Source organism: Marmota monax, unplaced genomic scaffold (assembly GCF_021218885.2).
Source record: "Marmota monax isolate L192 unplaced genomic scaffold, Marmota_monax_Labrador192_F-V1.1 WCK01_AAM20220418_F8-fsc00028, whole genome shotgun sequence".
NCBI lineage: Eukaryota > Metazoa > Chordata > Mammalia > Rodentia > Sciuridae > Marmota > Marmota monax.
Window position 1 is genome coordinate 1,827,937 of NW_026694779.1, and position 72,089 is coordinate 1,900,025.

A 72,089-nucleotide genomic window follows, 5' to 3' on the forward strand; every position below is an offset into this window, starting at 1 on the left:
TAACCCAGCCCTTTTCATATTTTATCTTGAGGCAGAACCTCACTAAGTTGGCCAGGTTAACCTCAAACTTGCGATCCTCCTGCTTCATGCTCCCACACTGCTGGGATGACAAGCATGAGCCACCGTGCCTTTCTTTGTGGAACCTCTCCTGTTTTCTGTGTGATAAACTGCTACCCATCCTTCAAGACCTGGCAACAATGCTTCTTCCTGAGGTCTCTCCCCTGCACACCCAGAACTGATTAAAGTTCCCTTTTGGAAGGAGATTATTATAATGCTGGGTGCCCAGGTGCATGACTACACGTTATATTCTGATTTCCTTGTATCTCCTCCATACACCTCTAGTCCCTGCACAGCTATAATCCTGATCTATTCTCAAATTTCTCAGCACTTAACCAGAATTAATTTTTCCTATTGAATTAACTCACTTTTCTCTGCTTCTACCACCCAGGAGTCACCATTTCATTCATGGTGGCTTTAGGGTAACAGTTTTGGTTACTGATTTCTCAGCCTCTTTTCTGCCTACACCAATCTAAGCTAACAGCTCACTCCAACAGGTTGGTACTCAAAACCCCTGAAGGAAAGGAGAGAGAATTGTGAAAAGAACCACAAGGTGGAGCCAGACCTGAGTTTTAGCTCTGGTTTTGCTACAGAATGATGTGACATGGCCTGTTGCTTTATCTCTTGGAGCCTCAACTTCATCTGTTAAAAGAATCGATTACCTCCTTCCACAGGGTACTAGAGGGGGGATAAATGAGAAATTCATGTGAAAATATGCCCACGTTACCTAAATGTTAGATATTCAACTTTCTTTTTCCTTTTTTCCTCTTTTTGAAATGGGATCCATATTGCCCAGGCTGGCCTCAAAAATCTCTGGGCTCAATCAATTCTCCTGCTTCAGCCCTCTAAGTAGCTGGGTCTACAGGTGTACACCACCGTGCTTGACCCATTGTTGAGATGCAGAGTATATAGGAGCAGAATGAGTAGCTATAAAGTGTCTATCCTGGGTATCAAGCTGCATCCTGAAACTCCAGGTGATCTTGAGCAAATTTCTGTGGTCATAAATGAAGAGGAGACCTCTAAGATCTTTTCTACCCTCAGGTTCTGTTTGATCCAGAAACCACGTCTCACCTGATGTGAGACCAATCCCCAAGGCAAAGGGGCAGAGAGTCTTCTCTGCCGTTAAAATTAAACTCAAATATCAGAGGACATGTGTGCAGTCTTTTTCTATTTGTGGAGCACTTTCGTATTCATCATTGGATTTGAAAAGGGCTTTATTAGGAAGAAATCACAGCCAAATATTAACAGCTTTTAATCTCCAGATGGTGGGATTTGGCATATTTTAAATTTTATTTGTGTTTAAACCTTCAAAAATCTCCTTCAAGCTGGGCGTGGTGGCACACGCTTGTAATCCCAGTTACTCAAGAGGCTTGGGTATAAGGATCACAAATTCGAGGATAGCCTTAGCAACCTAGTGAGACCCTGTCTCAAAAATAAATAAATAAATATTTTAAAAAAAATTAAAAAGAGCTGGGGATGTAACTCAGTGAAAAAATGCCCCTGGGTTCAATCCTTAATACCCACCTCCCCCCAAAAAAATCCTTCAATTTAAAATCATAAAGAAGTGATGGTTGCACAACATTGTTAAAGAACAAATAGCACTGAACTGTATACTTTAGAATAGTCAATTCTATATATGAGGCTTTGCTTCATTAGAAAAAACCTTCAACACACACGATTTTATAGTCATTTCTTAAAACTGTGGCTTGAGGAGTTACAGAAGATTCCTTAGACGCAAGAGCAGTTTAATTAGCTGACATGAACCTGCACCTCCCACCCATCTCCCAGACCCGCTTAAAGTTGCAGCCTCAAGCCAGGCCTGCAGAGCGCTCCTCCTACCACCAGGGGACTCTGCAGAGCTCCCGCGTCCTCACACACCGGCGCGCGCCGCCTCTTGCGCCTTTGAAGCGCGTGTGCGTGAGGGGCGGGGCCAGGAGAGGAAGCTGCGCCTGCAAGACCGCCGCCCACCTGAGCCTCACACGATGCTCCTCTCACCTTCGGTTCTGACAGACCGACCGCTGCAACTGCGTGCGAGTTTTTGAAGTCCCACCTCTCCACTCAGTCGTCATACGTTTGAGCGGGTGTCCCCATTTCCATTTCCCCACCCTTAACCACTTGTCCCTGCTACTGTTTTCCTTCGCCCTGCTCCGCCAAGGGTCCTCGGTTTCTCTCAGCCTCTGACCCATGGCTCTGCAGGCGCTGCACAGCTCGGGGGTGGCCTTCCGCAAGATCCTGTCTCACTTCCCCGAGGAGCTGAGCCTGGCTTTCGCCTATGGCTCGGGGGTGTACCGCCAGGCGGGTCCCAATTCAGACCAGAAGGTGAGCCCGGCCCCAGAGACCGGACCTTCCCCATGCGGCTCCCCGCGGTCCACCCCATTGCCAGGATTCTGCTTGTTCTCCCTTCGGAGCCCTAGGGTGGCCTGCTCACTCCAGGCGTCAATTAGGAGGATGCAAATCGTCCAGAAGTGTTCTTAGTATAAGAGCACGTGAGCTGAGTTTTGAAGGATAATTTAGGAAACCACTTGGGATTCCTAATTGCAGGAGCTACAGTTAGGTGAAGGGAAAAACTGTTGCCTAGGCAAGGTGAAAGAAAGAAAAACAGTTGCTAGGTTCTAATTTAGTTTTCAACCTGGACACTACGTTGGAATTTTCTAGGGAGCTTAAAAAAAAAAAAGAATTGCTGGGTTCCACCTGAGATTTCTGATTTAACTCTTCTAGAATGGGGCTGGGCTTCAGGAATTTGAAAAACGTAGCTTGATTCGAATGCGCAGCCAAGTTTGAGCTCCTGTCTGCAGCTGTGGGAGAAAATACAAAATAATCCTCTGATTTCAAAGAAATTGATGAATTGTCTGTAGGGCCAGGGCAGGTACCGTGAAGGTAACTAAGGACAACAGTTCGTGGCTAGCCGGTGTATGCACTTCATGCTCAGCATATTTAACAAGTGTCTAGTGGGGACTAAACATTGTGACTCTTCAGAGTTGGCTGAGCACGACTAGCAATATAATTTTCATTGTGATTTACAGAATTCAGTGTGAAAATTGCAATAGGGACTTAGATACTTGGCTGTAATTTGCCTATTGGTTAAAGTTTGCCTATTCACTTCCTGGTGAGGCTATCTACAGCCTGGATTTCCTATCTATGCTGTTACAATGTTGTTCTTTAAATTGGCAGCATATGAAGTTGTGTGAGAAATTATAGTATACATTTACATAATTATAGATATTTAAGAATGTTTACCCTTTTCTTCCTCACATCTTAAGTATCACCAGTGGTTTGTTGGTAACAGTGGGGGAAACCCAGAGCATCCTTTAGTCTCCTATAGTCTCTTCATCATTTTTCATTTCCTTTGAGTAGAACTGGAATTCCCTCCAAAAAAATATTCTTTCCTTACCCTCACTCTCATCCCCTACATTCAAGTTAACAAACCTTGTATATTCTAATACTAAATCTCCTCCAAACCAGTCTCTACCCCAAGTGCCTCGCCTCAAACCTTTTTGTTTCTCCCCTGGAATTTTTTAGTGGTTACCTATCAGATTTCCCTCATCCTTTATCTCCACTCTCCAGTTAGTTCTTCTGCAGGAATGTTTTCTAGCATGGCAAACAGCCTCTCTAGTCCTATCTCCCACAACATAAGTATGTTTTGTTCCAGTGGCACCAAACTGCAGGTCCAGAACATGCCTGACTGTCTCCTACCCATAGAAGTAGTTTCCTGTACATGGTTCTGTACCTTCCTCATGCTTCCCCAAGTACTTCCACCAGCCCTGTTTCCCTTGCATGCCTTCTTCAAGACTTCTACTTAAGTTCCCTAGAAACATTCCTACTTCTTGTTCTCTTGGATCTGCCCTCTTTTTTTTTTTTTTTGAACCAGGGATTGAACCCAAGGATAGTTAACCATTACGCCACATCCCCATCCTTTTTTATTTTTTGAGACAGGGTCTCAGTAGGTTGCTTACAGCCTCATTAAGTTGCTGAAACTGGCTTTGGACCTGCAATCCTCCTGCCTCAGCCTTCTAAGCCACTAGGGATCTGCCCCCACTCTTCAGTGACATTAGTACATTATGCATTCCTCTGTCAGGTCGTCTACTTCCTCCAGTAGACTGAATCTACCCTAGGACCCATCAGAACTCATAGGTACTTTATTAGTAGTTGTGAATGACTTATTTCCTTTTACATACCACTTAGAGTTTGTCCAAGTGATCTTTGCTCTGGAAGAAAAGTGGAACACATTTAACTGCAGTTAGGTGAAAGGTAATGTAGCACAAATTATTCAGCACACAGAATTTATTACCATGCTACTTAGGTCTGTGGCTAATTAGCCCTGTGTACCAAGGCACAGTGCTTATCCTGGACATTGGTTTCCTTTCCTATAAAATTGGAATAATTTCATACCTACCTTGTAGAATTATTGTGAAGATAAAGTAAGTTGCTGTATATATTATATATAAAGTGCTGACATAGTACACATTAAATTAGTATTTGTATTAAAACAAAGCTCACATTGCTTTCAGAGATTGGAGACCCTGGATCTTCTGCTAATCATAATAGCACAGTATTTGGGAGGGTTCCACTCCATCTAGCCACTTTTCCAGGAATTAATGAACTCATTCTCTTTTCTTTACAGAATGCAATGCTGGATTTTGTGTTCACAGTAGATGACCCTATTGCATGGCATTCAGAAAACCTGAAAAAGAATCGGAGCCACTACTCATTTCTAAAAGTTTTAGGGCCCAAGATTATCACATCTGTCCAGGATAACTATGGCGCTGGAGTTTACTACAATCCATTGATTATGTGTGATGGTAGGGTAAGTGACGTTGGCCCTTTGTCTTAACTTGGTTGATTATTAACCTTTGTTAAAAGAGCACCAGTGAAATATGTATGTTTGTGCAGGTGGGAAAGGGTCATACTCCTGCTGGATGTTCTGAACCCAGGGACAGAGCAGGCACTGGAATCCTCAACTCCCCTTCATTGTGATTGAAGTGTGAGAAGGTGATTGAATGTTACTTGCTTTTTTTTTTTTTTTTTGCCTTTGGCCAAGTGGTTCCCAAGTTTTAATCTGTTGTACACACAGATTGCAGGGATCCACCCCCAGAGTTTCTGATTCGGTAGGTCTAGTTGGAGCTGGAGAATTTGCTTTTCTAACAAGCTTCCAAATGACACTTAAACTACAGGTCTAGGAACCACACTTTGAGAACCAATGGTTTGGTCAATGTGAGGAATAGGCAGCCCTATTCAAGATCAGGGTGGAGATCAGTCTTATCTAGAAGGAGGAACAGACACCCCCAGGAAGAAATTGGAAGTGAAGGGGGCATCAAGAGAGGCTGGTAGTCTGTGAGACCAAGTAATAGACAGGAACCTCTTGGTGTTAGCACGTGAGTGGGATTCAGGTGTGGGGTATTAGAGAGCAAAGGTCCCCAAAGAGGGATTGTCTGACATCAGAGACTCTTGCCTATCTTTTAGAGGAGAAACAACCCAGAGGGTTGTAGCTTAGTGGTAGAGTGCTTGCCTAGCATGTATGAGTTCCTGAGTTTGATCTATAGCACTAGCACTACCAAAAAAAAAAAAAAAGAAAGAAAAAGAAAAAAAGCAAACCAGATGAAGCATTCCAGTATCTTAAGAGGATTGTCAAGAGCTAAGTAGATCCCCAGAATGTGAAGACCAGTGGGGATCTAACTCAGTTGCCTCCTGGAGATTAGTTGGGTTAGGATTGAGACATGGGCTTCACTTGCTAGACTGACAATCCTGCTGATTTTTAGAGCATACTTACAGGCATATGAATCACATGGGGATCTTTTAAAGTGCAGATTCTGATTGGGTAGTCTGGGATGGAACCTGAGATGCTGCATATTTTACAAGCTGTCTGGTAATGCTCATGTAATTGCTCGAAGGAGCACGTGTTAAAGGGCAGGAGACTGGAATACTGACTTGAGAAGGATCTGGACTTGGCTGAGGAATGAGTGCTGTGATCAACTGGTGATATCTGTAAACCCTTAAAGGCCATCTGTTTGCTTTTCTGGTTGAGGTCCTATTCTGCTTCCCCTGCATTTTTTTTTTTTTTCCTTTTATATGGTACTGAGGTATGAACCCAGGGGCACTCTCCACTGAGCAACTTCCTCACCTCTTTTTAAATTTTATTTTGAAACAGCTTCTTGCTGAGTTGCCCAGACTGGCCTCATCTTTATAATCCTCCTGCCTGAGCCTCCTGAGTAGCTGGGGTTCTAGGTGTGCATCACTACACCTAGTTGCGCCTGCATTTTGCAGATGAGGAAATGAAGGTTTAGAGAGAACACCTTCCAGAGGTCAGGTACCTAGTTAGTGACAGACTTATAGGCTTGTGCTGTTTCTACTGTCCCCCCTCTTGCCCCCCAGCTATACTTGTCTGTAGGAAGAATGGTTTCTGCAGTCCTGTGGCGTAGTGGAGGGAAAAGGTAGTTATTCAGCCCAACCTTCCACTTCCACTTATTCATGCAAAACACATAACTGTGTACTTTATCCATAATTAATATTATGCTGAGCCTATCTCTAATTAGTAACTTTCAAACAGTATTACAAGCTCCAGTAACTAAAGGTTTAGGCAAAATTGTATACCAAGGGGACTGTACATTTTAATTGAAATTCTTTAGATACTTTTTACATATGTGCAGCCTGAGAAGGCTATTTGGATACCAAAGTTGAGTAAAGTGGATCTGAAGGTATTTGTTAACACAAATAGGACTTTGTAACCTGGGAAATCTACATTCAGGGTTTATACAAATTATTATGGAAATTGACTTGACCATAATTCCATGTGTTTAGTACTGATAAAGAGGTTTTATTTGGGGATGTTGCTTTGTAACTATAAGCCTTTCAAAGTCAACAGCAACAGAGAAATTGACTATGTAAAAGATATCAGTAAAAACTTTTAATTAAAGAAACTTTCTGTTATTTTGCAATGAAAAGAACATTGGGAACTGGAATTCTAGGATTTAGTTTGCTTATTTGTTTGTTTTTGTGGTACTAGAGATGAAACCTAGGGCCACATGCATGCTAGGTAAGCACCACTGAGTATATACCCAGCCTTGTTTTGTTTTGGAGAGTGACAGGGTCTCTCAGCATTGTTTGGGCTGGCCCCATACTACAGGCTCAAGCCATCCTCCTGCCTCAGCCTCCAAATATCTGGGTCTATAGGTACATACTATGCCTGGCTCTAGGACCTAGTTTTAACTGTTAGTACTGTTGCCCCTTTGGGTGTTTAATTTATTCTTCCTGGGCCTCAGCTTTTTATTTCTCAGATGGAGAACATGAACTAAGTCAATATTTCTCAAACTGGAAAGGACCAGTTTATTTATTTTTTATTTGTTTTGTTTTGTTTTGCAGAATGACTCCATTATGGTGTCTAAGAGCCATTCTGCCTTTAATATCACATGGACCTAAGTTTGTGATCACCTCACCTCCTGTACTTTGAACTATACGTTGAACCATATCTGAGTTCCAAATCAGTTTTGGACATTAAACCTCTAAAGAGTTTTGGTGGAGATTTGGGTGTTCCCATGGAAGGCATTTTGAGGGACTTTGGAAATCAAGCTCGTACTTCTGTCCAGAATTTGATGTTTTGTACTTGCATAAGCAACAACCTGATATTTGGCTTTTTTTTTCACCCATTTCTTTCCTTTTTCAGCTTATCAAATATGGGGTTATTAGCACCAGTATTCTAATTGAAGATCTCCTCAACTGGAATAACTTATACATTGCTGGACGCCTCCAAAAACCGGTGAGTGTGTGTTTTTTTAGGCTGCCATAATTAGGGTGCCTCTGAACCTGACTTGACTTTGATCCTTGTGATTGCAACGAGATGGAACTCTAGAAATGGAAATGCCTATTAGATCCCTCCTCCTTCTACCTATAAAATTCATTACCAATGTCCAGATATTACTTTGTGATATTGTGACATAATAAGAAATATATGGTTGGTTTTTGTCTTTGGCTTGTGGCACAGAGCTCCTAAAAGCCTTAGAATTCCTAAGTGTTAGGAGCAACAAGTCCCTTTCAACCATATCTGATTTCATCTAATGAGGGGACTCTTTTTTTTTTTTCTTTTCCTTCTGGCTTGAACCTAGGGCCTCATGCATGTGCATGCTAGGTAAGCACTAAACCACTAAGCCCCATCCCCAGCCTTCCCAGGTGACCCTTGATGGGCCCTAGATAGCTTCAGGATAGGGGCTGGTTACCAGAGAAACCACCAATGTGCTTAGTGGGCTGGAAATTTCATCCCTACCTCCCATTTTCCACCCACCTCTGGGAAGGGGTGAGCGGCTGGAGATCGAGTTACTCTCAATGGCAGTGAATTCATCAGTCATGCCTAGGTAATGGGACCCCCATAAAACCCTCAATAACAGAGTTCTGAGAGTTTCCATGTTGATGAATAAATACATTAAGGTGCTGGGAGGATGGGGTCTTTAGAGTGGGCGCAGAGCTCAGTTCCCAGTCCCACCCAACGATACCTTGTCCTCCTCCTCCTACTACTACTACTATTCCTCCTCCTCTTCCTCTTTCTTCTCCTTCTCCTCCTTCCTTCCTTCTCCTCCTTTCTTCCTTCTCCTCCTCTTCTTCTTCTTCCCCCTCTTCCCTCTTCCTTATCTTCTTCATACTCCTTCCCCCTACTTACTCCTTCCTCATCTCTCCTCCCTCCTCCTTCTCCTCTTCCTCCTTCTCCTCCTTCACATGCTTCACCTAGGGTCTTGCACGTTAAGTGCTTTACCACTGAGCTACATCCCCAACCCTTGCATCACTCTATTTAGCTGATCCTGAGTTGGATACTTTAGAATAAGCTGGTAATAGTAAGTAAAGTGCCTTCCTGAGTTCTGTGAGCCCTTCTAACAAATTATTAACCCAGAGGAAGGGATTGTGGAAATTTACAGCTACTTAGTTGTGTGGGATTGAGCCCCTAACTTACGGGATCTCTATATAGCTCGAGATAGATAATATCAAAATTAAATTCTATTGTAGGACACACAACTGGCGTCCAAAAAGTTGGAGAATTGGTTGGTGTGACAGAAAAAGCCCCACACATTTGGTGTCAGATGCTGGGAGTAAAAGACAAATTATCCCCCTCAGATGCAGGGTCAGTCCATTTGGGGAGTTGGCAGAGAAGGTGTCCAGTGCCTTAGTGGCACCTCTGTCAGTACTATGTACATCATCATCTTCTCTTCTAGAAGCTCAGGTGTCCACTGTTGTCTCCTCAAAAAAGACAGGACAGTGTCTGTCACACAGAAAGCAGTCAGTAACTGTTGAGTGAATGAACAAGTCAGGCCATCATTCCAGGGGAGAATGGTATTCTGGACCCTGTTTTATCCTCCTGAGGCCCTTGGTGATGTCCTGTCAGTATATTCTTACCTCATTGGGGATGCTCCTGAAAGAGACTGTGGGGTTTTGGCTTCTCCGTGGCGTTGATAGAGAGGAACAGGGACAAAGAAGTGGGAAGGAACTTGAACTTTTAACAAGTGTTTGCAACTATCATCTTTTTTCTTTTTTTCAAAAGTATGGCCTATTTTCTGAGAAAGCTTCTTTTTTAAGAATTACTTGAGCCAGGTACAGTGGCATACTTCTAGAATCCCAATAACTCTGGAGGTTGAGGCAGGAGGATCACAAGCTTGAGACCAGCTGCAGCACCTTAGCAAGACCCAATTTCAAAATAAAAAACAAAAAGGGCTGGGGATGTAACTCAGTGGTAAAGTGCCTCTGGGTTCAATCCCCAGAACAGCAAAAGAAAGAACTATGCTAACTAGTCACAGTTGTCAATCTCACACAGCTCCCAAGGAAAATTTTCATTATACTGACCAGGGTCTTAGGCTCCAAAAATAGCAGATGGGTTGTTCTCAGGTATCTCCCATAACAGCAACCCCTTCCTCCTTTTATAGTGAGCTATAGGGAAAAATTAGAGAGTTCTACAGTCATAGTTCATTTGGTTTGTGTCAGAAAAATTTCTTTATTTGTGTATATGGGCTGTCAAGATGCTCTTGCTTTGAACCTGGGCTTAAAATTTAGTAGTGTAAATGGAATTTTATTCAGAAAGAATAAGACTCTTCCCAACAAAGAACAAATTCTGTCATTTGCAGGAAATTGGATGGAACCAGAGATCATAATTTTGAGTGAAGTAAGTCAGACTCACAGAGAAAAGTATCATATGTGAAAACTAGAGATATGTTTTCTTTCATATATGAAAGATGGAGGGATGAAACTGGGAGAAAAAAAGAATTCCGTGAAAATAGAAGGGAGACCACTAAAGTAGAGGAAGTAGAGAAGCATCGGGGGATTGGAGGATGCTAGGAAGTGAAACTGACCAAATTACATTTTATTTATAATGTATATACCACAATGAAACCCACCGTTCTATATAAATAATATGTACCAATAAAAAACAGAAAAAAATAGTATAATTCATTAAAATATGCAGAAATACTTGAGCATGTTATACATGTATACACATGTGTAAAAATTTATCAAGCCAGATCTTTCAAATATGTACACTTATAAATTTTCCTTCAGTAAAATCATTTTATAATTATGCTTATTATTTGGCAGTGCTGGGGATCAAGCCTAGGGTCTTGCACATACTAGGCAAGTGCCCTACCATTGAGCTACATCCCCCACCCAAGAAAAACAGATTCTTTTTTTTATTTTTTTTTTATTTTTAATTTTTTATTGTGGGTTGTTCAAAACATTACAAATTTCTTGACATATCATATTCCACACTTTGATTCAAGTGGGTTATGAACTCCCACCTTCACCCCATACACAGATTGCAGAATCACATCAGTTACACATCCATTGATTTACATATTGCCATACTAGTGTCTGTTGTGCTCCGCTGCCTTTCCCATCCTCCACCCTCCCCCCTCCCCACCTCTCCCTCCCCTCCCCTCCCCTCCTCTCCTCTCTCTCTACCCCCTCCACTGTATAACCCTGAGGGTCTCCTTCCATTACCATGCAATTTCCCTTCTCTCTCCCTTTCCCTCCCACCTCTCATCCCTGTTAAATGTTAATCTTCTTCTCCTGCTCTTCGTCCCTACTCTGATCTTAGTTACTCTCCTTATATCAAAGAAGACATTTGGCATTTGTTTTTTAGGGATTGGCCAGCTTCACTTAGCATAATCTGCTCTAATGCCATCCATTTCCCTGTAAATTCTATGATTTTGTCATTTTTTAATGCAGAGTAATACTCCATTGTGTATAAATGCCACATTTTTTTTATCCATTCGTCTATTGAAGGGCATCTAGGTTGGTTCCACAGTCTTGCTATTGTGAACTGTGCTGCTATGAAAAACAGATTCTTTAAAAAAAAAAAAATATGTATATATATATATATATATATTATTATTATACATATATATATGTAGTTGTAGATGGACAGAATGCTTTTATTTTACTCTTTTTTTTTTTTAACCTTTTTTTATTTTTATGTGGTGCTGAGGATCATACCCGGTGCCTTACACATGCTAGGCAAGTGCTCTGCCACTGAGCTACGGCCCCAGCCCAAGAAACAGATTCTTATTGAACCTAAGGAAATAACTGTATTACCATAAAATAAGAATATTCACCAATAAATTTTAAAATTTTGCAGGGATGATTAAGTAGAAAGAAAAGAAAATGTTGTAATTTCCTTTCAGAGTATACTTTACCAAATCACTGTAATCCATAAATAGCCCCAAATAGAAAAAGAAAAGATTTCTCGTGCCTGACAAACAAAAGAATTTGCAAGGTGCTTTTTTCTTTTGTTTTGTTTTGTGTTTGTGGTGCTGGAGATGGAACCCAACGCCTCACACATGCTAGGCAGGTGCTCTACCGCTGAGCCACACCACACCCCCAGCCCATACATACATTTTTTAAACATCCAGAAACAATAGGCTTACTGAAATAATTTCAAATATCTATAGATGAATTTCTCATTCTTAGACTGGATAACAGGTAAAGCTCATAATTAAGCAAATAAATGCAATTGAAAATTTATAAATATTCATTTTACTTCTAAGGGTTTTATAATTTTTAAAATGTTATTGATAGGAAGATAAATGAATGTGGAAATAGAAGAATTCGGTCGTATTCATTCCTACCACTTAGTAGGAGGTTATAGGAACTCAGGCACCTGGTTTTATCTTTCTGGGTGTCAGTCAATTCATGTGTAGAATAGGGATAATAGTACTTACCCTGGCAATGCCACAAAGGTGTTGAAAATTGGAAACAGAGTATTAATGTTGGGAAGAACATGGGCATTTTAGTTAGAGTCTGACAGAGCTAAGGTTAGGATCTCAGTTGTGACCCTTACTAATCTTGTGACCCTGTGCCACCTATAGAGTCCCTCACACCTTGGGATATTTTCATCTGTGGACAAGGGTTCTGAAATTCCTGACACTTCAGAACCATTCAGAAAATGATATTTCCCTTCCCTTCATCCCTGGCTATCTCAGTTATGTTGAGATCAAATAAGATCAAATACAAAAATATTGCATTATTCTCTGTCCTATACTTTATGCCTGGAATTTTTTAAATTTAAAAAAAAAAAAATAGGTGTTAGAAACCTGAGATGCCCTGAAATCTAAGAATATAAGTACTGGAAATTACCTTTTTGTTTTGTTTTGTTGTTTTGGTTTTGTTCTGGGGATTGAACCCAGGGCCTTGCACATGCGAAGTATGTGACCTGCTGAGCTACATCCTATGGACTGATCTCAAAATTTATCTAAATGTCATATGTTCTTGTAAAATAAAAGCAGTCCAAGACAAGGAGTAGCAGCTACACTTATCCTTGAACAAAAACTGTGCATTTCTTGGCTAATTTAGAGAATAAAATATCATTGATAACAATGATTATCTCTCTCATGCTTATTAAGTTTCCAACACAAAAAAATTAGGGAGTTGGGGACATAACTCATTGTGAGAGCATGTTGCTTAGCATGTGCAAAGCTCTGGGTTCAGTCATCCCAAGCACCAAAAAGGGGGGAAAAAAAACAGGAAAAAAAGCAAAAGAAAGTTAAACTGTCTTAAGTTTGCCATGGTAGCTCACACCTGAATCCCAGTGACCTGGGAGGCTGAGGCAGGAGGATCACAAGTTTGAGGCCAGCCTCAGCAACTTAGTAAGACCTTGTCTCAAAAGAAAAAAATAAAAAGGGCTGGAGGTGTATCTGAGTGGTAGAACTCCCCTGGGTTTAATCACTGGTACCAAAAAAAAAAAACGACTTATCTTTTTAAAAAGTGAAAATGATAAACAGGTAAAGTGACCACCCTTCTGCTCCTGCCCGCAGTTTTCCACTCCTGTGGAAATCAGTTAAGCAGACTTCTCAGTGGTAAGTCTTTCTACAACCATTTTTCCCTCTAGGTGGCAGCAAGTATTAATCAAACTTGAGCAAATCTGATGAAAGGGTGGCAGCATTTTCAACAAGAAAAATGAGTAGATATTTTAAGAATTATGAGAATGAGTATGAATTCTTTGTTTTTATGTTTTAAAAGCAGTTACATTGTTATATTGTCTAAAACTCCAAAATTGTCTTGCACTTTGCAAATTGAAATAGAATTCCTCAATTACTTGCAAGTTAAGTCTTTAAAAGGAATATACAGGAGTTAAAAAGATGGACATTTCTGGGAAAAGTTGAGTCTAAAATTAAATTTCTGTTATACTTTACTAGCAACTTACCTTATAATTGAGGAGATAACCATGTTTTGATTTCTAGTACAGACTTAAGTTTCTGAGTCGTTTAGTCATTTGCTGTGCCGCACGTGTTTGTGTGTGTGTGTGTGTGTGTGTGTGTGTGTGTGTGGCTGAGCAAGTCACCACTGTACTACATCCCAAGCCCTGCAAATATTTTTTGAGTGAAGAACCATGGAATTTAAATTACTTAATAGAACATGTGAACAATCTTTTGTAACTTAAAAAAAAAAAAAAACACTAAAGCAAGTTAAAGTCAGTTCCCTAATTACTTTGACATAATTTTGGATTTTTGTATTTCACTTGTTTTTCATGTATAGATGATTTTGTAACATTTTAAAATTTTTTTTTAAATATCTACTTTCCAGTTGTAGTTGGACACAATTCCTTTGTTTTATTTATTTATTTTTATGTGGTGCTAAGGATCAAACTCAGGACCTTGCATGTGCTAAACGAGCACTCTACCCCTGAGCCACAACAACAGCCCTAACATTTTTTATACCTTTATTTTATTTATTCATTTTTATATGGTGCTGAGGATAGAACCCAGTGTCCTGCATGTGCTAGGCAAGTGCTCTACCACTGAGCCACAACCCAGCCCTGTATAGATAATTTTGTTTGAAGTTTCTTTGTATTTTTCAGGGCTCTAGAGATGGAACCCAGGGCCTCAGGCATGCTAGCCAAGGTGTCTACCACTGAGCTACACCCCCAGCCAGTAATGTAGCATTGGTTTTTTGTAATAGCTTTACTGAGGTACACTTCATGTACCATAATTCAACCATTTAAAGTGTAAAGTTCAATGGTTTTTAGTATATTTAAAGTCCTGTAACTATCACCATATTATAGTTGTATTTATTTATGTATTTCAAATGGGAAAAATCTCCCTGGTATAAAAGATCCCTGAACTGGGAATTGGAAAACCTGGTTTACTAGTTTTGGCTCTTCCCTGCTGTGAGCCAGGCTTTGGTTTTCTAACCTTTGAAATGCAAAGATTGAACCATTCATTTAGTTATTCAAAAGACAACTAAGGTTCTTTTTTGTGCATGCCAAAAAAAAAAAAAAAAAAGACCCCCACATTATTTGTCCTTGAAGATTCCCCAGTCCAGCAGGTAGATAAGGTTTGATCCCATTCTTGTGTTCCGCCCTTCTTCATCTTCAAGCAGTGACTATTTATTTAGAAGAGTCACCCCTCCTGACCATTTGGAATCAAAAAGTTCTGGCCAGCGGTTGAGTAGTTCAGCACTAGGTTGGGTTGCCTTCTTTGCAACTGAAACTTCATTCTTCACAATTCAAGTAGTCTTTCCCAGTGACTGTTACAGAGATGGAGAGTGGCTTTCCTTTTTTCTCTGTCTTGAAAGGTACTCACAAATCTCTCCTTTTAAAGTCCCTCCGAGCTTTGCCCCTTCCTCTCTGCAGTCAAGATCTGCACCCTGGCAGTAGAGCTAATGTTATCTATGCCGTTCAGGTCAGGGCATTCCCAGTAAGGTACAAACAGCTATTCACAACTCTGAGGACTTTCTTCTTTTCCCAGGCCTCTCTGGCAGTGCCCCAAGCGTTCACTGGCTTTTCACTCTGAACAACAAATAACAGTGCTGCCGAGACAAGTTCGTAGTTCACCTTTCGTTGAAGAACCAGATCAGCACAGTAGCAGAGCCTTCAGAATTCACGTTTTCCCTTTGAGTAAGGATGCTTTTATTTGCACTCTCTTCACCTTAAGTACTGGACTGCTTTCTTACAACCTAAGTAGAACAGATTTCTTGGAGAACAATTGGTTATTCTGTTAACTAGGAGAAAATCTTCCAAACTTATTCTTTTGTTTGCCTCTTTGAGTTGTTAGCGTCTCAAAATAGCCTCTGATTTCACTGGGTTTCTGTAATAGCCAGAGAGAGAGAGAGAGAATAATTATGGAGAAGGACTGGTGAATTAGGATGAAGACTGAAGGGTAGGAATATGGAAGCAGAATGATATCACAGGGGACACATCAGGGGACTGGACCTCACTTGGTCCATTGTGCCACTTCTTAGAGAAAGATATTTGACTTCTCTGGCCCTCAGTTTTTTCACCAATAAGTTGAGGAAGTTGCCTTCCTAGATCACTGATTCCATATGGAATACAAATTTTACTTCTAAGGTGTTGTAGGATCTTAAAATTTCAGGAGCTGGAGATGCAACTCAGTGGTCAAGTACTTGCCTAGCATGTTTACAATCCCCAGTTCAATTTCCACATTGAAAAAAAAATTGTTGTAAACTTTTGTCAAAATAAGTCAAGCAGAATACATTCCTAACTGAATGCATGATAATAACTCAAAATATTTAGAACTTGATTTGCATAGTGCAAGGGTGTGGCCCTGGTTTTGCCATTGGTTCATTGTGCAACCTTAGGCGAGTCTTGTTCCTGGGCTGTTCCTCGGTGTTATACTCTGCAGATGATGGCAAAGATACTAAACTCACCCAAGCCGAAAAGCTTAATTAAGGTCTATTAAGTTCTCATAATTATAAGGGTGGAGGAGGCGATATTGAACCAAGTGGCTTACCTATCATATATGAGGTATAGATGTTGGAAATATTCCCTTGGAAAAAAGGTGGATAACACAAGGCAAAAGTTAGAATTTAAGTTGTTAAGCTTGATTTATAGTTATGTCTTATGGTGCTACCACTTTTTTTTTTTTAAACAACAAAAAACTATACCTTAGGATAACATCATTCTCCTCTTTCCAGTAGAACTTTATTTTGGAGTTTCTTAGAGTGTGCCTTTTCTATGCCATCCTAATTTATCATGCATTATTATTTGGCAAAAGACAATTTTATATGCCCTGTTTTCTATTATGGGAGGAAAATTTATCAACAACACCAAGTTGTTTAGAGACAGTTGATACATTTCAGATATCTATGAGTCCTTATTAAGGACTTCTAGACTCTTTTCTTTGTATAGAAAATCAGTCAGTAGCAGATGTTTTAAAAAGATTATGGTGGGAATATAAATTGATATAACCATTCTGAAGAGCAATTTGGTAATTCTCCTTCTAAGCAGAATGGCTAAAATATTCTCAAAATTTGGTCTCTGGCTAGGCACTTTAGTGCATGCCTGTGATCCCAGTAATTCAGGAGGCTGAGGCAGGAGGATCACAAGTTCGAGGCCAGCATCAGCAACTTAGTGAGATCCTGTCTCAAAATAAAAGGGACTGGGGAGGTGGCTTATTGGTTAAGCACCCAAGAGTTCAATCCTCAATACAAAAAAAGGCGGGGGGGGGGGGAGGTGTCCCTGAACCCAAAACAGCTTCAATATTTTCTAGGACCTTGTTAGAAATATACATTTTCAACCTTCCTGCAGGGCAACTGAATCAGAAGCTTTGGGGTTTGGACCCATTATTATGTGTTTTAATAAACTCTCCCATGACCATGACGTTAATGCTAGCAAAGATAAAAACCTCTGGCTTAGAGAAACTCATTGCCTGTGTACCGAAAAGCACACCAAAGGAAGCTCACTTCAGCTAATATATTGTGTACTGTATCTCATTTGGTCTGTAACCCCATTTTATTGATAAGGAGCAATGCCCATCACCACAGCTAGGAGGAGATGAAGCTGAGACTTGAACAAAATATTTTCTTAACTAGAGTGCATTTTGTGTGTGTATGTGGTGTGTGTGTCTGTGTGTGTGTAACTGGGGATGGAACCCAGGGCCTTACACATGCAAAGCAAGCACTGTACCACTGAGCTACATCCCGAGCCCTACCTTGCTGTTTTTAAAAACCGAGACTCTGAGAACAGACTGGAGCTCTAATGTATTTAATGGGTTTGGAGACAGTCAAAGACAGCTGCTTCTGACATGGATTTAGGAGAATAATGCTTTGTATTGAGCAAAGCATGAACTCAAACATTTACATTTATTATTGTTTTCAATCTTTGACAATTCCTTGATACAAATCTGTTATCCCTATTTTATAGATGATGACTTAAGTTCTGAGAAGTTAGGTCATTTGCCCAAACTCACACAGTTAGTAAGTACCTGGATTTGAGCCCAGATCTATATTTAAAACCCATGATCTTTCAATTGTAGCTAATTTTCTTTCCATTTTCCTTCACCGAGTTTCAGATCTGTGTATCTAAAAATCATAAAGCATGAACTGCCTAGGTTATTTGTGGGCAAGAAGAGAGGTGAGTTCTGAGTAAAGAAAATGCCTTCTTTCACTAGAAAATTTAAAAACTGAGATGAAAAAATAAAAATATTGATATTCCCAAAGGATATTTATTCTTTTTCAAAGCCTGTGGTGAGTTTCCTCATTTAAAAAGAATATTAATTTTGTTTTCTTTGGCATTATGATCCCTTCCTATGTGATGATTTCTCTGATTTTGGCATAAGAGGAGATTCTGGGATTACTTATTAGAATAGTAATCATTTCATGTCAACCAAACTAATATTCCAAGATCTCAGTGGTCGGTATCTGGGATGGTTCCAGCTATATGTGTCAGCCTGTGGCTTGAGCAATACTCCTCTTCTAAAATTTTTCTTCTGAATGTTTGCCTTTTCCAGGTAAAAATTATCGCAATGAATGAAAATGTCATCCTTAGGTCAGCGCTTGATAAAAATCTGAAGAGTGCTGTGACTGCTGCTTTCCTCATGCTCCCCGAAAGCTTTTCTGAGGAAGACCTCTTCATAGAGATCGCTGGACTCTCCTACTCTGGTTAGTGTCCTGTGTGCCCAAACCTTTTCCAAGAAGGAGATTTGTCATTTGAACGCTATGCAAATAGCTTGCTCCTCACCCTGCCCTGGGACTGCAGTGGTCTTAGTTCTAAATTCTATCACTTCCTGTGTCACTTACTGCAGTAGCTTTCTGATTTGCCTCCCTACATCCAGTGTCTCCCTTCTCCTCTCCATAACTCTCCGGATTTTTTTTTAATATTTATTTTTTAGGAGTAGTTGGACACAATACCTTTATTTATTTTTATGTGGTGCTGACGATTGAACCCAGGGCCTCGCACGTGCTAGACAAGCGCTCTACCGCTGAGCCACAATCCCAGCCCCCCCTCCAGTTATTATCCAAGGGTGATTTTTGGTTATTGCTATTGCTTATTTTTATTTTTAAATGATTGCAAATCTACAGAAAGGTTTTGAGAATAATAACAGAAAATTCCCATAAACCCATTTCCCTGATCCGCCAATTTTAACATTTTACTGTATGTTTTCTCATTCTCTCTGTACCAGTGGTTTTCAAACTCAGTATGCCTCTGAGGGCTTATTGAAACAACTGGAGGGCTGGAGTTGTGGCTCAGTGGTAGAGCATTTGCCTAACGTGTGAGGCGCTGCTTTTGATCCTCAGCACCACATAAAAATGAATAAATAAAATAAAGGTATTGTGTCCATCTACAACTAAAAAGATTATTGGAAAAAAAAAAGAATGTGGTGGGGCATACCTTAATTCCAGTGATTTGGGAGTCTGGGGCAGGAGGATTGCAAGTTTGAGGCTAGCCTCAACAACTTAGTTAGACCCTATTTTAAAATAAAAATAAAAAGGGTTGGGAGTGTAGCTCTGTGGTAAAATACCCCTAGATTCAATTCCTAGTACTGCCAAAATAAAAAAATTAATTAAAAAACAGATTATTGACCTTACCCCAGACAGCTGATTTAGTAGGTTTGGGAAATGGCCTAAGACCTTATATTTCCAACAAAGTTCTGGGGCAATGCCAATGCTCCTCTTGGGACCCTGCTTTCCACTGCTCTTTCTGTATATAAATGTACTGTGTTGTTGTTGATGTTGTTGTTGTTTTTCCTGAACTGTTTGAGGTCATACATATCATGTCCTCTTTAGACCATAACCACAGTACAGTTACCAAATTCAGGAAATTTAATACTGATGCAGCAGGTCAAAGTGGCCCACATCTATAATCCCAGTGATTTCAGAGGCTGAGGCAGGAGAATCTCAAGTTCTAGGCAAGTCTCAGCAATTTAGTGGCACCCTATCTCAAAATAAAATAAAAAGGGTTGGGAATGTAGCTTAGTGGTAAAGCACCCTTGGGTTTAGTCTCCATGATGATGATGATGATAATGATGATTTTGATCAAACTGATAATCCATATTCCAAATATCAGGCATTCCAATAATGTTTTCCCTCAAGTACATGACCTAGTCAAAAATCATATACTGAATTTAGTTGTACCTCTCTTTATTTTTTATTGTATCATCTGGTGGTGGGGATTGAGCCTCAGGCCTCATGCATGCTAACCTCACTTTTCCTTTTTTTACATGGCATTCACATTTCTGAAGTCTACAGACCAGCAACATTTGCCTCTTTATAACCAGTGTTTCATCCCTTATATGCAGTCTGTCTGTATGAAGGTCACAGAAATTTCCTGCTTCTTACCAAACTTTCCCTCCTGAATTAAGCACCCATGGAAGAGTTTTGCTCAAACCAGTCTTTACCGCATTGGTCCAAAGTTATGATTTTCCAAATCCTTTTCCTCCACGGGAAGGAAAAGCTTTCCCTTCTTCCCCATTCATTTAATGTATTTGTTTTTTTTTTTTTTTTTTTTTTTTTTTAAACTCTCAAAATGGACAGTATTTATTTATGATCAATTGAGACTAATTCTTTGAAAGTCACTTGTATTATATTGCAAAATAACCAGGAAAAAGAGATGGAAAGATAAAATCCAAGAAATAGATGAGAAAACCTACAAAAACATAATACTTACCAAATTGTCAAGTATAACATAAATATCTTCACAACCTTCTACTCAGAAAGATATATGAATAAAAAAATATTTCACATCATTCACATTGAACAATTAAAAATAGCTCAACATTAGTTTACCTGGTGTTTTATTAGTGTTTTTGTTTTGGCGTTTGGCAGTGCTGGGTTCAAACCCTGGGACTTTGCAGGTCCTAGGCAAGTGCTCTGCCCCTCAGCTACACCCCCAGCCCTGATGTTTTATTTATTTATTTATTTATTTATTTATTTATTTTATTTTTATTTTTATTTTTTAATTTTTTATTGTTGGCTGTTCAAAACATTTGTTTGTTAATTTGTCTAAATGTTGACTTCTTTCCCTTTCCGCCAGTTGTGTTCCTCAGAGATGGCAGCAGATCCTATAAAGGGCGAGGGGAGAGCTGAGAGGTTGGGGCCCCTGGTTCCTTACCCAAGCTTCAGCCAGAGGAGCATCACATTTGCCTGTTTTATACAGTGAGGTCCCACGTAAGATCTCAGTTACAGACTGAGGATGTAGCTCAGTGGCAGAGGGCTTCCCCAGCATACACAAGGCCCCGGGTTCCATCCCCAGCACCATTAAACAAAAAAGATGTTTTTTTCTTTCATTGACAAGAAAAATTATCTGCTGCTTAAAAAGTTTAAAAACCACTGTCTTAAATCAATAATGTCTTTCCCAGTTTCTTAAGTGTAAGTCAGAGAACTCAGTCCTCAAAACAGCTTATTTATTCTCCAAATCTCAACACAGATAATATTTCATGGAAATTTAATGCTGTAAGAGCCTTCAGAGGTCTCATTCTTCTGTCTTCTTGTTGAAATGCATCTAGCACAGCACAGCTGTATTTGCAACACTGGAAAGAACAGAAGTGAAGTAACCTTGACCTTTTGTTGCTTCCAGCTTCACCTGGCAGCATGCATGCCCTTCATCAAGAGGCAAAGAGTAGGGCCGGGGCTCAGTGGCAGAGGGCTTGCCTAGCATGTGCGGCACTGGGTTCACTCCTTAACACCACATATAAACAAACAAAATAAAGGTGTGCTGTTCATCTACAAAAAAACGAAAAGACCAAAAAAAAGAGGCAAAGAATAGCGTTATTACTTACCAGAATAAATGGGTCCATGTGCATACAGTGAGTGGGAAAATAGAGTCCATTTTTGGAGTTGTTCCCTCCCTAAATTCCCACATGGAAAAAAGACATAACAGAAGCCTTTTGTGGTACTGGGGATAGAGCTCAGTGGGTAGAGTGCTTGCCTCACATGCACAAGGCCTTGGCTCAATACCCAGCACTTCAAAAAGAGAAGAAGCCTCTTGTGATGGGTAGACTTTGGGAGAAGATGGGACTGCTCTCTGGGGCCCACAGTGTTACCACTCTTATTTTTTTCTCCCATGTAATAACATCTGCATAATGCAGGGTGGATTCTGGCTGGAAGCTCTCTTTAATAAATTCTGAACATTGACTAGAGAGTAATGGGAACTACTTTTACCTGTCTGTTGACTCTTTTAGTCCTGGGAATTGAATCCAAACCTTATGCTTGCTGAACACATGCTCAGCCACTGAGCAATGTCCCCAGTCTTTGATTTTCTTAAGGGTCATTCAAGTTACTATAAATCTGTAGCTGAGTTTTGCTAGAACTAGACTGGTAAGGGTAGAAAAGGATGTAGGTCCCGTGAGTAGGTCATTTTCACAGCTTTGAGACTTGCTTCAGGCATTGTGTCAAAAGGCCAATTTTCCTCCTATCTTTCCTAGGCTTCTGAGAACCCAGTATCCTTGAATTGAAAGAATTCTGACCATTTGTTAAACCCAAATCTCCCAAGACCTCAGAATATTCCAGTATTGAAACTACCCACCCAGCCTCTCTTTGATTTACAACTTTGACATTTTCCATCTTTTCCCAGTTGAGGGATTATATGGGGTCCCTTGCCTGTGAAGTTCAACATTTCTCCTTCCAGAAGAAGAGAAGAGGAAGGGATAGAGAAAATAGTGCCTCTCTGCGATAATTGGGCAAGTTCCTGCTAGTAGTTACTGGCAGAGTCAAGATCTGCCGGTATTACTATGAATAATAATAACCCATACATTTTATATAGTACTTAAAGGTCACTTTGACTGCTCTGGGGCCCCTATTTATGGCAGCATTATTGTAAATGATGGGTGAGAAAGGAGTAGGTGGAGGAAGAAGGCCTGCAAAATTAGGGACGAGAAAGCTTTCTAGTCCTTCACTTATTCTTAGAAGTCAGCACTTCAGTAAACAGGAAAAGAATACCAAATGACTTTGAAATAGTCACCTGGAGCTTTCTTAAGTAAGTGCAAACTATAAAAATGACTAATTTTAGGTAACGATCCTGGCTTAACATTTATCAAATGAGTCAGCGACTCATACCCAAAGAGCTGAAGATAGAACTTCTGCTCTAAGGAACTTCACACTGGTAAACACGTGCAGGCACGGTGAGTCAATGGTGAACTGAAAAAACAGCATATGTGAAGAAGTCAAGGGGATGTTTAGGGGAAGGGTCCATGACCTGAAGTCTATGGCTGGAGAAAGCCGCACTCAATATTGTATGCCAGGAGCTACCTTTTTTTTTGGGATGTGATAACTGGTTTAATAATCCTCATGAGAGCCTTTTGATTTGGTTGCTGTGTGATTGTCCCCTTTTAAAGATGAGAAAACTGATGCCCAGAGAGGTTACCTGACCGACGTCCCTCATCTAGTACATGGTGGACCTACCACCAGCTTTCTGAAGTTGCTTGACTCTTTCCAAGCCCCCCATTTTCTTATTTATAAGGTAGAAATAAGTATCTCATAAAGAAATTTTTAGTGAGATAATATATATAAAAGCCCCAGCATCTTATCTCATTGATAGTGCTCAGAAAATGGTTGTTACTGTTTTGTTTATTAACTGTGGTTCTTGGGTTTGAATCCAGAGGCACTTAACCACTGAGCTACATTCCCAGTTCTTTTTATTTTTTATTTTGAGACCAGGGTCTCACTAAGCTGCTGAGGCTGGCCTTGAACTTGTGATCCTCCTGCCTCAGCCTCCCTTAGTAGCTAGAATTTCAGGTGTGTGTACCATACCCACTGATTGATTGATTGAATGGTGCTGGAGATTAAACCCTGGCCTCACACTTGCTAGGCAAGTACTTGACCACTGTGCTGTATCACCAGCCCAGCCAGAATTAGAAACTTGTTACATGTTGACAAAAAAATGTTCAAATTGGAATATTTAGGTAGATGGGAACTTGACAGCCCCAGTTCATCTGTCCCTTTAAGGTCCTCAAGGAATGAAAAAACACCTCCTAGCACTGTCCAGGGAGAGAATGAATGGGCTGCTGTCCATGCCAGATTGACTGAACACAGGCAAGCTGACTTCTAGGAACAAGCAAAGCAGCGAGGGAGTTGCCAGTCGATTCTTGGGGGAGGAAAATCTGTGTGTGTGCCTGCACTCTAAAGCAGGAGTAAATGTCCTCATGCCTAGATTCTGGTGAAAGCCAGTAGGGAGACATTTTTTTCTCTGGGGTGAACAGATTTATTCTGTGATGTAAAACCTTCCAGAACCTTACCAGCAGTGCCACTGGGTGCTCTGGTCATGGGGGCAGGGGGACTTGGAGGATTCAGAAGGCCACTGTCAAGATTAGGAGGCCTGCTGTCTCCTTGGCCAACTTGACCTTTGATTGAGGCCACAGTTGGGACCTCTGTAACCCAGTGTACACTTGATTATTTCTGAAAAGGTAGCATTTCCAAAGGACACGGATCATGAGTAACGTCTGACACTCTGGTGACTCCTGTATCAGGGATTCTCTTAGTGCTTTACACATGTCAACTCATTCATTCCCTCCAACGGGGAATCTCATTCCTATATGGCTCCCAGTTTACGTTTGAGGGTGCTGTAGCTCGTGTAAGTGCCAAGCTGTGATTTTAATTCAGAGGGTCTGATCCCAGAACCCTTGCTGTCACCCCCCACTGTTCCGTGAAGGGTCCCTCCCTGGGTCACAGCTGGGACAGTTCTCCTCATGGTCCTGCTGGCTCGCCTCCCCCCAGGGTTCCCACAGGCCTCCATCCTGGCTTATCTGAGGTCTTCCCTGCCACCCCAATATTGCCTGTTGTTTTTCCCTGCCCCCCCCCTTTTTTCCTCTACAACATTTTCCACAGTCTGACACACTGTACATTTTATTTATTGGTTGGTTTAATTTGTCTTTGGGAGGAAAGGAATTTTTGTCTTTGCTTGTGTTTCCAGGATTTGGAGGAGGTTGGTGCTGGGGATTGAACCCAGGGTCTCACTTTGTACCTCTCTAAAGTAGAAAAAAGAAAAATAATTCAGATTTATATAGCAGTACTTCAGCAGTTTATTCTTACCTCATCCTCTTCTTACCTCATTCTCTTCCTGCAGGTATGGAGATATTTTTGAGAATGTCTTTTGAGTAATACATTAGGCTGGCTCTTAGAAAAACTGCCTTAGGTTTCTTTTATTTTTTGGTTTATTAGCAGTACTGGGGATTAAATTACCAGGTGTTCTACCACTGAGTTTATATTCCCAGCCCTTGCTTTCTTTTTTATTTTGAGACAGGGTCTCACTAAGTTGCCCAGGCTGGACTCAAACTTGGCATCCTCCTGCCTCAGGCTCCCAAGTACCTGGGTTTAAAGGAATGTGTCATTGCATGTGGCTTGCTTTACTCATTTTTTAAAATACAAAGTACTTATTTTGTCCTATTTCAAAAGAATGAAGTTAGATCCCTAACTCATGCCACACAAAAAATTACTCAAAATGAATCATAGATAGAAGAGTTAAATGTAAGAGATAAAACTCTTAAAAGAGTGACTTTAGATTAGAAAGATGATTTCTCAGATATATACCAAAATGTATACCAAAAGCAGAAACAATAAAAGAAAAAAAAATAAGACCACATAAAAATTAAAAACTTTTGTTCTGCAAGTAATATCATCAGGAAAGTAAAAAGCAACTAACAAAGTAGAAAAAATGTTTATAAACATATATCTGACAAGGAACTACTATCAAAATATATAAAGAATTCTTTTTTTTTTAAAGAGAGAGAGAATTTTTTTTTTTAATATTTACTTTTTTAGTTTTCGGTGGACACAACATCTTTATTTTTATGTAGTGCTGAGGATCCAACCCAGTGCCCCGCACATGCCAGGCGAGTGCGCTACCGCTTGAGCCACATCCCCAGCCCCTATATAAAGAATTCTAACAATTACAATAAAAATAACCCAAGTTAAAAACAGGTGAGGATTTGAATAGGCATTTTTGTCAAACAGAATATATAAATAGATAATAAGCACATGAAAAGATGCTCAGCGTTATTCGTATTAGGGAAGTGCCTGTCAAAGCCACATAGACACCACTTCAGAACCACTAAGATAACTGGTATCACGACAGACACACCAGGCACACACAGTGGTGCACACCTGTAATCTCATAGACCGGGCAGGCCGAGGCAGGAGGATCGCAAATTCTCAGTAACTTAGTGATATCCTGTCTCAAAATAAAAAATTAAAAGGGCTGAGGATTTAGTTCCATGGTAGAATGCTTGTCTATCATGTTTAAGGCCCTGGGTTCAGTCCTTAGAACTGCAAAAAGAAACCATCTAGTTTGGGCTGCAGTCCTTGAACTACCACATAAAATCCTGCACTGAACAAATTGTGTCATTTGCTGCCTGAGCTAGGGCCTAGATCATTGTTATCTCCAGTGTCTAACACAGTTCTTGGGGCTTAGTAGCCACCCAGATGTTCAGTGAACTGAAATAACAGCAATATTGTGACTAATTTAAAAAAAAGGAAAAGTTAACCAATAATTGTTATCTTAGATGCAGGGCTTTCCTCTCTTCTCTATCCTTTGCCTATCCTGTTTGTTTCTTTTTTGGTTTTGGTACTGGGGATTGAACCCCAGACCCAGAGGCTCTTTACCACTGAGCTATATCTCCAGCCCTTTTTTTGTTTGTTTTTTATTTTGAGATGGTGTCTCACATAGTTACCCAAGTTGGCCTCGAACTTGGAGTCCTCCTATCTCAGCCTCCTAAATTGCTGGGATTACAGGTGTGCATCACGGTGCCAGTTTGCCCATCTTATGTACAAATCTTACTATCAGCAGTATCTGCTTTACTACTTAACAAAACATTCTCTAAATCTGAAAGGAACTGTGAGGTGGTGGAATTAGTAGGATTGTAAAGCCGTCTTACAGAGAAGGAAACTGACTCAGAAAAGTTAAATAACTTGACTCAAATCCCCCTGGGACATTGCCAACCTTGGAAGAGTCTTTCCATGGTGCTGTGCACCCCTCTCCCACCCTCAAGTTCATAATTAGGCCCCTGGCTGCTGGTTGCATGCCTGGATCACAGAGCTATAGATGGTTTACAAGTCTCTGAGCATCAAATCCAAAGAGAGATTATTCTTTTGTTTGCCCTATTGCATTATTCTGGCAGTTCTTAGGGTAGAACATTCAAGAGTTTAAACCAGCAATAAAGATAAAATAAAAGCTAAGAGTCAGTTTTTCTCAATCTATTGCAAACAGATCTCCAAAGATAAGAAAATTGATTCTTATGATCAGATGCTGGTTCACACTGTGCCCACGATTTTATTCACTTTGTTCTGAAGAGAAACAAGTAATCAGCCCGTTTACCTACCATCCCCTGTGGCTGGACTCGGGGTTCTGCTGCACGGCAGTTGGAGAAATTCAATTCAGCAGACGTTTATCCATGTGCCTTCTCTGTGCCAGGTAGTGTAGGAGGGGCCAGGGGTGCAGAGCTGAACAAGCCCAGCCCTTGTTCTCAGAGTCCAGGGTATTCTCTAGGTCTTTTAGTCATGGCATGCAGTTGTTCTTTAGGGAGAGGATTTGAATTCATTTGCTTTTACATTTTAATCAATTGAATACATGTTGCTATATTTGATGGCTGTAATTTTTAATGGTGTTATACTGTTCCTCCATGATAGGATATGGATTTACCATCATAGCTTAATCATCTACTGTCTAAACTCTAAGAATTTTTTGTGTGTGGAAAGTATAGAAAGAGAAGGATTAACATGGATATTTAGGACTCAGCGGTAGTGCAAAGTAATCTTTCATTTCAGGGGCAGCCCTGTGAAATTTAGAGTTTGATGACATTTCATCCCTTCAAAGATTAATAGGAGTTTTCAATAAAAGCATCAGGGTTTGCACATTTGGAAGTTAACCCAGCCATATCTCCATTCACATTCGTCATCACACCTATATGTCTTGTGAATTTATTTTTAAATACCAGAAGTAATACGCCAGCATTATAGAAGTGAGGCAAATCACAGAGGAAAACAGTTGCCTAAAATGTCACTACCCTGAAACTGAGAGGCACTTGGACCTTGGGCAACTTATCTCTGAAACTTAATCTCCTCATCTGTAAAACTGGAATCATTTCAACTTTATGAGGCTTTGCTAAGGCTAAGAGATAGCACAGAACATATACCCAGAACCCAGAATATGTGTATATTTTATTAGAGCAAAAATAACTTCTTTCATGTGCATGGTGCTGAGGATGGACCCACGCCTGTGCGTGCAAGGCAGGCCCTCTGCCACTGAGCTTCCCTGTAACCCCCCATCTTTATATGATCCCTTTGTCTAGTTTTTCTTTTTTGCAGTTTTTTTGTTGTACTTATGAACCCTCATTTCTTATTGCACATTATTATACGACCATTTTCCATGTTGCTATATATGATGGCTGTAATTTTTAATGGTGGTACACTGTTGCTCCGTGATAGGATATGGATTTATCATCATAGCTTATCCATTTACTCTATTGTGCATTTGGCTTGCTTCCAGTACAAATAACACTTCAACGAACAGGGTTTCTGTTGTTCTTGTGGTGCTGGAGAGCAAACCCAGGGTCTTACCCATGTCAGACAAGCACTCTACCACTGAGCTATGTCCTCAGCCCATTTTTTTCACAGGGAGGGGCTACCAGGGATTTAACTCAGGGTCACTCGGCCACTGAGCCACATCCCCAGCCCTATTTTTTATTTTATTTAGAGACAGGATCTCACTGAGTTGCTTAGCACCTTATGGTTGCTGACACTGGCTTTGAACACCTGCCTCAGCCTCCCAAGCCACTGGGATTACAGGTGTGTGCCCCTGCGCCCAGCCTCAGCCCATTGTTGATATGTTCCTACTTCCTGGGAAGTCTTAGGCAAGTACTTAATCTCTGTGGCGGTTGCCTTGTCTACTAACTGGAGAAGGAATGGTCTGTCCAAGAGGAGAGCTGCGTGGGTGAAATGGGGCAGCACAACAGCCCGGGAGCAGTGCCTGGTGTGTACCAGATGTTTAGTAAACATTACCTCTTATTTCTCTAGGCTTGCTCACCAGCCATGGGGTTTCTTGATTCACTGCCCTCCAAGGATTTTGGCAGTTTCTGATATCAACAGCAATGTAAAAGGACCAGTTCCTCAACACCCTCATTAGCAGTGATCCTTGGTTTTAACTATGTACTCTCTGTCCCTTTAAAATAGGGTAGCAGCAAGTATACAGCACTTGCCTAGCAGGAGTGAGGCCCTGCTTTTCATCCCCCTCACTATAATCAATCAATCAGTCAAATTGGAACAAAATAACAAATTCATCCAAAGTTGGGCAGCGTGTTATGGTGGGATCTCTTCTGCACTTTCACCTGAACAGTCAATGCCTATGCCAAGGTCAAGTTCCTCAGGGTGTTTAGAATTCTGGTTTTCTGAAACCTATATCCCTTCTGGTTTTCTGAAACCTATATCCCCAGCTGCATTCTACCAAATTATTGTGAAACTTTAAAAACCAGCATATTTTATTTCTTACTGAAATGCCGCCTCTCTGGATAAATTATAAAGAAGAGAGATTTATTTGAAGTCATGCTTCTGGTTCAAGGCCAAGAGACCACATCTGGTGGTGACCCTGCTGGCAGAGTCCCACATGGTTCAGGGCATCACATAGTGATAGGGAACTTATGTATGTCTGTCTTCTGGGAGGCTGCCGGTGTTCAGTCACGGGACCTCCACCCTGACCAACTTATCTAATCCTCATTAATCTCTAAAAGGCCCCACCTCTAAGCCCCAGAATCAAGTTTCTTCCCTTTTAATACCTCCCCAAAGACATTAAACTCCAACATGAGTTTCAGAGGGATCAAATCCTATTCAGAGCATTGGCAGACCTCTTTATATTTTTGCTTTTCCTTAAATAAGACACCAGTTGGCTCTAGAAAAATCCATGTGGCAGGCAGTGGTCTCTGAATTCTTCTCCCATCTAGAGACAGTAAATTGGCAAGGATAACCAGTGTGCCCTGGTTTGGCAGTTAATACTTGTTCTGGTGTAATTGTCTGTAGTGCTCTCTTCATCCTCTAAAATGACCTAGTTTGGATAACAAATTATACCATCCTCCTAGTCCCAGGGGCTTCTCAGAAGCTAGGGCATCTGCCTGTACTTGCCACCTCCCTGGCACTTAGCTGTCTGTCCAAGAAAGGTTTCCGCCATATTTTTCTCACTGTGCTTAACCTGGGAGGGTCCAGCTTCCTTTTCTCTCTCTCTCTCTCTCTCTCTCTCTCTCTCTCTCTCTCTCTCTCTGTTCTGGGAATTGAACCCGGGGGCCTCACAATTGCTAAGCACACATTACCACTGAGCTGCACCCCAACTCCTACCAGCCTCTTTTGAATTCACATTTGCCCACTGGGTATTCACTCAAACATTCTCTTTTCCTCGGAGTCTCACTGATGATTGTCAGTAGCAGAGGCAGGCACTTTTCATTTTGTTTCAAAAGTTGCTCTTTGTGCTTGTTATTGATGTTTCAGCTCATTTCATGTCACAGGCAAACATAACACCCCTCATTTCTCACCACTTGCAACTTTTCAGATTATATCTGCTTTTAATTTCATCTTAAATGTAAACCTCTTCTTATTGGGATTTTTAAGACTCACTGCTCTTGCCCTCATCAAATGCAATAAGGTTAATTACATTCATAAAGCTCCCCAGAAGCCCCCATGCAAACAGATCCACAATGAGTGAGCAATGGCAAGGACAAATCTCAAGTGCTAATACACAACTCCTGTCTCCATGAATGGCCACAGGCAGAGCGTTGCTTTTAAAATAAAGGATTATAAGTACAGAATCTTCTGCATTAGAAAAACAAAAAGAAACTAGCTTCTCCCTGATGATTACCTTGTGTACTTAGGTAACTGCGTTTTCACTAGTCTATAGGGCTTTGTGATTTGAGAAGCTCTAAATAAGTACCTGTCTTCCTTGGGTAAGTTGTTCACAATTTTAAGGAAGCAAAGTGTCTGGGTGAGAGATCCTGCCAGGCCGAAGCAGGGCAGTACCTGTGTGGGAGTTACAGTTCCTACATGCAAATGGGGATTCTAAATGGGAGTTTATTTTTCTGTCTGTTTTAACTAGGTGACTTTCGGATGGTGATTGGAGAGGATAAGACAAAAGTGTTGAACATTGTACTGCCCAACATGGCGCATTTCCGCGAGCTGTACAGCAGCATTCTACAGGAGAATCCCCAAGTGGTGTATAAAACCCAGCAAGGCAGACTGGAGGTAAACCGTAGGTGGGAAATAACTTCCATTGCTCCTAAGGCAAGAGCTACATGAGGTACTGGGAATTGAACTGAAAAGACAACTTTAAGAAACAGGAATTATTATTATTTTTGGTACTGGGCATTTAAGCCAGGGTGCTCCACCACTGAGCTGTACCTGCTGGTCCTTTTTTTAACTTTTTTATTTTAAGACGGTCTCAATGAGTTCCCCAGGCTACCACTGACCTTGTGATGCTCCTGCCTCAGCCCCCTGAGTTGCTGAATTGTAGTTATCCACCACTGAGCCCGGCAGGAATTCTTTTTAAAACAAGAAAAGAACAGATAATGTGAAATGCCAGAACAATCATTGCTCATTTTAAGGGATTTTGCCATGCTTGCTTCAAGTTAAAGTATTTTTGTTTTCTGCTTTTTAAATTTTTACTTTTATCAAAATATCTGCCCATGGTTTAAAGCCAAGTGGTACCTTGAGGTTTATAACAAAAAATAGCAGTTCCCTGTTCTGCCCTTCCCTGTTTTCTCTACCTACTCCAGAGGCAGCTTCTTCAGCTTTGTAGCTGATTCCTGTGATATTTACCACCCCCTTCTAAATTCTAAAGGATTTAACTTCTTTCTTGACTGTTTTCAGCTTTATACTTTATTTTTGCCATCCTACTGTGAAGATGAGGATTTTTTTTTCACTCTTACACTAACCCCATCAACACACACATGTGTTTTTCTCCTGTTTCACTCTCACTTTTCCCCTCTTACCTCACCCCCTCATGTTCCACTATAGTTATTTTATAACTATTCATTAAGTTAATATTCAGCATTTACTTTATTATGACAATCCCCCCATGCTGGGGATGGAACCCAAAATGTTGTACATTCTAGGCAAGTGCCCTACCACTGAGCTCCACCCCCAGGGCTATGACAGCTTCTCTTTTATTGCTGAGATACAGTATTATGAAATTCCCTTTCCTGTACAACTTGTTTCTCCTGGAGTTAATTGCCTTCCCCCCTCCCGCTTGCTTGGTTTATTTGGTAGAGTGTTTGTGCTTGCCTAGCATGGGGAAGGCCCTGGGTTCAATCCCACCATAGGGGGAAAAAATCCTGAAACTCTCAGAGATCTATGAAACTCATCTGCTTATAGTCAAGTACATTGAGTGTTTTCTCCCCCAGCCCCTTGAGGACATTCTTCCATGAGGCCCCTGTTCTGTCCCTTCCTAGGTTACCTAACTTCTTTTTGTTATCACCCTGAGAATTTCCCTTGCTAGTCTGTCCTTTGCTATTCTGTCTTCTGGATCTTGTATCTTCCTCCTTCATAATTCTGGTGAAGTATGTCTGTTAGTACCTTCTTCACATAGATTGTGAGAGCGGCAAGTGTTTGAGATCAGATACCTCTGATAAATCTATCTCACTGATGGATCATTCAACCAGTAATAGGCTAGATATCGAATTCTAGAGTAGAAATCATTTTCCCTCAGAATTTTAAGTCATAGCTCCATTTCTTCTTTCAGTATTGCATTACATATTTGGTGGCGTTCAGATTGCCTATCCTTTGGATATGACCCCTTTTATCTCTCTGACAGTGTTTAGGATATTTTCCTTTTTTGCAGACTTTTGTTGTTGTTTGTTTGTTTATTTGTTTTGATATTGGGGATTTAACCCTGGGGCTTTGAACCACTGAGCTATTTTTTATTTTGAGGCAGGAACCTGCTAAGTTGCTCAGGACCTCACTTAGTTGCTAAGGCTGGCCTGGAGCTTGCAATCCCCCTGCCTCAGCCTCCCAAGTCACTGGAATTATAGGCATGTGCCCCACACCCAGCCACTATTCTTAACTTTTGTGATGACTTGCCTTTATTTTTAAACACGTCTGTTTTAAATTTATTATTTGAGCACTTGATGGGCCTTTTGTATCTGGAAAATTATGAAGTTTGGTTTTAGAAAATCTATTGTTTCTGAAATAATTTCCTCATACTCACTTTCTTAGTTTATTCTTTTGGGAATTCCTGTTATTTGTAGAACTCCTGCTTTGTTTTGTTTTGTTTTTCTTTCTTTTTTTCCTGTTTCCTCAGGTTTTTCTGTTCAGCTTTCTGGAAGAATCTTTCAAGATTGATTGTTTAACTTTTCTACTGAATTTCCAGGTCCCATTGGAGACTCTTTTTTATGACACCCTATTCTTGCTTTATTAATGCATCATCTCTTCCTCAATTCTTTAATGATCTTTATCATAATTTTGAAGTTTTTTTCTTGTTCCCTTTATTTGTCTTTCTTAGTTCCTTTCATTCGCTCATCTATTGTATTAGAGGTCTTCCTCAAATATCTGGATGCTTTTCCTGGCCTCTTTTTAAAAAGTGAAGCACTAAAATGAAGACTGAGAGTTCCTTGTGACAGATAGGGTACACCAGCTGATGGGCTTCATATAGAATCATGTTCCAAGTACTTGGCTATTTTATTAGAGGACCCCAAATGTCAGTATCTGTAGAATTTCTTCAGAGAGACATCTAGAGGACAGTGAAGGGTTATATTTCTACATGCCAACTTTTCTAGAAACTGAGCAAAAGAAAAGGATTGGAATTTCCTTTAGTACAAAGCTAAGCTTATTCAAACTCCTCCCTGTGATCTGCAAAAGCAGATGTATGATTTAGTTTTTAGTTGGTTTTGTGTCCAAGGTATTTATAAAATAAATAAAAATTTGTTTTAGTTGCAGTTGGACACGATATCTTTATTTTATTTTTGTGTGGCGCTGGGGATCGAACCCAGCACCCTGCACGTGCTAGACGAGCACCCTACCGCTGAGCCACAACCCCATCCCAAAAACGAAATATTTTTTTAAAATATAAATAAATAAATAAAATTAAAAGGTATTGTGTCCAACTACAACTAAAAAATAAATATAAAAAAAATCTGGGCAAGGGATGCTAAGGGATCTGTATCTGCAACCCTACCTCCTGCTGATCAGGGTCATTTGCTCCTGTTGATATATAAGCACCTCATTTCCTGGACTTTCAGCACGGAATTCTAAAGTGATCCATCGCAGTCCTAACTTTAAGTTTAGTGAGATATTTGCTGTGTCTTGGGAGAAGCCATCCTCCTCTGAGAACTAGGACCTTTAAATCCATAGATCTAGAGTTTTGAGATGAGACATACTGATTCCCAGGTGGTCATTGGAGGTGATGTTAAGCAGGTCACTCGGTTCCCAAACCTATGTCTCTGACAGTTGGAATGATATTATGCAGTGATCATTAATTTAGGACATCTACTACACCATCCCCACAGGGTATCATTGCCAAACTGGTGCCTTAGCTGTTCCTTGGTATCTGTCATAGACCTTTTCAATGTGACCTGCTAAAATTTTAAGCCAGAAAATTATTTGTTGTGTGGGGCAAAAATTGTCCCCCTTTGAGAACCATTGTTCCACTGGGTGGTAGTACAGTGGAGCCGTGATCTGGTGCCCACTGCTGTCCCTCCACTCCTCCTTTTCTCTAAAGTGAGCCCCATGAGTTCTGTCACATAGTATACCATGTTGATGAATCTGAGCCCCATGCAGTGGTACTGGCTAGATTCTGTGGACAGGAAAGGTAAAAAGCTGTCATCCTCTCCTCTCTTTTGGTATTGGGTCTGAACATTTTTCTCTGTTCTGCCTCTAGAACCTAAGGTGGCCCAGCACATCACTGTGCTTCTGTCTTAATGGTGAGAGACATGAGATACCCTAAGTTAACGTCTTCTCTAGAGAAGATGTCCCAGCATTTAGGGATCAAGACTACTTGACCCGCCAGGCACTGTGACACATACCTGTAATCCCAGTGGTTTACAAAGCTGAGGCAGGAGGATGGTGAGTTCAAAGCCCGCCTCAGGAAATTAGTGAGGCCCTATCTCTAATAAAATACAAAAAGGGCTGGAGATGGGGCTCGGGGGTTAAGTGCCCCTGGGTTCAATTCCCAATACCAAAAAGAAAAAAAAGATTATTTGACCTCTAAAAATCTCACCTAGGTGGTAGGCTCTGGGAATCTTCATCAGTATCTCAGATCCTCTGGAATGAATCTATCTGCCAAGGCCTCCAGTGTACCTGTTCCTTACAGCTCACCAGGTGACACATTATGTCAGTGATCTAGATCAACATGGTGATATACCGAATGTCCAAATAAACTGGCTTCCTTCAAGTATAACAGAGGGGGGGATTTCTAGCTGTGAGGCAAACCATAAAGTGTACTGTTTTCTGTCCCATGAGGGAGAGCTGATTCTGATCCTCTGACCTAATTGAGATGGAGAAAAGTGCACTCATTCACTATGTCTGTGATCCCAAACACATTCTCATAGTTTTATTGATCTTCTTTTAGAAGATTTACCACATCTGGCATAGCAGATGCTGTTGTGGTTCCTACTTGCTTGAGTTTGTAACAGAGTCTGCTGAAACCCACCCGGCTCTATTTTGTTTTGTAAGGGCCACACTTAATGGGGATATAATGGGGTCCATCAATCCTTGTGTTTGTCAGGATTCTCCAGAGAAACAGAACAGAGAGAGAGAAGGAGAGAGAATGAATGTGTGTGTGTGTGTGTGTGTGTGTGTGTGTGGAGGGAGAGAGAGAGAGAGATTGATTTTAAGAGATTGGCTCATGAGTTGTGGGATCCAGTGAGTTCTTTTTTTCATTACTAGGGATTGAACCCAGGGATGCTCTGCCCCTTAGCTACATCCCCAGCCCTTGTTATTTTATTTTGAGACAGGGTCTCCTGACATTGTTGAGGGCTGGCCTCAGCCTCTCAAGTCACCAGAATTATAGGCATATGCTACCGTGCCTGATGAGGTCTGGCAAGTTCTGAGTTTTGAGACCCAGGGAGGAGTCAGCCTTGCAGCCTTGAGTCTAGAAGCAGAATTCCCGGGGTTGGGAGAGAGAGACTTTAGCCTTTTCTCTTAAGTCCTTCAACTGATTGGATGAGGCCTATCCATAATCACAGAGGGTAATCAACTCTACTCAAAGTTGACTGATTTAAATGTTGTTTGCATCTTAAAAATACCTTCCACTCAACATCTAGACTGGTGTTGAACTCAGCAGCTGAACACTACAGCCCAGCCCAAGGAAACACAAAATTAGCCACCACATCCTTGAGGGCTGCAGCTGGTACTAATCACTGCCATCTCTCCCGGGGTGATGTTTTATTTTTTCTTTACTCTTTTGGCCAGCAGAGAGAGTGTCAACTTCAGAGACTTCCACTTGGTCTTCTGCACTGTGGCAGCTCCAGAATTCCATCTTGGAGTCTGCCTGCGAGGACCACCCCTGGCACCAGTTGTGTAAGGTCCAGATTGGGTAGATTTGCTAAAAAAGGCTTCTGATCCTGCGGTGGTGCTTGGGAGCCAGAGGGCCCCTCAGAGTTGTCCCAGCTTGACTCAGAGGCTAGGCCTTTGTACTCTGGCATTGTCCAGTTATTGGATACAGGCAACTCCCTTTGGCTGGAGACAGTTCTAAGAAGGACTCCGGGAGGGGGACTTGGCTGACTTTCCCAGTACCTTGGTCCACCTCAGATCCGGGTGGTGTGCCACAGTGTCCACTATCACAGGACTCTGTCTGCTTTTTTAAACATGAGTTTTATTGATGTATTTTTTATGTAACATAAAATTGAACCCAGAGGCACTGTACCACTGAGCCATGCCCACCACCCTTTTTTATTTTTTATTCTGAGACAGGGTCTTGCTAAGTTGTCCAGGCTGGCCTAGAACTTGAGATCTTCCTGCCTTAGCCTCCTGAGTCGCTGGGATTATAGTTGTACACAAATTCATTGGCCTTTATTATATTCACAGAGTTATGCAGCCATCACCACAGTCTAATTTTAGGACATTTCCATCACTCTGTACAGAAACCCATACCCATTAGTAATCCCCAGCTTTCATCTCTCCCAGGCAACTGTTAATCTACTTTCTGTCTCTATGGATTGGCCTACTCTTCATATAAATGGGCACTTCATATAAATGGAATCATACAGTATGTAGCCTTTTTTATATCTACTTTTAAAATGTATTTTGACTTTCACAACTTAACTGCTTTCACTTTCACACTTTAATGAGAATCTAAAAATAAAAAGAATCATTTTACCAATTTATTTGAACATGTCACCTAATAATTTTTCTTTAAATACAATTTCAAATAAAAATTCCAGTGCATTCTTTTCCTCAAGAGAAAGCATTGGCAAACACTATTTTCTAATTCCTCACATTACTCAAGCCATTTTGGCATTTCTAAAATTCCTAGAATCTATATTTCATTGCCAAAGCATAACTTAAATATAATATCCTTTTGACCTATTTCAATACATGGCTCCAAAACAAGAATCTATGAAAATCATTTATAGGATATTCTATAGAAATATGAACTTTTTTTGTCATCTGTATAGCCAATGCTACGTAAAGGTGGAACCTATGAATGTAGAACAATCCTATTAATAAATATGAGGTATTTAGATTTTGTAAAAAACACTTGTGTATCTTTAATGGAGCCACTAATGGCATTTCCTTCTTCTTTGCATAGATTTTTTTTTTATTTTTTATTGTTGGTTGTTCAAAACATTACATAGTTCTTGATATATCATATTTCACACTTTGATTCAAGTGGGTTATGAACTCCCATTTTTACCCCGTATACAGATTGCAGAATCACATCAGTTACACTTCCACTGATTTACATATTGCCATACTAGTGTCTGTTGTGTTCTGCTGCCTTTCCTATCCTCTACTATCCCCCCTCGCCTCCCCTCCCCTCCCCTCTTCTCTCTCTACCCCCTCTACTGTCATTCATTTGTCCCCCTTGTATTATTTTTCCCTTTCCCCTCACTTCCTCTTGTACGTACTGCATAGATTTTTTTTAAACAAAACTAGAAAATTCAGGCATTTAATATATGTAGACTTAATAAATATTTATTGGGTTAGGGTTGTAGCTCAGTGGTAGAGCACTTGCCTCACATGCTGGGAGTCTCCTTCTAGGACCGCCCCTGGCACCAGTTGTGTAAGGTCCAGACTGGGCAGATTTGCTAAAAAATCTCATGGGTTCAATCCTCAGCATCACATAAAAATAAACAAATAAAAGATATTGTGTCCATCTACAACTAAAAAAATATTTTTAAACAGTAAAATAAAATAAATATTTGTTGAATGAAAAATATAATAGAATGAGTGAATTCTAATTATTAAGAAAATTGATCAAAGTTAGAAAACCTGAATCTAAAATTTCATCCATTTATTTGTCCAGTTTTTTTTTTGTTTTTTAACTATTCTCTTAAATAAGTTAAGGCCCAAACATTTTTTAAAAGAATATAACAGAAATTCCTATTTAGAAAATAATGTGGTGGGGGTTGCATTTGAGTGCTCGCCTAGCATGTGTGAGGCACTGGGTTCGATCCCTCAGCACTACATTAAATAAAGGTATTGTGTCCATCTACAACTGAAAATATATATATATATATATATATATATATATATATATATATATTTTTTTTTTTTTTTTTTTTTTTTTTTTTAAATAAAATTACATGCTGTGCTGCTTGGGGCAGCATTGCTGATTCTCCTCTTGGCAGGCAAGCAGTGTTTACATGTAGACTTTCTAAAAATGTAATTCCATGAAGCACAGTAAAGTGTAATGGTGAAGCTGGTCTGGTCACAGTCCTTTGACTACCTTTTGATTCAGTGGTTTCCAGGAAGAGTCTAATGTGTAGTTTCGTATCTTTTATTCATGTATCTTTCACAGTGTACTTTAGAACTCATTAGGAATAGAGCCACTCACATTGCTCACTCTTATTTACCAAGTGACAACAGCTAAGTTATATTGATTCATTTATTCATTCCCTCATTCACCCAGTATATTTCGAGTACCTACTAAGTGCCAGGAGATTAAAAGTGAATATTAGTCTTCCTCATCAGTATATTCCTGCAGTTTGTGAAGTCCAACGTGGTATGTAAAAGTCTATAAGGACAAGAGGCACAAATTCGTGTGATCCAGTGATGTTAACTCAAGGCCTCATTTAACATGGGAAGATGATCTAAGTGCCCTGGTTTTATAGGTATTTGTTACCTGTAGCCCACCTTTTGTAACCACTAGAGACAAATAGAAATTTTAACTGAAAGTCAGAAACTCATCCTTAAAAGAGGCTTCTCTTCTTTTCTTTTGTCAAAATAGAATATTATAGGAAAAGAATTGTTCTTTTTGAAGGGACTTGGGACTCTAAACACAAAGACATTGAGTTTCAGAAAGAAGAGAATTTCCCTAGCATGCTGCCTAGGTTAGGTGTGGGTGCTTATTGTTTGTGTGATTTGATTTGATTTTACTTTATTTTTAACAGAAGAAAAAAACCCACTTAATTACATATGTATGCATGGGAGCCCCACATAATATGAGATCCCTGTTTTTGTTATTTTAAATAGAAGCCATGTGTCTCTGAATATTTATAGAATTCAAAGCACTTCCATAGACATCATCTCTCTCTTTCTTCCCCCCTCAGATAGATAAAAGCCCAGAAGGACAATTCACTCAGCTGATGACATTGCCCAAAACCTTACAGCAACGAATAAATCACATTATGGATCCTCCAGGAAAAAACAGAGATGTGGAAGAAACTTTACTCCAACTTGCTCATGATCCTGACTGTGGTGATGTGGTGCGGCTGGGTATGTTTGTGTTTGAGGCGAGGAAGTGCTAGCTATAGTTAAAGCAGGCCTTGTGTACAGTGGAGATGTATTATTTCTTCCTTCTTCCCCAGGAGATTGAGAGAGAGATTGCCTCAGGGAAGAAGAAAAGCTCCAACACTTTCGGGTTTTTCCCAATCTACATTTTCATTGGCTTGAAATAAGGTGGTGGAAATCCTTTTTCAGATTTCTATATCCCAAATCACTGTCAAAGGGAGAAGACGCACTGCTTTTGGTCCCAAGAGCATAACTTCTAGAAGTTGTTTAAAAGATGGGCCTGTGTTCTCCATGGTGGTCTAAGAAGGAAGGAGACTGGTGACATTTTTAATGTTTTCATAATATCACACCAGCTGGGACACAGCTCTCCCCAGCCACCTCCCACTGGATGTGTCTCAGTCTGTGTTCAGCAGGTTCCTTTTGGCATGGCCCACATTTCACAGCATCATCCCCAGGGCCTCCCCAATTGTCAGAAAAAATCAGAAACTTCAGAGATCTACTTCCCCAGAGGTGGTAAAGGTAATTTACGAGGTCAGCCAGTAAAGAAAAAATTACAAATTGAGAATGTCTGTCAAATGAGTGCCTCCTCCTCTTATCATTTATTGAGCTTTTAGTGAGCCCTCCCAGGTACAGGCCTCCCTGCTAGATGTAATTCACAATCACAGTGCTGAACACTGCTGTCCTGGGTGGCTCCTCGCTCTCCAGCAGGACCTGCCCAGGTTTTCAGAGCACACATTTTTATGCTCCCTGCTGCAAAGTTCTGAGGCCCATTGTTGTTGTTTGTTTTAACGTGTCCTAGTAACAGTCTGACCTCTGCTGCTGCTTTGAAGGGATGGAAGACTTGTACTGTGGCTCCTCACTTGAATACACTCTACATGTGTTTTCATGATGGGGAGTTTTCTCCTAGATTAAAAAAAAAAAAAAAAAAAGAAAGAAAAAGAAAACACACACACAAAAAAAAACCTTGGGGTTTTTTTTGTTTGTTTTATTTTGATCTTTTCACATTTTGGAATTGAAAACCAAAAACCTTACATGGACTGAAATTAGTAAAATGGCCTTTGAGGGTTCCCTGCCCTCCATCTCTTGTTTTAAGGTGAGGTGGCCTGGGCCCAGAGCAGTTCAGTCATTTGCCTGAGCTCACACAGCTGGGCAGTGCCAGAGCTGGCCCCTCCAGAGTCCTGGCCCTCAGTCATGATGCCCTTTTCACTGCCACTCTGTGGCAGCAGAAGAGCTGGATTTGCTGCTTTTACTGGATAACTAGAAAGAATATTTAGTTTCAGGTTTTAAAACTGTTAAGATAACTAACATCTGTTTTCAGTTTTCTTGGTGTCCTATTTGTTTTTTTCTCACAGGGCTTTCAGCAATCGTGAGACCTTCCAGTATAAGACAGAGTACCAAAGGCATTTTTACTGCTGGTAAGAACTTTAGGAAATCCATATGGCGGCGACTGGATTGTGGCTCCGTGGGTGATTGCTGGCCTAGCATGCATAAGACTGCAGACTTGATCCCCAGCACCCTACAGAAAAAGAAAGAAGAGAAAAGCCATAATTCACACACCGGCTGGGTTGAGTGGCCTTAGTGCTCCTGGTTAAAACCAAAATCCGACTAACTTTCCCTGTGTATTGGTGAAAGGCTGAACTCTGAGTGTCACACACTGAGATGTTTAGTAACATAACAACAGGCCCAGGAGCAGTGTCATCTGGTAGCCCAAAAAAGCCACACCAGTTGAGGTGCTGTCAAATGTCTCGACAGCTCCTTCCTGGCAGGGCTTCGTTCCTTATGATTTTATACTTATCGCAGTTCCACATACAGAACATTGTAAAACAGCAGTCCCCTGCACTCCCGCCCCTTCTTCCCCCTCTTCAGAGACAACTAATTCCAGGTCTCTTGAGTTATTTTTGTTTTTATTGCCATTTCTGAGAATAATGAGTTTCTCTTGCTCCTTCAGTGTTTATCTTCAGGTCCAATCTATTGGTGTCTCACTATGGGGGATCAGAATTCGACTCCTGCATCCACCCTCACCATGCTTACCCTCTTGGTTGTCTCCATCCTAAAATACTTGTAGTTTCGCCAAGTCAGCATTTAGCATTTAACTTTTTTCCATGGGGGTAAATGGGTACTAGGGATCAAACCAAGGGGCACTTTACCACTGAGCCACATCCCCAACCCTTTTTATTTCTTATTTTGATACAAGGTCTCACTGAGTTGCTTAGGGCATCCTTAAATTGCCCAGGCTGACCTTGACCTCACATCCTCCTGCCTCAGCCTCCTGAGAGCGGGGATTACAGATGTGCCCACCACACCCAGCTGGCATTTAACATTGTTATGAGCTACGTGATATCTTTTCCTCCCCTGCAATGGAGAGTGTCTCCACCTGTCCTTTTGTCTTTTGTGGTAATTCAGTGTCACTGTGTCTCATGTCTTTCACTTTGTTAGTGTACGTACCCATTTTGGTGAAGCACACGATCCAGTGATTTCCTGAGAAAGGGTGCATAGGATACAAAGTTGGGGGCTATGCATGCCTGAAAATTTCTTTGTCTACCCTCACACACGATTAATACTTAAGTTGGGTATCAATTAAAAATCATCTCTCTTTAGAATTAGAAATTCTAGTCTTTAGAATTCTGAGATCATTGCTGCCATATCTTCTCACTTCAAGACACTGTTGAAGTGCAAAGCCATTGATTCTTAATCCTTGACGTGTGCATGTTCTTTCTGGAAGACCATTAGGTCTTCATTTTTTTCCCAAGGCTTTTAAATCTCTCAGTGATGTGCTTTGATATAACTCTGTTTTTGTCAGTTTGGAAACTTCAGAATATAAGAAAAAATTCTTTCATTCTTTCTATGATTTTCTCCCATCTGTTTTATTCTCTTTCTAGAACTCCTTTTCTTCAGGTATTGGACTCCCAGACTAGTACTTGAATTTTCTTTTTTGCAGTCATGGGGATTGAACCCAGGGGCACTCTACCACTGCACATCCCCAGCTCTTTTTATTTATCTTTTTTTTTTTTTTTTTTTAGAGACAAGGCCTTGCTAAGTTGCTGAGGCTAGCCTGGAACTTGTGGTCCTCCTGCCTCAGCCTCACAAGCTGCTGAGGTCACAGGTGTGACCCAGCAGAGTTTTCTTCATTGCGCCCAGCAGAGTTTTCTTTCTTTTGTCTCCTGTGTGTTACCTCTTTGCTTTTTTGCTAATTTCTGGGGAGATTTTCTCAACTTTAGTTTCCAGTCTTTCTGTTAAGTTTTTGTTCTGTCTTTTTGTTTTGTGTGTGTGGTGCTGGGATGGAACCTGGGCGTCCCACATGCCAGACAAACGCCCTACCACTGAGCCACATCCCCAGCCCTCACATTTTTCACTTCCAGCTCTTTTTTTATTCTCTGAATGTTCCCTTTTATTGTTATTGTTGTTGTTTTTTGTTTACATCCTGTTCTTGTGTTATGGCCTTAAACATTTGAACATATCCTTAGATATTGCCATGTTTTCCCTCCAAAGTGACCATATTGATTCATAGTCCCACAAGCACTGTGTGAGAACTTGCTCTTCTCCCCATTCTTCCCAACAAACGATTGGCTTTCCTTCTTCAGTCTTTCTTCATCTTGACTGTTGATCACCTCTCACGTGCTAGCTACTCCGGATATAGAAGCAAACACAGCACTGTCCTGCCTTCTAGGGCCTCGGAATCTAGAGGATACAGATGTATTAATAGAAACTGGTAATCTTGGGTGCAAATGTGACTGAAGTAGCCCCAGAAAGGGCTCCCTGCATTTGTGATCTCCTGGGCACTGGTTGGTCTTTCAGTGTCTTCCAGCCCAGCTGCCTGGGTGCCCATTCAACATTTGGGCCTCAGGATATAGCATCGCCTTCCTGAACTTCTAGAAAGATTCGGTACCATTTATGCTTAATGTATTGAAGTAAGGATCTTCCTACCACTTGGGGGTGCAAAACTTTGCAATTCAAATTAAGATAATCATTTAATCTATGTTCTTGCTAGTTTATCCTGGCAAGACTACAGGTGAGGTGCTTTTGTTTGCTTGAGTGATTCAGGCTGTTAATTAAGGCTTTGCATGATCGCCACTCCCTTGCCATGATCCTTCTCGAGTGAGGCTTGACGATTTGTTTTCTTGATCTTGGCTTTCTATGCTATAAGGAATATTAGAATTATTATTATTATGTTTTTTAGTTGTGTCAATAGTGTGGTTATGGGGTTTTAAAAGACCATTTTCTTCCAGAGATAACATACTAAAATATCTGTGGATAAAATGTCACAGTGCCTGGCACTGGCCTCAAAATAAAGCATGATAAAGAGAAGTGAATAAGGACTGAATGACACAAGATTAGCCTTGAGCCGATATGTTGTTGTAGTGAGTGGGGAAATGTGGAGATCTGTCATACTATTCTGTGTGGTGGTTTTTGTTTGGAGTTTTTTGTTTTCTTGGTGTATTTGTTTGGTACTGGGGATTGAACCCAGGAATGCTTAGCCACTGAGCCACATCTCCAGCCCTTTTTATTTTTTATTTTGAGACAGGGTCTCACTAAGTTGCTGAGGCTAGCCTCAAACTTGAAATCCTCCTGCCTCAGCTTCCTGAGTTGCTGAGGTTACAGGCATGTGCCACCATTACAGGCTCTGGGTTGTTTTTTTTTTTTTTTTTCAGTAAGCTTGATTTTTTTCTCTGATAAAAGATTTCAAAAGTTCCATCATCATCATGATCTCTTGATACCTCCAGCCTGGAATGAGACTGATCCAGCCTCTTTTGCTTATTCTTTCTCTTTGCCAGCAGGGGGCAGTGGGTCGCAGAGCCTGCAGCCCAGATTCCCTGGTGTCCCCTGGGGGTGTGGATGCTGCTTCCCCTGAGCACTTATTTGCTTCTCTTTCACTTCTAAGGATGCCACATTGCACCGTGGAAGTAGAGCAACAGAGAGTATGTAACCTGGCTCTGAGGCTGCAGAAACTGGAGAATGGCGAACACCTCTTCAAATTCTGTGGGTCTCCCTACGTTGCACTGTGGTTTCTGTTTATGGCAGTCGTGGGCTATGATGAGGTGCCGAGTGCAATGCCAGGGACAGGGGCTGGTGAGCCCCAGAGGCTAGCATTCACATCATGACCTCTGTGACTTGAGCCACTTGCTTAATTTTTGTGATTTCTAATTTCACAGAAATAATTATGCCTGTCTTACTAGGTTGTGAAAATCTCTTCTTAAGACGTTAAGGTAGTTAGTCCCCATCTTCCCTCCCTGTGCAGCCTTCTACTCCTACAGGGGTAGAAAGGAAGATTTCGTCTTCCCCTTAGCTAGAATTCCGCTAAGTCTGAGGAGATAGCTAACCAAAGGGGCTAAGCTTGGGGTCAGAAGACATTAGTTTGAGGTTCTAGTTGTTTGTTTCTTCATTGTTTAACCTTGGTATGTTAATGATCCTGTCTCCTGTGAAACAGAGATACCAATACCCACCTCACAGGGAGTTCTGAGGCCTAAAAAGGCGTCTAGTGTGTCACCCAGTACCAGGTGGGTGCTATATAAATGTCACTCTTCCTAGAAAGAAATGGAAATCAGACATCTGTAACCAGCTGAGAGGATTGTGCATCTAGTATATTCTGTTAGAGGACATGGTAGTGTATTCTCATATAGTCTGACACTCTCTCACAGTTCTTTTGAAATTTCCTGAACATTGGATACACCCATGTTCAAGTGTGAGAACAGAAATGCTTCCAAAGCTAAGCACTGCTGGGTTTTTTTCCCTTTTTCCTGGGAGTTTCTTGTTTAGAAAATAATATCAACTTCTCCTAGACCAGGCTGTTAGTAGACTAGTGTCGTTCTCATCAAGGTCACAGGTCAGCAGCTGAAGCCAGTCAGCTCAATACTGTAAAAGACTGTGGCCTCCTCATACCTGCCTCTCTGCCTGTCATGGTGGCAGCAGATGGTGTCACTTCTCAATTTGGTGATGAAAAAATACGGGAAGAGAGGGAGAGGAGGGGTAAGACCCAACTCAAGTTTCTGGCTTGGGCGGCAGAGGCTGCTCTCTAAGCTGGAGGAGGCTCTGAGTCTGGTCTCAAAGTCTTGCTTTGTTTTCCATCTGGCTTTGGACAGTCAGACTAACTTCTGGGTCAGATACCTCTTTACCACTTCAGCTTCAAAAGATTCAAGTGAATTAACAAGGCAGGTTTGGTCTTGTTCCTGAAGAGATTCTGGAATGCCTCAGTTGATCCTCTCCAGCCCTTTCCTAAAACACAATAGAATGTCACCATTTTCTCTCTGATTTCTTAAAACTAAAGTGTTTCTTCCAATTTTTTTTTACTTCAAATTTAAACAAAAACGTGAAAATTTTTTCTTCCAATGCTTTTTTTTTTTTCAGTACTATATATTGAACCTTGACACCCTCTCCCACTAAGCTACACCCCTCGCCCTTTTGATTTTATTTTGAGACAGAGTCTTGCTAAATTGCCAAGACTGGCCTGGAACTTGTAACACCTCTGCCTCACACTCCCAGGCACTGGGGTTATAGGTGCACACCACTCACCATGCCGTGCTGAAAGTTCTTAGAAAAAGTTGTACTTTTGCCTCAGGAGAAATTTTCTTTGTAGGTGTGTCTGGCTGTGGTTGAAAATTAATGGGAAGAGTGTAGGGGGCTTCCTGATTTGCTCCCTAAAAATCTAAATATAGAATTATAGGAATATAGAGACCGGTCATCCTAGTCATATCTCTGGCTCACAGTGTTTTATGGAAATTTTGTCTGTCAGGGACCCTTCTACTTAAGGTCACACAGAGGTCTTCCGTGTTCATTAATTTTGCTGCAGGTCACTGAAGTAGGCTGGACCTCAGCATAAGAGATGCCTCGGGAACCCAATGTTGATGGAGATTTCTGTGTTCTTCCCAGGCAAAACCCCATTCTGCAGCACTAATCCATATCGTAATGGCTAGCCTGAGCATCTCACTGCAGACGATGGATGCTTCTAAGGGGACATTGCACCATTGTTGAGCAAGGAGCATAAGACAGAGCCAAGTTTCTCTCTCACCAGGCTCTCTTCTCTCAGAGACCATCTAAAAGGGTTCTGGGGAGTCATAGAATTCCTAAATCACTACCCTTTTCTCTAGAAAGAAAGCAGAAACAAAGAGCAAGCTTGATTCAGGCTCAGTAGGATCCTGTGGATTGTAAGCTCTGTGAGGTCAGAGACCACCCGCCGTCCATGCCAACACCCCCAACAGCTTGCCCAGTATGCACAGCAGCATGAGTGCCCAAGGACTCTCCCACTTCCCCCACGGGCACTGCTTCCCAAGGCTCTGCACCAGCCTGACTCTCAATGCCATGGTTCTGTTTTGCTCATTCTGGAGCTTTATGAAAATATGTGCTCTTTTGCATCTTCACTCCTCATTAGTCCACAGAACATCAGGCACACCACGTGGTTGGGAGCGACAGGAGTCCATTCATTCCCATTGCAGCCTTCCCGGTACATCCACCCTTACTGTTGATGGACACTTGGGCGGTTTGCAGTCTGGGACTATGACAGTGCAGCTGTGCATGTTTTTGTACTGATCTTCTGGTGAGCATGCGCATGCATTTTGGTCAGGTGTATACTCCAGGAGAATTTCTAGGTCTCAGAGCATGTGAAGGTTCAGTGTTAATAAATAACAAATAGTTGTCCAGCTTTACAGTCCCACTAGCAGAGTTCCTGTTGCAGCACCCGCTGGCCAGAACTTGATAGTGTATGTTCTTTCCAGTAAGTAGGTATTGGTACCGTCTTGGGGTTTAATTTACATTTTTCTGATGACGAAGCAAGTTGAGCATTTTTTTTTATGTATATATATTTTACTTGTAGGAGGAACACAATACCTTTATTTATTTATTGTTATGTGGTGCTGAGGATCAAACCTAGTGCCGCACATGAGATAGGCAGGTGCTATTCCATTGAGCTATAACCCCAGCCCTTGGCATTTTTTTAATGCTTATTTGGATATCCTCTTTTGAGAAATATCTAGTCTAGTCTTTGGCCCATTTTTCTATTGAGTTGTATGCCTTTTTCTTCCTGAATTTTCTACATAGTCTTTATTAAAAGTCATTTATTTATTTGTTTACTGGTGTTAGAGATTGTACCTAGGGCCTCACATGCCAAATATTTGCCGTACCACCGAGCTACAGCCTACATGTCCAGTATATGTTATATATGTAATGTGAAAATCTCCCACTCTGGGGATTATCACTTCACCCTAATAATGATATCTTTTGGTGAAAAGAAATTCTTAATTTTGCTTACTCTGGTTTATCAACTTTGTTCTTTATGGTTAGCAGGTTTTTTGTGAAATTTTGGTCTATTTCAAATACAGGGAGTTTAAGTCCTCCACTTTTTTTTTTTTTTTTTTTTAAGAGAGAGAGAGTTTTTTTAAAATATTTATTTTCAGTTTTTGGTGGATACAACATCTTTATTTTACTTTTATGTGGTGCTGAGGATCGAACCCAGCACCCTGCGCATGGCAGGCAAGCACGTTACCGCTATATCCATTACCGCTATAGCCCTATCCCCAGCCCCAAGTCCTCCACTTTTGTTGAAATTGAAATATTAAGGCAGAAAGTGCCCTTTTTCTAATCTGTTGGGTTTTGACCTTTTGCAAATGTTGGATCCCTTTTCAAATCTGTCTAAACCTCTGAACCCTCTCATGGAAGCACATGTAACACATACATGGTGCACTTCCCTGCAGTTTCAGAGAGTTCTAACTGAGGTCCAAGCTTCCTACGGGCCCTCTTTTAGAACCCCTAACATTTTATGGAAGAGGTAATTGACCAAAAAGCGAGCATCACCCTGCCACACAGTTTGGCCCAGCCGGGCCTAGAACCCAGGTCTCTGGACTCCTATTCCAGTACTGTTTATAACCCATTTCCCTGCTACAGTCCTTCTGAGAATCTCTGTTTGGCAGAGCCCAGAAGAGAATGTGTTTAGTCGAGGAGGTTTCTGTCCACCAGTAGCAGAAGATGGCTGCATGGTGATGTTCCTCCGCTTTGTGTATTTACCTTAAATGTTTGAGCTCCAAGGAGTCTGTGACTAAGCTTCCTGAAGGTGAGCTGGGAATTATCATGGTCTGTGCATCTGCCTCGAACCGTGACTCAGCGCCCTGGGGTTGCTGCATTGAACCTCGCAGTGTGCAGCTAAGTCCCTGCATTCTGCTCCAGTTCCTGGTTAGTTCTGGCTGTAATTTTTAAAAGTGCCTTATGTAATAAGTTACGGCCTCTGTTCTCAAGTGGGTGAGGTCTACCAGAATGGTTGCTCCAGGGAGAAAATTAAAAAGGGTGGAAGCAGAGAAAGGAGCTGTGAGCTTCTTGTCAGCCTATGTCAGTTCACAAGTAGTCACCCAGTAGACGGACCAGGCCACAGGAGCCAGAGTTGTTAATAATTTTACCTGTACCTGTGGCTTTCTCCCTGTCACTGCCCACAGTAACTCCTTCAAAGGTTCTCAGTGAGCCAGGTACAGCACCGCATGCCTGTAATCCCAGTGACTTGTGAGGCTAAGCCTGGAGGATCGCAAGTTTGAGGCCAGCCTCAAGAACTTAGCAAGACCCTGACTCGAAAAAAAAAATTTTTTTAAAGTGTTTAAAGAGCTGGAGATGTAATTCAAAAATATGTAGGATTCTAAGCGGACTAGGCAGTATACAGGGGGCAGAGCCAGGTATTTTAAAGAGATCACTCAAACCCCAATACCAGGCATGTCTGGAATGAATCCTGTTACCTTGTCAGCATGCTCACAAGCACACTGCTGAGGTTGTGCATTCCAGACTCACAGCACGATCATTGTGTACATCTAAGAGTGAAAAAGATTATTGGGTTCTTTGGGCCACACACACCCCGAATGATATCACTCTCCACATGAAAGAAGTCAAGTCCATGGTAACATCCCAGAATAGGAGCCTGTCAGATCTGAGAGACAAATAGCATTCCCACTTATTTTATCCCATTTTCTGTGTTTCCCCTGAGCGCCCCCCAGAGCAGCTCTTCTGTCTCATCATGTAGTTATGATTAAGTCATCAAGGGTGCTAGAGGGTCAACTATCTGAATAAGGTGCATTTGTTCTTACATTTCAAAAGCATTTATTGAGCACCTGCTATGTGCTGCAGGGTGTTGTACTATACAATGGGGATGCAGAAATTTATAGGACAAGGTCCCTGTCCTCAAGGAGCTCACAGTCTAGCCGAGGGACGGGTGGGTCCCTTGACAGGCACTATACAGTGGGGTAAGTGCCACTCGGGAGGTGAGCACAGGTGCATGGGACCATCCTGGCATTTCTTGGAGTAGGAATCCTCAAGCAAGTATCAAGTCTACTAGGCAGAAAGTGGTGGGAACAGCAGTTAGGCAGCATACACAGGGACACAGAAGCAGCAAGCTGAGGTGCTTGGAATATAAGCCTGAGAGAGGGAAGGGGCAAGGATGCCCAATTACGTACAGACATTTTTTTTTTTTTTTTTTGTATATATAACTGGGGATTGAACTCAGGGGTGCTTTACTCCTGAGTCTTTTTATTTTAATTTTTATTTTTGTGTGCTGGACATCATTTATGCTAGGCCAACACTGTACCACTGAGCTACATTCCCAGCCCTTATTTTTTACTTTGAGACAGGGTTTCACTAAATTGCTGAGGCTGGCCTTGAACTTGGGATCCTCCTGCCTCCGCTTCACAAGTTGTGGGATTACAGGCATGCACCACTGTGCTGGTTGAATTATAGGCTCTTATCTGTGCCTCTCTCTTTTTTAAGAGACCTACCAAATCCAAAGGCTGCCAGCACACTCATAACTCAAAAATTCACTTATCCCAGGGACTCAGGTTTTGTTGGCATCCATATCACTGTTTGAACAGATAGATACCTAAACCAGAATCACTTCCCCCTTACCAGACACAGTGACCTTTGGTAACCTTTCGCTCTCTGGGCTCCCGGAGCATCCCCGTCTGCCCATTACTGCCCCACTTCTAGACAAGTCTTCGATAGAACATCTCTGAACCTCTCTGCACATCCACCCCACCAGCCTCCATTTTCTTACCCTCTCTTCTTTTCTCTTTCAGGCTTGAAGAATTCAGTGATTTACAGTTCACTAAAACTGCACAAAATGTGGAAAGGATGGCTGAGGAAAACATCCTGATTTTGCTTCCTTTTATAAGTGTTATGTATAGATGAATAAAGTGTTTGATCCTTTTTAACAGAACAGTGTTTGTTACCTTGACCCACTGCGTGAATTTTGAAGAGACTGCTATTTGTCTTCTATTTGATTTTTTTGAAATGTATTCATCAGATATTTACCCAGGTGGGACTCCAAATATGTAAGAGGGCCGAGCAGCCGAAGAAAAGAACCATGAGTCCTGCATTTTGTAGACATTGGAGAGTCGGAGACACGACAGGTGATGTGTGCCCAGATGGACATGCAGCCCAGGAGGATTGTAGGCTGGGCCGGCGGAGCTTGGCCTGTCTGCTTCTGTCCATAGTCTCCCTCTTGTTTCCTCTGCCTTTGCCAGCAAGAGCTCTGAGTATCACGAGAGGATTTTTCTGGATTAGGCTTTTTACCTTTTTGTTTTCCACGGTGTGTGACAGAGTGACTTTTGGATGAGGAGCCCGAGACAGAATTGTTTAGGCAACAGGACCCCCATGACAGTTACCTGGACTAACAGGATGGACTCATTCATTCTCTCCAGTCTCTTTCCATCTCTCTGCTGTCCGTCCTTCACAGTGTTGGTGTCTTACTAAAGCTGGCTCCCCTCATAGTTGTGAGAATGCTGGCAACCATTTCCAGGGCTGTCGTTTCCCCGTCCCATTTTGGGGAGACAGAAGATTCTTTTTCAGGACTTATCTTAGAAAAGCAAGAAAGAAAACTTTCCATCAGCCCCCAGCAAGCCTCTGTATTCATGGGCCCTAATTGAGTGACATACTCATTCCTAAGCCATTAAGTGACAGAAGGATGGACCATGCTGACTAGCTCAGGCCTTGAGCTCCTTACCCCTCTCCAAGAGGCAGCTTTCCCACAGGCTCTGACTGCGGAGAAGGACTGGACACTTGAATAGAAACTGAGGAGGAAGGGTGTCAAGAAGCAAGCCCGTATCCATCTCATTACATGGATCTGTCCAGTCAAAGCTCAAGATTCTTTTTTTCCTTCACAGCCATGTGACTTTGGATGAGTTATTTAATCTCTCAACAGTTTCACCATCTGGGAAACAGGGATAACATTACAAGATTTCATGAATTGAGAACTAAGATTTATTCATTCTTTGTCATTTGCTGCCATCATCTTTTGTACCATGGTTTTTGTTATTTTCTTCCTTAAAAAGCTAAAAATGATTTCCCACTGCTAATGGGACAAATAAGAATCTTACCTGCCTTGCCGGGTGCAGTGGCACATGTCTGTAATCCCAGCAGTTTGGGAGGCTAAAGCGGGAGGATCGCAGGTTGAAAGCCAACCTCAACAATTTAGTGAAGCCATGAGCAACTTAGCGAGACCCTGTCTCAAAATTCAAAAAGGCTGAGGGATGTGGCTCAGTGGTTAAATACCCTGGGTTCAATCCCAGGTACTCTCCCCAAAAGGAAGAATCTTACCAGCCTCATCCACACCCTCTATAATTGGGCTTTATTTTACTTAAACCTTTGCCCCTGTGTCTGATACAGCTTTTTATATCCCCAAGGTAGATACTTTGCAAAGTTGAGAGTGTCAGAATATCAAATCAATTCTACAGATGTGGAATCTGAGACATCTGGAGAGAAGGCAACTGCCTGGGGTCATAACAGGTGAGTGACGTAGCTGGGACTTGAATCCAGGCTCCCAAGTGTCTGTCCCATGCCTTATCCCACACACCCTGCACCTCTCATGAGAAATGAACACTCAAGTCTTTGTGTTTCTCTGTCCCCTACAAGCATTCTCGTCTTCCTCTTCCTTGATCCAGTTGAAAGGTACATATTATCTAAGTTGGGAGTTATCCAACTGGTACGTAATGATGAGAGGTGAGAGTCCTGTGAGGAAGATGGAGCCCTTTGGCAAGAAGGTAGTGCTTTTTGTTACTGAAGATCCAAGAAAGAAATGTGTTCCCTCTCCAGCTGTGTCCTTGGGCAAGTTGTTTAAAACTTAAGAGCCTCAGTCTCCACATCTATAATGTAGGCATACTCACACCCTTCTGTTAGGGTTGGTGTTAGAATTGTGATAATTCATAATCCATCTAGTGTGGTTCTTGGTACATAGTTAATATTTCTACAAGTATCATAGCTATTCAATTCAAATGGTGAATTTGGATAGCTAGAGGTAATCCCACATTAATCAGAGTCCTGTTAGGAAGAAAGAAACTACCCTAAGTATATCTAGTAGAAGGAATTTAATATAGGGAAGTAGTTATAAAAATACTGAAGGAGCTAATAAGAGAGAAGGGGGGTGCTAAAGGAGGAAGAGAGTGTGTGCAGAGAGCAGGGAGCTGCTTACGCCCCTGCGCTAGAGTCTACAGGCCCACACCTAATGCTGTGTTGCTGCCTGTGGTGGTTTAAAAAAACACGTTCTCAAACACTTTGGCCCTCCTTCCATCAGTATGTGGAATTTAATTTTCCTTCCTTGAATATGAGCTGGCCTTAGTGACTTGCTTGTGACAGAATGCAGTAGACAAGATATTATGTGCCTTCTGAAGCTAGATCTCAAGAAAGAGAACAAAAGATAATAAACTTCAGCCTGGCTCTTGGGATGCCTCTTAACACCCTTAACAGCTTCTAAGGCTGCCATGTTGTAAGAAATCCTGGGGCACTCAGCCAGCCAGCTACAGCCGACGTCAACTGCCAGGTGAGTGAGTGAGCAAGGCTTTGCCACAACTCCAGCCTCAGCCCCTTTTCTGCAACAGCAGGAGATACCCCAAGCAGGAACCACCTAGCCAAGCCAAATCAGCTCCCCAAAGTCTAAGAAAACAATAATTCTTGAAGTCACTAAGTCTGGGGGAGGTTTGTAGGCAGCCTTAGATAACTGACATAGTGCCCCCACCACTGCTGGAGATGCCACTGTCAATCACCAGTGCTTGCTGCTGCTGTTGAGTCGACCCTGGGAACTTCTCTCATCCTCCCACCTGATCTCCTGCCACTGTCTCCAATGGGCAGAACTGAATAGAAGACTGGGGACTGTGGTTTGCAGGCTCCTACCCCCAGCAGAAGAGAGAGAGTATTAGAAAAATAGGTGTGGAGTGCAGAGACTCCAGATAACTGGCATGGTCCACTCTTGTGGGGACAGCATCCACATGTGCCCTTCACTCATACAAAGACCTCTGCCCAGCTACAGCAATCAGCTGCTTCTACCCATCATGAAGCAGCTCACTTTCACCCAATAGAAAAGGCTCTCACTCTGGCAGGAGAGAGAAAAGTCCCTGAAGTTACTTCATCAATCTCTGTGCAATGGAAACTCCTTTTTAATTACAATTCCAGCTGGATATTGTATAATCTAGAAACTAACCTATTAAGCCACCCACACTCTATATAGAAAAATAGGTGAACAAAGAGGGTTAAAAATACATACGTGCCTGTGAGAGAGAGAGGGATAGAGTATGTACATCTGCCTTATCAAGCAAGGAAGGAAATACATATCTCTAGCTCATTTTAACATTGATCATGATATACTATTGATGATTATAACATATTTCTTCCAGTACCCATCTTGTGTTCCTATTTTCCTTAGCCTCGAACTTCAGCTGGGCATTTCCTTACCTGTTAGAATGACCCAGGCCCTCATTACTAAAGAGCTGTCTTTATGGAGTTGCTCCAGGCTTTCGTTGTTTTTCCATTGAACATGGCTCCATACCACATATTGGATAGTGAGAATTTGATTCGTTCTTACAGCATTTCTCATATGAACTCATTTATCCCCACAGTAACCCTATAAGACATGGACTATTATTCTAACTTGCCAGCTGAATAATTGAGTCTCAAAGAGCTTAAGAAGTTTGCCCAAAGTCAGCTAGCTAGCTAAATGGTAGAGCCAAGATTCAAATCTGTGTCTTTGAATAGTCTAAATTCAGTCTCAGTACTTCTAACTGCTGTGCAGGGCTGGGGGTGTAGTTCAGAGGTAGAGCACTTGCCTACCATGTGCAAGGCCTGAGGTCCGAGCCCTAGTACTGCAAAAAAACAATCAAAGAAACCCAAAAAACAGCTGAGCATGCAGTCGGTGCCTAATAAAAACCAATTATTTTTTTTTTAAGAGAGAATTTTTTAATATTTATTTTTTAGTTTTCAGCGGACACAACATCTTTGTTTGTATGTGGTGCTGAGGATCGAACCCAGTGCCCTGCACATGCCAGGTGAGCGCACTACCGCTTGAGCCACATCCCCAGCCCCAACCAATTATTATTATTGGTGTTACTTTCATTCGATGCCTATTGAAATTGTAAATCTTTTACTCTCTGCCTTATAAAACAATTAGTTGGCTAAACAATGTCCATCAAAGAAAAGGGTATCTTTCTGATTTTTAACAATTCCTTAAAACATTGTTTCAGAACTTAAAACTGCTTCATGAAACATCTGATTCCCAAAAGAAAGTGAATTGAGAGTCCTGCAATTACAACATTTTCCTCTATCAGCCAGGTGGGAAAAGCTTTGGATTTGATAACCAAAACTACATAATTGCATCCCAAGTTGGCTCTGCCACACATCAGCCCAATGACATTGGGTCTGATCTTGCTGGTGGTTGAGCTTCAGGATGATCAGTCTTTGAGAGATTGGAGGGAAAAAGTGGCTGAGCAAGGCAGTAAATGTAAACAAGCTCTGCACTACCTGTGCTCACAGTGTGATATTGGAACTCAAGTGACCTCCAAATGAGAGTCAAAATAGCCATGCACTCAGCTTCCTTTATTCTCAGTCACATGAGCAGAACTTCTTAGAAATAAGAAGTCCAATGGTTCCCTATGAGTTGCTTGGGTCTCCACAGCCAGAGGCCTGGATTGAAGTTCTGAATCATGACTTCTTACTCTTTGAAGTACTGGGTGCTTGGGAATCTTCAGGTCCCATGTCCTAATTGAGCCCTGCCCTCTAGTGCTCCAGAGCTGGTGATCACCTTAACTGCCATAATACCCACTGTGAGCTACAGGAAGCATAGGACTGAATCTTACCAGATTTGGAAGATGCACATTGACGTAGTTACTGCATGCCACCAAAACACAGCCAGCTATTCTGACCCACAAAAGTATCTATCTCCCAAATTCTAACTGTGGTGAAGAGTGAGTAAAGTTTTATAGGTATAAGCTAGTATTGAAGGATTGTATAAAATAGGGAAAACATTCTAACATTTATGGGAGGCTTTTATATAGCAGGTATGATATATAAACAGCTTCATTTAATCCTTACCCTAATCCTACAACAAAGGCTCAGTCCCATTTTTTTCCCCCAACCAAGGAAACACGATTACAAAGGTTAAGTGTTAACTGAAATCTGGCTTTTTTAAAAAAATTTTTTTAAAGAATTTAACCTCTGTTTATACTTATTTGGTGCTGAGGATCAAACCCAGTGCCTCACACATGCTAGACAAGCGCTCTACCACTGAGCCACCACCCCAGCCCAATAACTGGAATTTGAATTCAGTTTTATGTAACTCTTAATTCTCCTCTCAACTTTCCTATTACACCATGCCTTTGGGCCTTGCCTACAAGATATAGACATTTCTCTCCAAATTTCTCTAGATGATCTCTCCTGTGATTATTCTTCATTACTGGCCATGGGGCTAGAGACACCTGGTGGTTTTTCTTTCTCTTTCTTCTCTTCCTTCTGAGATCAAGTGAGGCCATAGAAAATTCCATCCTAGAATGAGCTGCTCTGGAGAGAGGTGGTATATTACATGTCAGAATTGACAGGAAAGTTAAAAATCATTAAAACTCCCTCCTCACTTTCAGGGTGCCGTAAGTCAGTCACAGGTTGTGACTTCCAAGGTCACGTCTATTTGTTGACAGGCTGGACTGAAACCTGAGTCTCTTACTTTCTACTTAATCCCCTCTTTGCTTCAGCCTTGTGTTCTACCCATGCAGCATATGGGTGAATTATAACAGGGTCTCGGGCCTTAGACGGAGGAACAAAATCTCTGGGCTCCCTATTTTTAAAAAATTACAGGATACCTGATCTAAATATAACTGCCACCTCTAACTTGGGTTTCATTGCCCTCCACCCATCTTATATAACTAATAATTGAGCTTCAGAAGAAAGTCTTTCCTTAGAATTCCAGGGTACAGTGGATTACATAGAAACAGATCACAGGTCGTGGCAGGTGGAAAGCAGGAAAAGTCTTAAGGCAGATCTCAGAAAGAAGAGTTTGATTGAATAAGTTTCAATTCAATATGTACCAAGAATAAAATGTTGCTAAGCAGTATTGGGTTAGAGAGCAAAGGAATGTACCCAGAGGAACATTCAGTAAGCTTACAAGGTTTGAACAAAATTTACCTGTGCATCAAAATGCAAAATGAGAAGTAACAAATTTCCCTCATTTATTGATTTTTCTCAAATATTTAATAAATACTTAGTAAATGATTATTGCATGTCAGGAACTGAAATCCTAGAGAGTCATCCCAACTCTAATAATGGTCTTACAACGCAGAAGAGTAAGTAAGCAAGTAATTTGTGGATTGTCTTTTTTTATATAACTGTATAATTATAGGTGTAATTATTGGCTGCTATGGAGATATGTCAAAGTAATGGCAAACGGTTGAGCCAGTTCAGTGTGTCAGGCACTGTGCTCAGCACCTTCAGTATATTCACTCATTTAATCTTCACCATACTCTTATGTAATAGGGACTTTTATTATCTGTAAGAGGCAGCAGAGGCACAGAGAAGCAATATGCACAGTGTCACAGGTAGTACATGACAGTCAAGATTCAAAACTGGACCATCCAGTTCCAAAGCCCTTCCTCTTGACCTCTTTCCTAGACTGTCTTTTAGTCACTTAGTGTTCTCCCAGTTGGAAGGGAAAGAGAAAGTGATGCCCAGTCTGTTGCTTTAAGAACAAGAAGGAGTTACCCAGAGAAGGAAGAGTAGTCCAGGCATAGGAACATGGATATTCAAAAGCCCTGGATGAAGAAGAGATAAGTGTGTCTAGGGAACCCAGTTAGCTCCAGATGAATGAAGTGCCAGGCAGATGCTATACAGAAGCAGGGCTGAAGCAACGACCGAGGCCAGATTAGGAAAGATCCTGGCCTGGTAGTCTGTTATTCCTTATCCCCAGAGCATTGGAGAGCTAGTGAGGAATTTTGAGCTGGACAGTAATGAAACAGGATTTGCGTTTTATTAAAAGCAGTATGGCTGCAGCTTGGAGACTGAATTTGAAGGGGCAGGACTGTGGTCTAGGGCAGAAGTGCTGAGAATGGTCCAGAAGGGTTATATTCGAGGAATGCATAGAAAGCAGACTCAGTACAACCTGGTGGTCGACTGGGAAGCAGTTGGTTCCAAGACTCTGGCCAAGAAAACTAGGAGAACAGCATGTGCCTGTGTGCCAAGCAGGGGATCGGGGAGAAGCGGCAGGTTTGGAGGTGGCATGAGGACAGTGGCATGCCTGGGCATGTCTGTGGAAGATGTTTAGCAGGCAGTTGCCTACTCAGATCTGCAGCAGAGATGATGGTGGCTACAGACACCGTGGATGAGATGCCCCCAGGACATCTGCAGAGTACCAAGAGAAGAGAACCAAAGACACACCATTGATGGACAGCAACATGAAAGAAAGAGCCAAAGGCATCAGAGGAATAACTGGAGGTCAGAGGGCAACCAGGAAGACAGGGCATCAGGCCCTACAGGGGACGGATGGTGAGGATGTGTTCAGTCCTGTTACTGTTCCCCTCCTACTTTCAGGACCCGGCTGATAGGAGAATCTCTGTCTGGAATGTTGCCAGGCCTGTGGCAGAGGGAAGACAAGACACAGTCAGCTACTTTCCTGCAGGGCATGGAGGTGCACACCTGTAATCTCAGCTCCTTGGGAGGCTATGGCAGGAGGATCACAAGTTTGAGGCCAGCCTTAGCAACTTAACAAGATCCTGCCTCAAAATAAAAAATAAAAAGGACTAGAGATGTAGCTCAGTGTTAGAGCCCTCCTTCTTATTGTACTAGTTCCCTGGTACAATAATAACCACCACCTACTTTCCTCCCTGCAGCATCACCCTCCGTATGGGAGGAGTAATTTCTCTCCCTGATAGACGTCATGTTTGACCTTATGACTTGTTTTAGCCAATGGATTGAGAATGGGAGCAACATAGGTCACTTCTGAGCAGAAAAGTAAGTGCCAGCCTAGAGCTGACTGTCTTCCCTCTGCCACAGGACTGGCAACATTCCAGACAGAGACTCTCCCATTAGCCAGGTCCTGGAGCAACATGCAGCAGGGTCAAAGCTGACCCATTATGCACACTTAGCATGAGTGAGAAATAAACATTTGTTGCTGTAGCCTCTGAGGTGTTGGAACCAGTCACTACTATAGTACAACCTAGCCTAGACAAGATGGGAAAGTCAGAGTCAGCTGGGAGATCCAGTCAATAAAAGTTTCATGTAGTCAATTGATTTTTGACAAAGGACTCTTACCTCTCACCATGTACAAAATTACTCAAATGGATCAAAGACTGAAATGTAACCACTAAAACTACAGAAGCCTAAGAAGAAAATGTATGGTTAAATCTTTGTGACCTTGGATCAGTCACTGTCTTCTCAGACACCAAACCACAAGCAATAAATAGATCAACTGGACATCATTAAAATGTAAAACTTTTGTGTTTCAAAGCTATCATCAAGAAAGTGAAAAGGATACCCCCAAAATGAGAGAAAATACTTGCAAATCCTCTGTCTGGTAAGGTGCTTATTCATAAAATAAAGAGCAATTATAATTCGATAACAAAAAAATAATCTGCCATTTTAAAATGGGCTAAGGATTTGAATACACATTTCTCCCCAGAGAATACATAAATGACCAATGTAATTCTGCAACCTGTACACTCAGAAAAATGAGAAATTATATCCCATCTGATTAAAATGTATGATTGTCAAGATCATTGTACTGTTATGTGTAACTAATTAAAACAAAAAAATACTTGAAAAGATGTTCAATATCACCAATCATTAAGGAAATGCAAATGGACCCATGATGAGAAGGCTAAAGTAAAAAGGATGTTTTAACAAGTGTGGGGAAGAAGTGGAGGAATCAGGGCACTCCTACACTGTTGTTGGGAATGTAAAGTGGCCCAGCTGTATGAAAAACATTCTGGCACTTCCTCACATGGCTAAACAGCAACCATACAACCTGGCAATTCCACTCTCAAGTATCTACCCAGGAGAAATGAAAACATATGTTCACATAAAATATTATACATGAAAATCCACAATACCATTAGCCATAATAGCTGGAAAGTGGAAACATCCCCATGTTCATCAAATGATGAGTGAATAATTAAAATGTGACATGTATCGTTCAATGGTGTTTTGTCAGCTTTTTCACCACTGTGACCAAAAGGCCTGACCAGAACAATTTTAGTGGAGGAAACATTTATTTGGTGGTCATAGTTTCAGAGGTCTCAGTCCACAGACAACTGACTCCATCACTATCAGTGGATTAATCCACTGATTTGGTTACAACCCTCATCATCTAATCATTGTATCTCTGAATCTTCTAGAATTGTCTCACATAAGGGCTTTTGGGGACATCTAATATCTAAACCATAACAGATGGAATAGTCACAATAAAAGATGAGGTACTGATATGTGCTACAACGTGGCTCAATCTTGGAAACAGTATGCCAAGTGAAAGAAGCCACACTCAAAACACCCCAATCGTATGATCCTATGTATAAGAAACGCCCAGAAGAGATAAGTGTATAGGGACAGAAAGTAGGTTGGTGACTGTCTAGAGCCAGAAGAGGTTGATAATGGGGGCTTGGGGGTTACAGCTAAGAGACTGGGGGTTTCTTTTGGGTTAATGAAAATGTTATAAAATTGATTGTGAAGGTTGCACAACTCTGAATATTCTGCAAACCACTGAATTGTGCACCTTAAATGGTTGGATTGTGTGGTATGTCAATTATATCTCAATAAGGCCATTCAAAATTTTAACAAAGTTTTCAGGGAGACAAAGGTATTTGATATGGTCTCAAAAGAATGGTAGGAGTTTAATAAGTGAGGACAGAACAAGTAGGAGGGGCATAAATCTTTGTAAAGTAAGGAGTTGACAGGGAACAGGAAAGAGTAAGGTGTTTTTTTTTTTTTTATATTAGATATTAGGGTTTTGTGTTAGGGCTTTAAGCTAGGGCTACCTCTCATCACTAAACAAAACTAAATTTTGAAACACAGGCATAAAGGATATCAAACTGCCTTTGTTTCCTGTCAAGTGCTGTTCCAGAAAATACCTGCATATTTTTGCTCATTGCCTCCAGCCCTCTAACAGAAGATAGAAGTCTTCAGCCTGCCCCAGAGTTGGCACTGCCCTTGAAGATCTAAGGTTATGGGAACCTTAGAGTTGACTATGTACAGACCTCACCCCATGGGTGGCAAAGCAAGACACAAATGGCGGGCCCAATAGTGACATCAGATCTTACCTCATTTGCATAACAAAGGAACAAATTTTTTCCCATTCTTTTATAGAAATTGGAGAAGCCAATATGATTTCTAAAACTGGAGGGACTTTAAAGAGGAATTTGCAGCGACTGCATATTTTCCTCCCATGCTACAGCTCTGTAGCCAATTGCTTGGCAAGAGACCCAGGGATCTGGGCATCTTTGTGCAAATCTGACTAACACAATTCTCAGTCTGTTGGTAACAGCTGCTTCTCTAGAGGATAGTGTAACACAGGGATGTGTGTCGTGGCACTTGTCTTTGTGAGTTCTCTGGGAAATGACTCTTGAGAAGCATTCTACCTGCAGGAGTTTTATTGAGCAATGCTCTTAAGAATAACACCTGCAAGTGCCAGGAGCAGAGGCACACACCTGTAATCTCAGTGACTCAGGAGGCTGAGGCAGGAAGATCTCAAGTTTGAGGCTAGGCTGGGCAACTCGGGGAGACCCCATCTCAAAATTAAAAACAAGAAGTGCTGGGGGTGTGGCTCAGTGATAGAGCAATAAGTATTTATTTGTTTGTTTGTTTATTGGGTTCGATCCCCAGTATAATAAATAAATAAATACATCTGGAAGAAAGTAAAGGAAGTAGCAACAGGCAGAGACACTAGGGCCATGAAATAGCTACACTGCAATAGAGGCCTCAGTGCATCCTGCATCCCATAGGGAAGACCTGGAACTGGGGGGATGGTTTAGATAAGTGTTCCCCCAGAGTTCTGTGTGTAAAAGGCTTTGTTGCCAGCCTGTGGTACCATTGGGAGATTGGGAAAACTTTAGGAAGTGTGGCCTAGTAGAAGGAAGTTAGGTCACTCGAGGTGTGCCCTTGAAGGAATATTGGTATCCCAGACTCGCCTACTTTGTTTTTCTTCACTTCCCTGTAAACAGTGCCACTCTACCACATCCTCTCCAGCATGATTTGTTGCTTTGCCACAGGCCCAACCACCAAGGATCATGCAGCTGAAACCTCCAAAACTTATGAGCCAAAATAAAACTTTCCACCTTATAAATGGAACACCTCAGGTATTATGTCACAGTAACGGAAAACTAACTAAAATAGGTGGCCCTTCAGAATTTGGTCCTAACTTGAGGTGAGCAAGCAGCCTTTTGAACCAGAGCAAAAACCAATTATCAGATCTAAAGGCTGATTCTGGGTAGGTGACTTCTTTCAACTCATGGCCAATTCCCACAGAATAGTCAATAGTCTTGGCAGCTGGAGGAATGTCTGCCCTGTTTCCAAAGGGGAAATCTGTATGGTACCAAAGTCAAAAGGGCCACCTTTTATTTATTTATTTATTTTTTAGCTATAAAACCTTAGAGGCTCTCGAATGCAGGAGAAGCAATCAAATGTTAAATATTTGTATGTGTAACATTTTTTTTTTTTTACAAAGCCCTCAAAGACTTCATAAACTAACATGGTGGCCACTAGACACATGTGGCCATGGAGTATTTAAAATGTGACTGGTCCAAATTGAGAAGTGACATTCAGTGTCAAATCACACTAGATTATGAACACTTGGTATGAAGACAGGAATGAGGAATACCTCATTAGTAATTTTTAGGATACTGATTGTGTATTGGAAAGATAATATTTTAGATTATTATATTAATATAATATATTAATACTAATCTCAATATAAATCTCACCTATTCCTTTTTACTTTTTTCTTTCAATATGCTCCTAGGAGATTTGAAAGTACATGCGTGGTTCCCACTGTCTGCTGTTGCCATAAACCTCTTCAGAAGGAAGTGGGAAAGAAGCAGGGGTATTTTTCTGCTTCATTTGATAACAAGTAAGAATTAATATTCATTTCCTCTGGCAAATCATGCATGGCCCACAGTAAGCTTTCACCAATTTGATGAGGAAAATGATGAATTAAGAAACCCCTCCTTTGGCTTCTTTCTGTCTTGTGGAGGATGCTATACTATTTTATTTATCAGCTTCATCACAGCTGGGAAAGAAGAAAGGTTGTGGGTGTGTCAGAGGTCTGTGAGAGGAAGAGTGGCTTACTGGAAGTAGTGATATCATTCAAAGAAAGCAATCTCATGAGGATTATCCAATAACAATGACCTCCACTTTGCAGAGTTCAACAACTATGAAATGTCTTTCTAGCTGGGCTGTGTAAGGCAGGCCTATAATCCCAGCAACAAAGGAAGCTGAGGCAGGAGGGTCGAAAGTTTAAAGCCAGCCTGGGAGACATAGCGAGATCCTGTTTCAAAATAAAATTAAAAAGGACTGGGCTGGGGTTGTGGCTCAGTGGTAGAGCGCTTGCCTAGCATGCATGAGGCCCTGGGTTCGATCCTCAGCACCACATAAAAATAAATAAAATAAAGGTGTTGTGTCCAACTACAACTAAGAAATAAATATTAAAAAAAAGGAGTAAGGATATAGATCAGAGGTAGAATGCTGTCTGGGTCTGAGCCTCAGAACAACAAAAAATGTGACTTTCTTGCATGCCTTTTCATGGGTATTTTCTAACTTAATCCTCATAATGGTACTCTGAGGTGTATATTTTTAATATCCTTATTTTCACAGGTGAGATAACTTTTGTCTCTCTAAGCTCTATTTTATATAACCTGGTTGATACTATGGGATTTGAGGTTCTGACTACAATTGCTTGGCCAATTATATATTTTTAATATTTGAAAATGTTATAGTTTCAAATATAATGCTATATTATTTTAATACATAAATAGTATATTTTATTAATATATAAATAGTATATTTTTAAAAATATTTTTAAAGAGAGAGAGAGAATATTTTAATATTTATTTATTTTTTAGTTATTGACAGACACAACATCCTTGTTTGTATGTGGTGCTAAGGATCGAACCTGGGCCACACACATGCTAGGCGAGCGCGCTACCGCTTGAGCCACATCCACAGCCCTTTAAAACTATTTGACAAAAAGAATTGAAGGGGGCTGGGAGTGTCAATTGGTGGTAAAATGCATGCTTAGCATGTCCTAGGCCCTAGATTCAAACCCTTGCTTCACAAAAAAAGTAAAAAACTGGGGGTCACGGGTGGAAGAAGAGTGGATGGATATGATCCATTGCAGCTGTGTACATGTGTGAAAATATCATACTGAATCCTACTAATACATACAATTAAATGTGTTAATAAAATAAATAAATTTTTATTTTGAAAATAAATATATAAATATTATGTAAATAAATTTATATAACATCATTTATAAAATAAATTGAATAATATTTACTTATAAAATAATATTATTAAATAACATTTATTTATAAAAATTTATATAAATACTTATAGATTTATTTCTTTTATACATAAATATTTATTTTGGTCCCAGGAATTGAACCTAGGGGTGTTTTTCCACTGGGCCACATCCTCAGCCCTTTTTATTTTTTATTTTGAGACAGGGTCTTGCTAAGTTGCTTAGGGTCTTGTTAAGTTGCCCAGGTTAGCCTTGAATTTGTGATCCTCCTATCTTAGCCTCCTGAATCATTGGAATTACAGGCATGTGCCACCACACCTGGCTTAAAATAGATATTTTCCAAAACTGATTAAAACCAAATGAATAGGGTTTGAATCTAAGTCATTGTCTTCTTTTTCTTCTCTTCTTCTTTGCTGGAGATCAAACTCAAGGTCTTATGTATGCTGAGCGCTATATGCCCAAACCACTCAATTTTAATTCAAAGATTTGGACTCAACTTATATGGTTTTTCTTTGTTTGTTTGAAACAGGCCTCTCTAAGTTGTCCAAACCAGCCTCAAACTCTTGCCTCAGGTGATCCTCCTGCCTCAGCCTCTTAAGAAAGGCTAGGCCTATAGGCAAGCACCATGAAGCCAGCTCCGTTGAACTTTTGAATAAAATACATTTACATTGTGATTTAAATATTTATAAATCTTTAAATATTTACAGATATTTATGTAGACATGATTTGGTCCCTAGTATAGCAAATTTGATTTACATTTTTTTTAATACATTGTAGTTGTTGACATAACCTTATAATGTATCTTTCTGAACTCAAAGATAATTTTAAGATTTCTTTTTTGGGAGGAACAGATGCTGAATTATGTATTTTTCAAATTTTGGAGCTATTTCAGAACATGAAACTAATGGAGGCAGATAACTGTGAATTCTCTGGGAGGTGACCCCATTCTGACTCAGCAGTCCAGGGCAGGATTTGGGGGTAAACATTTTATTAGGAGTACAGTCATGGCCAGCAAATGTAGAGTGCTAGTGGTTCTATTTAACTAAACAACAAACGTGTTTTCCAGATATTATTTTTTTTTAAAGAGAGAGAAAGAGAAATTTTTTTAATATTTATTTATTTATTTTTAGTATTCAGTGGACACAACATCTTTATTTTATTTTTATGTGGTGCTGAGGATCGAACCCAGCGCCTCGTGCATGCTAGGCAAGCATGCTATGGCTTGAGCCACATCCCCAGCCCTTCCAGATATTTTTATTGAAGAAAAAAATGACTTTTTTTTTCCAATAAAGGAATGGGAATTGTTTTAATGCTAATTCATTTACAAATATAAAATACACTTTAAAAAATATAGTCCTGGCCTTGGCTGTAGCTCAGTAGTAGAGTGCTTGCCTAGCACATGTGAAGCACTGGGTTCAATCTTCAGCAATGCATAAAAAAAAATAACTAAATAAAATAAAGGCATGCTGTCCATCTACAACTATATAATACAGTCCCTCACTCAATATACTCAATATCTGCAACTAGGACCCCCCAAATATTCCCACAATCCACAGATGTTCCTATAGACTTTGAATCATCTCTAGATTACTTGAATACCTACTACCATGGAAATACTGTGTAAATAGTTGTTATTCTAAATTGTTCAGGGGATAATGAAAAGGGGAAAAGTCTGTATAAGTTCAGCATAGATGCAGATATTTATGTCTAAGTACTCAGGTGACAGTCTGCTTGGTAGAATCTACAGTTGGGGAACCTGCAGGTAAAGAGGGAGAACTGTCGATATGTGCTAAATAGGTTGTTGACATCAGATTGGTGTGTGGATCTTAAAATATGCAGTTATTGCCCAACTCAGTGGCACATGCCTATGATCCCAGTGACTCAGGAGGCTGAGGCGGCAGGATTACAAGCCTGATGCCAATCTGGGCAATTTGGCAGACCTTCAGCACCTTAGCTAGACTCTGTCTCAAAATTAAAAAAAAAGAAAAGAAAGAAAGAAAGGAAGGAAGGAAAAAAGAAAAGAAAGGGCTGGGGATGTGGCTCCATGGTAAAGTGTCCCTGGGTTCAATGCCCAGTAAACCCCTCCCATAATTATTTTACAGATAACGATTATATGATTGATTGTAGCCACATTCTTCTGTTTCTCTCTCTCTCTCTCTCTCTGTGTGTGTGTGTGTGTGTGTGTGTGTTAGGATTCAATCCCAGGTTCTAATGGACGCTAAACAAGTTCTTTACCACTGAACTACACCTCCAATGCCTCTCCTTCCTTTTTATTCATAGGACAGAGAAGAAAGCATTCCCACTGTCCAGTTCCCAAATTATATCTCTCTACATGATTAACTTATCCAAAGGAAATACATATTCTTTTAATTCTATTGCTGTTAGAGGTTCAATCATCAATTCAGAAAGTTGCTGTGTGGGTTCATGGGAAAACTGTGGCCTCAAGTAAGACTTGAATTCAAACCCCAACCCTATTGCTTGTCAGCTGAGTGGCCCTGGGAGATCATTTGTCCCCTAAGAGACAATGGTAATAATAATACCTACCTTCCAAGGGTGGCTTGAGTCTCAAATTAAATAACCTTGGTAGCTGAAGTTCATGAATAACGTCGTCTTTGATGAATTGCAGTGATGAGGAGGAGGTGTGGTGCAATAGCAAGAGCTCAGGATGTGAAGTCCCAAGAGGGAAAGAGAATAGCATTAGTAAGTACCCACTGTCAGCCTGGTACTTTACATAAGCTGCCTATTTTCCTTACCATAACTCTGCCAGGTAGGCTGTTAATATTTCCATTTGCAACCTCCTCACTAGACGTTTTAGACTGAAGTTCAGGTTTCCATTATGTCACTTACTCTGTGGCCTTGGGGACCTCATTTATTCTAACGCTCAGTTTTCTTATCTGTAAAAAAAAAAAAGTAGTAGTATTAATCCTGATATCACTTATTAGCCCCTTAATTCTTTTTTGAAAAGGCTTACAATTTTTTAGAGCACCATTAGCTCTAAATAAAAAGTGACAGCTGGGCTGGGGCTGGGGCTCAGCAGTAGCGCACTTGCCTGGCATATGTGAGGCACTGGGTTCGATTCTCAGCACCATGTAAAATAAATAAAGGTCTATCAACAACTAAAAAAAAAATTTTTTTTTTAAAGTGACACTTACAATGGCTCTTTTTTCTTCCGGCTTTATTGAAGCATACTTATCAAATAAAATTATATGCATTTAAGATATACAATGTGATTATTTTATTTTTTTATATTTATATGGTAATCAATTCACTTCACTATATATTTTACTACTAAATATATCTTTTTAATATTTATTTTTTAGTTATAGGTGGACACAATATCTTTATTTTATTTTCATGTGGTGCTGAGGATTGAACCCAGTGCCTCTCGCATGCTAGGCAAGCGCTTTACCTCTGAACCCCAACCCCAGCCCTATATCTTCATATATATACGTAGTGAAATGAATGCCACAGTCGAGTTAATTAATATACTCATCACCTCATGTTGTTATTGAAAATATTCAAGAGCTACTCTCTTGGCATATTATCAGGTATACAATACAGTATTTTTTACCTGAATACCTACTACCATGTAAATGCTATGTAAATAGTCACCAGACTGGACAGTAGATCCCAGGAACTGGCTCATAACCCCATTTCACCCTGTCCCTGGCAATCACCACTCTGCTCTCTGTCTCTTTAGGTTATTTGCCTTTAGATTTCACATACACATGAGATCATGGTCTATGTTTTTCTGTGTTTGACCCACTCCATTTAGCATCCTGTCCTTCAGTGTTTTATCTATGTTGTTACAAATAGCAGGATTTCTTTCTTTTTATTGGCTAAATAATATTCCATTGCCTGTCTGCACAGTGTACAACTTTTTTTCCTTCATCCATCACCACTTGGGTAGTTTCTGCATCTTGGCTATTGTAAACAATGCTGCTCAAGTGGTAACTTCAGGTCCAACCAGATAACATACATAGTGACACCAGACTCACAGTAGGAGCTGGAGAAATACTCACTATAACCAAATCTAAGTAAAATTATTTCTGCCAGCATGCTGACATGACTTTCTTTTCTTTTTCTTTTTGGAAGATGGGGGCAAGTATTGGGGACTTACCCCAAGGGCAATTTACCATTGAGCTACATTCCCAGCCCTTTTTATTTTTTTATTTTGGGACAGGGTCTCACTAAGTTGCTTGGGGCCTCCATAAGTTACTGAAGCTGGCCTTAAACTTGATATATACCCAAGCTGCTGGGATTACAGGCAGGCACACTGCACCCTGCATAACTTTCTTTTAAAACTTATCACCAGCAGCTCTGGAAGCTGAGACAGAGCTTTTCTCTCTTCTGCCAGGTAATGTTGTAGCAAGGGGACAGCCAGGTGTGAGGAAACTCCCCCTCCCAGATTCTAAATGTGCCAAGGCCTTGATCTTGAACTTCTCAGAACTTTGCAAAATACATTTCTATTGTTTAAAAGACACCCAGTTATGGTGTTTTGTTAAAGGAGCCAAAGATAAGCCTCAAAGGGACAGAGAGAGGATTGTGGCCGACTTGTGTCCAGGATATTGCAGGCTTCAGCCCTGGGCCTCTGCATGTGGCTGCTTTATGGAAAGTGCTTCCTCTTCTGCTTTTGGCACAACTGACCTAGTCTGTGCTCTCCTGGCCTTCTAGATAATGCCTCTCTGACACTCGATTTCTGTTTTTGTTGGCAGGGTGAAGGGCCTCTCTTTGTCAACTCGGTTTGAAGGAGAACTTTCCTGGTGCACACAAAAAGGGGCAGAGCACCCTCTGATTCCCAGGGAAGAGAACAGAGTGACTCCTAGGGCCACAGATTCTTAGCTGGTAAGGGAGCTCTCTTGCTGTTTTCTCCAGGAAGTTTTCCTCTGCATAAATTGTGCATTCATAGAGCCAAAGCACAAGAGTGCTCAAACCTGTTTTAAGTGGCAGAACACCTGGAAGTCTTAGCTTCCTTTGCATGAGATAATGAAGCACTGACATTTCCATTTCTCATTATATGAGCCATGATTTAGCTCAGAACACATTGATGGATTTGGCATTTAGGCTGAACTAGAAACATTCTGTTTAATCAAATGTGCATCTTACCAAGGCCTAGTGGTACGCACATGTAATCCCAGGGACTTGGGAGGCTGAGGCAGGAGGAGCTCAAATTCAAGGCCAGACTCAATAATTTAACAAGGCCTTTGACCAAAAGGAAGAGAGGGGGAGCGGTTCTGGGGATGAAGCTCAGTGGTTGTGCACACCTGAGTTCAATCCCCAGTACAACTTAAAAAAAAAAAAAAAAAAAGGTTCATACTGTTGTAAAGTCACAAAACTCCAGCCATAAGCATACCGGCTCATGGGGAAAACAAGCAGTTCAGCTACGGGGGCTCAAGTTTCCAAGAGTCTCCGTTACTATTCACTAGCTAATAGCTGGATTAGCTATTAATTAGTACATTTTTCTTTGACGTCTACTATCAAGTACTGCTAGTACTTGATAGTAGACGTCAAAGAAAAATGTTGGGAGAACAAATTAAATTTGACAAAGTGTTAGACATTAGCTCCCCTTTCTTTCCAAACAGATCATATTTTAGGGGCTTTGGAGTCAAAAAGACCTAGGTTTCAATATCCACCCCCTCCCCAACCAAGGATTAAACTCAGGTCCTTGCACAGGCTGGGCAAGTGCTATACCATGGAGCTAAATCCTAGCACTTACTTCTTGTGGAAAGTGGTGGAAATAATTCCTTTGCAGAGTGATTCTGGAGATTCACATTACCATGTGCAAAGCCAGCAGCACAGCCCCTGGCCTTAGGTAGGCCACTTCGTGGGTATTGTTAATATTATTAGCCTCATTAAACACTCCATTAGGAGGGACAGACTCAGCTAGAAAAGGCCTTCACAGAGCAAGTAACACAGCTTCAGAGGGGAGCCGGGAGTCACAGACACCTCAAGTTTGTAGAAGCCAGGTATATAATCCCAGCCCCCAGTGGCTCTCCTCCCACACTGTGCTGTTCTCTTCTGCAAACCCAGGGCCTCTCTAAAATGCCCCACATGCCTCCCCGAGGCCACAGGCTATTGCATTCTCTTTTGGTAGCCAGCCAAAAGGAGTGAATGTGTGGTGACTCACCAGGTGAGCCAGTCCCCAATCCCTTCTGACTCTTCCTTGTTAAAGAAAACACTCCTCCCTCAACTGTGCCCACGGGTTTGTGTTCCTTGTTATTTTTATTCCTGTCCTCTGTTCAGAGAATTCGTAAAGTGTGGGTGTGGGGGGGTGCCTGTCCCTGCAGGGGCCACAGCTTGAGATTCTGGTATTGTGGCCAATAGGGCAGAGAAGGGCTGGGGTCCACACCTGGCAGAGGCTGCTGAGCTGGGGGCGGAGGGCTGGCTGCCAGCTTCGGGGCTGCAGAGAGCAGGTTTGGGCAGAGAGGAGGGGACTGGGAGTGGAGGGGGAACGTGTCATTACTTGTCTGCAAACCTCAGCCCAGCCCTCCCTGGGGAGAGAGGGACACCTGGGACATGGGGGGAAGCAGAAGTAATACAAAAGAACCCAGAGCACCTTAGGAACAGTGCATAGTTTCCATTATCTTGGAAAGTGGACCCAGTGCTTTAAAAGATGTAGGTTGGTTATCTCCCTGACTCCACAACCTTAAGCATGCTGCTTTGGCTTCCGGCATCTTCCTGGTTTGTAGCTCCTCTGGTGAGAAACTGCTGGCCAATCACGTTCCTGGAATTCCTATTACATCACCAACAGCCAATCAGAGCTTCTGATCAGCTTGCCCTAACCAGTGTTACTACCTGGATTGACATAATCCTAGCCAAGAGCAAAGAAACTTGACAGCTTTTGTCAGCAGACACAGAGCCTTTCAAATGGTTTTTTGAAAGCCTGCAAATACTTGCAGGTCGACCTTGTTACTCCCTTGGGGAAATCCCAGTTCAGAACCAGTGATGTAGCCCAGCTCCCTTATTTTGCCCCAAGAAGGGAAGGGGGTTTGACCAGGGTCACATAAGAGGTATTAGCAGCAGGGACCTTCCAACTTCAGGGTGACCTCCGGGCGCTGCTGCGCTCATATAATTCTAAACCTTTTTCCCTGTCTCTATCCCACTTGGGCTGATTAGCCGTCTACACACAGAGGAAGCAAGTCATTGTGCAAAGATGACAACAGGCATGGAGGAAAGAGTCTGTACAGCCCAAGCTAGGCCAGGAAGGACACCTGCCTCTGACTTTCAGACTCCTGGAGTCCAGGATCAACTAACTATACACCCCTCTTCATTTCTACTAGTATCCTGAACAAAGACTACTTAAAATATCTGGAATCAAGCATTCCTATATGTCAAACCGAATGGTGCTTTTCCAAGACTTTCTCCTTAGTTTTCAAGGCTTCTCCTTCCCTGGGCAGGATTGTTATACCTCCTGTGTCACTACAGTGACCCCAATGAGTGATACACTTTGACATACCTAAGGGACTCTGCCTTGCTTAGTAGGAAATGCAAAGCCTGTGTTCAAAGTCTGAATCCTCCTAAGATCTGAAGGTAAGCTGTGCCTCAAAGCCATGCTTCCTTTGCCATTTTGATTTTCACCACCAGTAAGAGAATTTCCACATAGTCAGAACAAAAATCTACTTGCTTTCGTTCTTTCTGTAGTCTAATCTAGAAGTCATTAAACTATGGCCCTCTAGAAATATCCACCCCACCTGGCTTTGTAAGGAAGAGCTTGATGACCCTTTAATCCATGTACCTGGTTGTCTCAGAGCGATCCCTTAAGATTCAGATCCAATCACATCAC

The 72,089-nt window shown here is 41.3% G+C and overlaps 1 protein-coding gene and 1 non-coding gene across 5 annotated transcripts; both read left to right on the forward strand.

Annotated features, from left to right (window-relative positions):
* Nucleotides 1–1,980: 1,980 nt before the first annotated feature.
* Tamm41 (TAM41 mitochondrial translocator assembly and maintenance homolog) lies at nt 1,981–51,813 on the forward strand. 4 transcript variants are annotated; one of them, XM_046425570.2, is made up of 8 exons: nt 1,981–2,376; nt 4,679–4,861; nt 7,715–7,807; nt 18,264–18,414; nt 30,815–30,960; nt 39,423–39,588; nt 40,956–41,018; nt 50,634–51,813. In XM_046425570.2, the coding sequence occupies exons 1-8, from the start codon at nt 2,242–2,244 to the stop codon at nt 50,708–50,710; spliced, it is 1,014 nt and encodes a 337-aa protein (XP_046281526.1). In that variant the 5' UTR covers nt 1,981–2,241; the 3' UTR covers nt 50,711–51,813. The 4 variants fall into 4 exon arrangements, with proteins under 4 accessions (XP_046281526.1, XP_046281527.1, XP_046281528.1 ...); XM_046425571.2 differs by lacking the exon at nt 1,981–2,376 and adding an exon at nt 4,948–5,046 and having other exon boundaries at nt 4,733–4,861; XM_046425572.2 differs by lacking the exons at nt 1,981–2,376; nt 4,679–4,861; nt 7,715–7,807 and adding an exon at nt 15,281–15,412.
* Nucleotides 51,814–63,366: 11,553 nt separating this feature from the next.
* Nucleotides 63,367–63,439, forward strand: Trnaa-agc (transfer RNA alanine (anticodon AGC)). Its single transcript has one exon. It is a non-coding gene; the product is annotated as a tRNA-Ala (tRNA).
* The last annotated feature ends 8,650 nt before the right edge of the window (nt 63,440–72,089 follow it).

What these genes read in the sequence shown, in the direction of transcription:
- Tamm41 (XM_046425570.2), top strand. Translation starts at nt 2,242, where the DNA reads ATGGCTCTGCAGGCGCTGCACAGCTCGGGGGTGGCCTTCCGCAAGATC. An exon ending in CTGGACGCCTCCAAAAACCG is followed by an intron (nt 7,808 to 18,263) that starts GTGAGTGTGTGT and finishes TGCCTTTTCCAG; the next exon opens with GTAAAAATTATCGCAATGAA. An exon ending in CCCAGCAAGGCAGACTGGAG is followed by an intron (nt 30,961 to 39,422) that starts GTAAACCGTAGG and finishes TTCCCCCCTCAG; the next exon opens with ATAGATAAAAGCCCAGAAGG.